The 72,089-nt window shown below is 41.8% G+C and overlaps 1 protein-coding gene across 3 annotated transcripts; it reads right to left on the bottom strand.

Annotated features, from left to right (window-relative positions):
• Positions 1 to 16,402: 16,402 nt before the first annotated feature.
• P4HA2 (prolyl 4-hydroxylase subunit alpha 2) lies at positions 16,403 to 65,129 on the bottom strand. 3 transcript variants are annotated; one of them, XM_072145988.1, is made up of 16 exons: positions 65,000 to 65,129; positions 55,465 to 55,574; positions 52,416 to 52,512; positions 51,162 to 51,313; positions 45,709 to 45,846; positions 43,894 to 44,133; positions 43,350 to 43,549; positions 42,330 to 42,506; positions 33,077 to 33,147; positions 31,027 to 31,126; positions 30,107 to 30,160; positions 25,475 to 25,534; positions 25,340 to 25,405; positions 19,688 to 19,756; positions 18,453 to 18,549; positions 16,403 to 17,590 (listed from the first exon to the last, which is right to left on the bottom strand). In XM_072145988.1, the coding sequence occupies exons 2-16, from the start codon at positions 55,547 to 55,549 to the stop codon at positions 17,520 to 17,522; spliced, it is 1,677 nt and encodes a 558-aa protein (XP_072002089.1). In that variant the 5' UTR covers positions 55,550 to 55,574; positions 65,000 to 65,129; the 3' UTR covers positions 16,403 to 17,519. The 3 variants fall into 3 exon arrangements, with proteins under 3 accessions (XP_072002089.1, XP_072002091.1, XP_072002090.1); XM_072145990.1 differs by lacking the exon at positions 25,340 to 25,405 and having other exon boundaries at positions 65,000 to 65,128; XM_072145989.1 differs by lacking the exon at positions 25,475 to 25,534 and having other exon boundaries at positions 16,404 to 17,590; positions 65,000 to 65,128.
• Between the last annotated feature and the right edge of the window lie 6,960 nt (positions 65,130 to 72,089).

Genomic DNA, 72,089 nt, shown 5'->3' with positions numbered 1-72,089 from the left:
GCATTATTGGCTTCCTATGTACACCTATGTACTTTTATAACAAATTCTTCTGGATTGTGGTCTATTAAAAGTTTGACACTGACATCCTTTTACACTAGTAGGTTTCTGCTTTTTGCAGCCCTGGAACCAATGTTCGCCATGTTATGTAATGTTATAAAAATAGATATGCTGTTATTATATGCAGCAAACATTATACATAGACAGACACCAGCTTCTGGCCATTTTCCTAAGGAAAATTAATGAGTAATAGCCTCTGGTTGGTTTACTAATATTCTTTGCATCCAACCAAAGATATTTTATGGAGTTCAAGTCTGGCATCTGTGGCAAACCATTTTATCTTACTGGAAGTCTTCTGAAACCAAGACTTGGTGGAGTATGCTGGGCATCTAAGGAAGCTTCCATTTCTGCACAGAAGACATAACCCTTTGTCCTAGGATTTCTTGATACTTGACTGAATTTCTCTAGTCTTCCAGTGATTGAGTGTAACACCCATGCCGCCATCATTCTGTCATTGGGGGAGATGACAGATTTCTGGCATAGAAGGACTGCAATAATCACAATTTCCTGTGCACTGCAAGAAATTGAGATCAGTCTTGCAGCATAGCCACTTCCCTGACATGTGGGCGTTGAGGCGGCGTGAAGGGGGTGTTGGTGCTGGGGACATGGGACACTTGCTAAAGCCATTGTTTGTGTCATCAGTCTGCATTATACAGTAACACGGAGGAAGCATAGCAGTCCCACAGCATTACAGAGCCACCATCATGCTTCAGTGTGGGCAGTGTGCTCTTTTCAGCATATGCTTTTACAAGATAAGCCATGTCAAATCATATAAATATCAAAATGGGTTTCCAGGATTTTAATGTATAATTAATATCAGACTGGTGGAGGTCCTATGTTGAGTACCTCCATGTACCTTACCTGTAAGCAGAAGACTTTTCTCTAGTTCTGTTATTATTAGTTTTAGATGACTGCAGGCTTGGTGTGTTTCATAACATTCATTGGCATTAAAGATAACCTGTCATGCTATGAATATCAGACCACTCAGCCAGAGCGTTAAGGAGAGCCAGGAGAGCACTTTCTTAAGATTCCAAGCATGACTGACTTTCTTTTATTGAAATCTTTATTATTCTGTGATTCAGAGTTGAGTGGGTAGTCCTAAGCGCAGATAGAAAGAAGGCTGATAAGCCTCCAACTTATTTTACCAACTGGTGTGGATGAATCCCACACCCTAGCCCTTTGTGGAGCACCCATGATCTCTGATGCCTCACGCTATTTGTGTGCATTGCTCTAAAGGTAAATTCACCCCTATACACTCCTACAAGGATGGTTATCAATCGCTGTCATCATTATGTGATTTACATGTTAGTAAACCCTCTCTAATTTTCTTTGGTTTGGGTCTTTGGATTCTTCCTCCTGCAATGTCAACATTAGGGAGGAAGTAGAAAGAAACAAATTAAGTTCAGGTCCTAAATGAAAATAAAAAAGTCCAGCTACATTATGTCTACCAGTATACTTAGTATTTACGGATGTACAGTCAAGATAATTGAAATTGCACAGTGAATTTCTAGAAACATTTTTCACCACATATTATTCATTTTTGAAATATGAGTGTTTGTTGTGTATCCAGGAAATGGGCAGCAAATCAAATCTATCAGATTTATCTGATGTAGATCAGGATATAAACTAACAAAATTAAAACTTGTAAATATCTCTCATATAGAATAAATTCTCAAGAACAATGAAAAACAAATACAGGTTTGCACATACATTACTTTAAGTATCTTTCTTTTTCAATGAGTTACATAAAAGTTTATTTTTAACCAACATATATAAAGTACTTGTGGATAAGCCAAGTTTTATCTCAGCCTATACACGAGTTTACAGAAAAAAAAAAAACTTACACACTTACCTTCCGGCGCTCCCAGCGACCAGCTGGTCCCGAATGACCGTTTTGGCTGCTTCCCAATGTACAGTGGGGTTGTCTTCTGTGGATGTGTTGTGATATCCAAATTCGATCCACCATACCATTAACAACTGCAGAAAGGATTTGTCTTGGGCCATGTACAAGAGAAATCGCCAAATATAATCTGTGCCCGGCTTGTGTAAGGGGGTCAAGGTCAGGCTCACTGGGGTGTGATCAGACACTACTATGGTTTCAATGTTGCTGTGATTTATCCTGTCCAGTAATGTCTTGCTAACCAGGATGTGGTCCAACCTGGACCATGTGTCATGGACTTCTGAAAAGAAGGAGTACTCCCTTCCAGGTGTTCCTGTCTCCAACTGTCAATAAGTCCCAAGTCCGCTGTTAGTAAGGTCAAGTCAGACTGCGGCTGTGTTTGCATTTGGGGTGTATTTTCACGTCCCGACCTGTCTTCCCTAGTGTTCATTACTTGGTTAAAGTCACTATTTGGGGAGACATGTCCAGAGCTAGTCACTCCATTAATGAGGAGTAGAACTGCTGCTGTTCTGTGTTAGGGGCGTACACATTGGGGGTCATTTACTAAGGGCCCGAATCGCGTTTTCCCGACGTGTTACCCGAATATTTCCGATTTGCGCCGATTGTACCTGAATTGTCCCAGGATTGTGTCGCACGCGATCGGATTGTGGCGCATCGGCGCCGGCATGCGCGCGACGGAAATCGGGGGGCGTGGCCGAACGAAAACCCGACGTATTCGGAAAAACCGCCGCATTTAAAAACCGAAAAAGTGTCGCTTGGTGACCGCTTACCTTCACCTGGTCCGAGGTGGTGCATTCCGGCACGTGGAGATGATTTTCAGCGCAGCAGCGCCACCTGGTGGACGGCGGAGGAACTGCCTTCATGAATCCCGGCCGGACCCGAATCCAGAGCAGAGAACGCGCCGCTGGATCGCGAATGGGCCGGGTAAGTAAATTTGCCCCATTGTATATCCTTAGTTCCCCTGCAGGTGTGTCAAAAATGGCATCGAGGATCCTGCGGTCCTCTGAAAAAGAATGGGATTTTATTGCCATGGCTGAGTTTTGTTTATTAAAAGCAAGACTCCTCCTTGTCTGTTTGATTCTGCAGAACCAATCAGCTACCCACAGGCATTTCATATATTTAACCTCTGTGTTAAGCAAATGTGTTTCCTGTAACACCACATCTGCACGTAAGGATTTCAGATGTCGCAGTATCACAGAGCGTTTTTGCAGGGACCGGAGGCCTTTGACATTCCATGTCACCACTGTTACTGTCATGACAATTGTAGTGTTGATGATTTGTCTAAATTGTTTCCCTGTCTGTTACTATCTATTATTGCTCCCCTCCCCCCTTGAATACAGAATTTAATATTCCTTAGCACAAACAATTCTATCTTCAATAACAAATATCACATGTTCAACATATATAACAATATGGTCATATTCACCCAGGGCCACAGAAGTGGACCTTTAAAGCAAACTGTTATTGACTTCCTCATCTTCCGTCAAATAATAGAAGCATTTCACCCTTTGAACATATATACCCCAACTTTATGGTTGTGTAGATTTTGTCTTTTCTTTCAATAGTGGCCTTGTTCTCAGTCTTTCCGACTTTCATTATTCGTTTATCTTGGCAGTTTTCCGGAACGTTGAGGTTCCCATGTGGATGTGCTTGGTAGTGGTGATCTTCGCTCAGGGTAGGGCAATGATCTTTGGGTGAGTCATCCATCGTCGGGTTCTCGCCAATTCAGCATAATTTCCAGTGCTGACTCCGCCATGTTCGGATCTGTAAAGGTTTGCGCCATTCCATCTGGGGAGACTACTCTAAGAGTTGTTGGATACATTAGCTGGAGCTTCCATTGTTTTTTGAACAGCGCAGAGCAGAGTGGACTAAATGCTCTTCTTTTTTTGGTGAGTTCTGCCGTGTAATCCGCAAATAGCAATACTCTAGGGTTATCTATCATGAGAGGTTCTTGTCGTCTGCGGTATGCTCGCAAGATCGCTTCCTAGTCAGCATAGTCGAGGTATTTGCTATTGCTCAGACCATCTACTCTCTCTCCTTGTCTTGTGGTAGGGGACCGCGGGGCTCTGGGTGGTCCTATTCTATGAGCTAGTTCTAACTTTAGTGGTCGTCTGAGCCCCAGCTGGTATGGTAGTTTTTCAGCAAAGACCTGGTATAGTTGTGTAGCAGTGACCGTTTCTGGCAGGCCCACTAGTCTGAGATTACTCCTGCGCGACCTACTCTCAAGGTCGTCGACTTTGTCCGTCCTTTTGGGAAATCGTTTTTGTGACCACAATACAGGCACAGATCATTAGCCCTTATTTGCGGAAGAACAGCTTTCTGGAAGACTGGTGCAAGGCGAATCGGTCTTCTATTGTGTACAACATCTTCAGACCATTCCATGAAGCACATATCAAATTAGGTCATTCAGTGTGGAAGGACAATCACCGCCAACTAGTTAATCTTTGATCCTGTTAGAGAGTCCCTCCCAGAACACAGCCAATTGCTCATCATCATTCCAAAGAATCTAAAAAGCCAAGGTACGAAGCTGAATAACATACTGGCCCACTGTCAAGGGACTTTTACGTAAGTGTAACAGTGAGGTGGTTATTCAAAAACCATCCAAAAGGCACACATATAATAAATCATGCCCTGGGGCATTATTTAAGACAATCTTATTCACACAGCGTATGTAAAACAGCCTACATAAAGGGACTGATAGGAAAGTCAATAATAACTTACAGAAACATTTCTAATATCCAGAAACATACCGTGTATATACTCATGTATAAGCTGACCCGAGTATAAGCCGAGAGCCCTAATTTTACCACCGAAAACTGGGAAAACCTATTGACTCGAGTATAAGCCAAGGGTGTAGTATACAGCCAGCCATCCCCCAAGTAGTATACAGCCAACCAGCCCCCATGTTGTATACAGCCAGCCCAACGTAGCATACAGCAGCCCCATGTAGCATACAGCCTGCCCCCAGTAGTATACAGCTTTCCCCCAGTAGTATACAGCTTGCTCCCAGTAGTATACAGCTTGCCCCCAGTAGTATACAGCTTGCCCCCAGTAGTATACAGCCTGCCCCCAGTTGGATAAAGCTTGTCCCCTTGCAGTATACAGCCTGCCCCCCATCAGTATACAGCCTGCCCCCTTGCAGTATACAGCCTGCCCCCCATCAGTATACAGCCTGCCCCCATCAATATACAGCTTGCCCCCAGTAGTTTACAGTTTGCCCCCAGTAGTATACAGCTTGTCCCCAGTAGTATACAGCCTGCCCCCAGTAGTATACAGCTTGTCCCCTTGCAGTATACAGCCTACCCCATCAGTATACAGCCTGCCCCCATCAGTATACAGCTTGCCCCCACTAGTATACAGCTTGCCCCAAGTAGTATACAGCCTGCCCCCAGTAGTATACAGCCTGCCCCCAGTAGTATACAGCTTGTCCCCAGTAGTATACAGCCTGCCCCCATCAGTATACAGTCTGCCCTCAGTAGTATACAGCAGCCCCTAGATAAAGAAATAAACTTAATACTCACCCTCCGTTGTCCCCGATGTTCGTCGCGGCTCCGGCGGCTTCTTCACTCTTCTCTGGCCAGGAGATCGCGCCGGCCGTCTCACACTGTGATGCAGCACTGTCGCCGCGGATGACGTCACAGTGTGCGACGACCAGCAGATCGCATGGACGCGACTCTGCCGGCTAGAGAAGACAGAAGAGAAGACACGGGGAGCCGCCAGGAGCCGCGACAGAGTTCGGGAGCCGCCGGTGGACCGCGACGAACATCGGGGACACCGGAGGGTGAGTATTTTTTTTTTTTATTATTGACTCGTGTATAAGCCGAGGCGAGGTTTTTCAGCACATTTTTGTGCTGAAAAACTCGGCTTATACACGAGTACATACGGTAATTATTGTTATAAAAATATACAGCTATATTAAATAATCGAATAGTACAAAAAATAGATGAAAAAAAAACATTTGTAATATACATCATCCCATAGATTTTAGAATCATCCCTAATTCTAAACTCCTCTTATATTCCTATATATCTAAAATTAATAATAAAACCTTGTGAATGTTAAGTGTATCAAATCCAACGCCTACTAGTATTCCACCACATTTTGTTTTAGTTATAATTTTTACTTTTATTCTTATTTTTATTGTGTATTTATATTCTTTTGTGTGCCTATGTTTATGTACATTTTATTTTTTGTTTTTTATTTTTTACTTAAACATATTCAATGCCCATAACAGATTAAGTATCCCTCAAAAAACATTAATCTCAAAATCTACATTTAGTCCCCCTGGTGCAAGGGTACCCAATTTGTATATCCATTGTCCTTCTCGCTTGCTCAGTAAAGTGCTAAGATGCTTACCCCTCCAATGTGGTTCTACTTTATCAATAGCCCAATAACTAAGTTTTTCTGGATTAGAATTACCGTATATACTCATGTATAAGCTGAGTTTTTCAGAACAAAAAATGTGCTAAAAAATATTACCTCAGATTATACACAAGTCAATAAAAAAAGAAATAAACTTAATACTCACCCTCCGGCACCCGGGTCCTTTGCACGGCTCCCGATCCTCGGCGTGGTTCTGAGCAGCTCCATGCGGTCTCCTGGCCGGCACACTCTATGATGCGGCGGTGTCGCCACTGATTAAGTCATTAGTAGTGTGCGCCCGCCGGCAGATCCCATGGACGCGACTCTGCCAGCTAGAGAACAAAGAAGACAGAAGAGGAGCCTCTGGGAACTGCACCGAAGATTAGGAGCTGTGCCGAACATCAGGGGTGAGTGAGTGAGTCTGGCTGTATACTACAGGGGGCTGGCTGTATACTACAGGGGGCTGTCTGTCTGGCTGCATAACAGCGCAGGAGGCTGTCTGTCTGGCTGTATACTACAGGGGGCTGGCTGGCTGTATACTACACCCTCTGCTTATACTCGAGTCAATAGCTTTTCCCAGTTTTTGGTGGTCAAATTAGGTGTCTCGGCTTATAATCGAGTATAATCAGTATGAAAATTGGTTGAGTATATATATATATATAATTTTTTTTTTTTATTAATTTCATCTATTCTATGTACTATTTAATTAATTAATATAGCTGTATATTTTTATGACAATTATTAATTATGTTTCTCGATATTAGAAATTTTTCTGTAAGTTATTATTGACTTTCTATTAGTCCCTTTATGTAGGCTGTTTTACATACGCTGTGTGAATAAGATAGTCTTAAATAATGCCGCAGCGCATGATTTATTATATGTATAGATGGTAGGTATGTTGGTGGAAATAATTATACAGGCGGTCCCCTACTTAAGAACACTCGACTTACATACGACCCCTAGTTACAAACGGACCTCTGGATGTTGGTAATTTATTGTACTTTAGTCCTAGGCTACAATAATCAGCTATAACAGTTATCACAGGCGTCTGTAATTAGTCTTTATTGTTAATCCTGATTCTTATGACAACCCAACATTTTTAAAATCCAATTGTCACAGAGACCAAAAAAGTTCTGGCTGGGATTACAATGATAAAATATACAGTTCCGACTTACATACAAACTCAACTTAAGAACAAACCTACAGACCCTATCTTGTATGTAACCCGGGGACTGCCTGTATGTCCACAGCATCTTATGGTACGATTGAGTATAGGAATAAGGTAGCAAAATGCTTTTCTAAAGAAATATATGATATTATTTTCTTTGTAATTGTCGAGGGAATATAGAGGGCGTATAATGGGTGTGTTAGGAGTGCCTTACGATTGGCTGGAGGTCTTATTGAGAGGTGTGCCTAGCGTCTTTGATAGGTTGAAGTTCTTCCAGCTGGTCGAAAAGTCCGTTGCCTAATGATTGGTCAAGTCCCCACATGGTTTTGAGTAGGGAGAATTTATAAATCTATAATAGTAGAAAATATATCTAAGTATGGAGTTGTTGAGGTATGTTTTATATTCTATGTGTTTTGTGAATAGTGTATTTGTATGTATAAATTAATGTGAGGACTGACGCCAGTCATGCCCTGGAAGAAGTTGTAAGGCGAAACCCACAGTTGGACAGTGACTTGGTGTCCTTGTGGAATTATATGCACATTTTTATCTTTTTTTTATTGAAAATTGGCTACAAGGAGAATTTTGAGGATAAAGAGAAAACAGTTCTGTGTCTGAATGGTGTCTTTTTCCCACTGAAGTTCGCATGGTTGGCTTGTCTCACGAATTTACCTGAGGATTTTGTATGCATGACAGGAACTAACATACGTATGGAAATAAGGAAGAAAAAATAAGGACTTGTAGAGCTCCGGTCACACTATATATTGCTTTTAGTCACAAAAAAAAGTCACAAACACCCCACAGATATACCAATCACTAAAATAAACTAAACAAATGTCCTGACTAAACATACCGTAAATGACCCCAAATTCACTCCAATATTGGGTCTTGCAAGATATTATGAAGGTATTATAAGAGACTATAAGAAATTGTTTTAAATGGATTTCTATACTGTAGACCCTGGTGAAGTCACTAAAAATAGTATCAGGTATGGTTATTTATTTGTGCTTATGTATTTTATATAAGCTGCTAAAAATTTTAAAGAGGTTTATACATTCTATGTAAATTTTCAACCACACGGTTTATATAAACCGTTATATATGCTGTTAAAGGGGTTTTCCACTTTGAGCAAATAATTAATATGGCTTGTGTAAAGAAAAGTTACAGAAAGTATATTGGGAAATTCTACATCAATTCCTTCTTTTTGGTTTTCTAGATCTCTGCTTACTGACATTCTATAGCAGTGATGGCTAACCTATGACACGCGTGTCAGTGCTGACACGCGTAGCCATTTTCAATGACACACGGCTGCCTGAGAGTTAAGTTTCATCCTACATGACCAGGTGCAGTAGCCGGGAGGCTGAGAGATTGCACTGAGCTTCCGGCACCCCCACCTCCTCCCCCGGGCCAGCTCCTCCCCATGTGTGAGCTGTGCCTAGTGTATCCAGTCAGCACAGGTATCAGCACGGGGCACAGCAGGAGAGGTGACCCGGCCATACACCCAGGAGGCTCCTCTGCAGCTCCTGATAGTTGTGGTGGGGGGAAGATGGCATCACAGTCAGAGGTCACATCGCTGCTGCCTTGTGTGATGTCCCAGCAGCTGCCACCTCTACACTGACCATCTCCACAGCAGGGGCAAGGGAGGACAACCACTCTCATCATATAGTAAGTAAGGTCAGTGCACTGTATGATAGAAGACAGTCATCAGGGCTTGTGTGTCAGTTTTGTGATGTACAAGCCCAGACATTGCGATTATTTTGCTCCTCACACCTTCTCCATGCCAAGAGGGAGATGCAGACAGCGACGCCTGCGCCCTTGCTATAACCTGTGAACTTTCATGACAGAAAGTTCACAGGTTACTAAGCATTTCCACACCTGTCTGATTGTAACTGGTCTATTACAATGAGCGATTTGCACATAGTAATAGATGATTGGGAAAATCCCCATATACTGCCATATGTATGGCAGTACATGGTAGGATCAATCAGACAACCTAGGGTTAAAGTACCCTAGAAGTTAAATATTATACATATTTGTTATTTAAACTATAAATATCACAAAATTATGTTTTTTTGTCAAGGTGACACACCACCCGAGTTATGCTCGGTTTTTTGGCGAATTTTGACACACCAAGCTCAAAAGGTTGCCCAGCACTGTTCTATAGAAAGCTTCTATGTTTACTTAGTAAAGTTATCCACATAAGCCATCTCATGAAGTGCTTTACAAAACATGAATGAATGATAGGACAGAGGCTCATAGATCAATCTTCAGTCTGAATGTAAAGCTACTTAAAGCTTTGTGGTATAAGACAGCACTTTTCTATTGAACAGGTCATGTCTTTACCCCTGGTGAATGATTATCTATGAAGTACATTTTCCACATTACAACAGAAGTAGTAGGTCTATTCATATTTCATTCATTTTACACAGAGCTTGGTTTTTCATAATGGAAATTTCAATAATCCCGCCTTTGCATTAAAATTGCAATCTCCTATCTGTAGAAAGTTGTGCCTGAAATTGGGGTACTGAACATGCCACAGACTGTTCTCTACTATAGACTTCACTCAATAAATATGTCGGGTATCTGTAGACTTAACGACCCAGATTCCCAGGAATACGTTCAATGATAGTGAAGTTCTTTGTGCATTTGTTATTTATTATTTCTATATCACAACAATAGACTAACAGTTTAACCAAACTTTGTTTGGCCCATGATAAAATGTAAATTAAAGGAAACATTTGGCATCCATTGCACATCCCATCTACACCACAGCCCACAACTCACGTTTCCTGATGACCAACAACATTACTTTACTAGGTTTGTAATAAATGTCACCTATTGCAGAGCAGCAGAAAACCTGACATATTCTGGAAATTGTGGCTGTTTCACATTTCCCAGATGTTTGGGTAAAACTGTTTTGCTTCTTTGTGCACCTTAGTTTCAACCATGTTTCATATTCATAAAAGATGTATAGTAAGAATTTAATAGAATAAATGTGAATTTACGTATCTATTATTCTGCTGAAAAGTCATAGATGTCACCATTTCAAACCGTAGGATAAAATCCATTGAGATATTACTCCTCAGATAACCTACTGGTGAGTTTTGACACAAGTTCACTCACTCCTCATAAACTGGATTTGCTTCCCAATGTATATAAAAAGACACTACTCCAATTTTATTTTTATTTTTCTCTGAGGCAGTGTTCAAAATGTTTCTTTACATAGAGAAAACACAGATGATTGTAACCATAGTATGAAAGTTCTGAGTGTACATTTCACAGACCACAAATCTTTTTGATGTTTTATAAAGAAAAAAACTTAGTTTTAGAAGATAAAATATGCATTTGATATACATATACCTGGGCAACTTACAAACTTAAAAAACGTACAGTCTTCTGGTGCTATCATTTTGAGGCCTGCATATGTAATGTCCGTTATGGTGTGTTCATACTGAATATGTTAGTTTTCTGTTTTTATATCGATGCCTATGGATGATGGAAAAGCATTGGATTATTTAATTTAACCCCTTAATGACTTGACAGTAATAGTATGTTACATTGCCATTCCGGATGTTTAAAGAGGGCGCATAGGCTGAGACCTCTTCAAACATACCGGGTGTATGCTGCATTATGCAGCAATCACCCAACGGCAACACCGATAGTCAGTACTTTCACCTGGAATCACACTGTTGCAGATCTAGAGCAAAATCCCCAAATAGGCACTGTTCTCTTGATATGACCATGCAGACCAAGATGTCTCTCTTTAGTAGTATTGCAGTATAAGGTAGGAGCAATTAGACCCCAAGAAGAAAAGTACCCTAAGGGGTGGGGGGGGGGTCTAGAAATACAGTAAGAAAAAAAAGTTAAAATAAAAAATGAATTCAAATCACCTCCTTTTCCTAGAACAAATAAACAAAAAATAAAAAACAGTAACTCCAGGCAGTGATCCCCTAATGGAAGAAATTAGTGCCAAAATCCCCAAAATTGTATTAAAGGTCAGCTCACCCTGCAAAAAATGTAATCTTACACATGTCCATATAAAAAATGTAGGAACCTGCTACAGAGAGAATTAAGTAGAAGACACTGCCCACAAAAGAAGAAACGGATAGCCAATAGATGGTCATCAATAGAAGATTCCCAGGTGGAATTGCTAATTTTGAACACACAAAAATCTCATTATGTAGAAACAGGGATCTATAAACATGACAACATCTTAACCAGGTACTACATGGTTAGCATCTATTACAGCTCATTTGCAGGCTTAGTGTGGTTTCCATCTGAGTGGAGTTCTTAGAAGATATGGGTAGAGGCGTTTTCTTTCCAAGAAGTTTTTGTTCTCTCAACCAGATGTAAACATGATGTTTAGAATGACTTTATTTAAAAAAAAATAATTCTAGAGAAATATGGGACTATTGCTGCATTTATATTGTGCATGTTTCAATTCCCTAAATTACATAAGGTAATTCATATTGTAAACAACTATAAAACATTTCCTGGTCACATTTACACATATAAAAGTACAGACTGAAGTATATAACAGGTTATATTGCAGAATAGCGAAAGCTGCCAATACTGCTAAAAGCAGAGAAGAACAAGTTTGGGGAATCCACTACTGCATACATACATACTGTTTACCCAAAAGAACAAAGACAAAGGATAAGATTCTTGGAGAAAATGTATAACATAAACGGATGCACTGATATTAGGCAGCAGGAGGATCTAAAAAGGTAATATAGAAGTTGAAGGGCCAAATTATAATGTCTAAAAATGGGTCAAAGAACTTGCAGATCTAGTGTGGCGAATGGCCAACCCCTTTAAGGTCCCCAGTGACAAACATAATAAATCATATTAATGGTCACAAAGAGAATGCTTTTTTATGGACTCAGTTTCAGGATTTTACTAATTACTAACAAATAACATGGTGAATCTCTATGTGCTCTGCTTCCGCAACTCTTTTAGTACAAAATGGAAAGTGTGGACACATGAGAAACTCAGTGCAGAGTGAGCAGGAAGGTGGTTGCAAGTGCTTCAGGGGGGTGTTTTCCTGCCATCCATCGCCGGCAATGCTGCCAGCGGCTTTAAAACGATGGCGCTGCATGGGTGCCGCCATCTTGCCAAGGATCATCTCCATGACAGCCTCGGGTCTTCCGAAGACCCGAGGCTGTCTCTTTTTAACCCTTTCATTACAATGTTCTATCAGCTCAACGTGCAATTAGCACATTGTATTTAATGGGTTAAAATGAGATAGCCTTCGGAAGACCCAAGGCTGTCATAGCAACAGATCGCCGCTCCCTGATGAAGTCACGTGCAGTGGCGATCTTCGGCAAGCCGCCTTCTTTTTGAAAGCACTGGCAGCTTTTACGGTGGCGATCGGCTGGTTAAAGGGTTAAAATAGAAAAATATGTCCCTCCGGTGAAAATACCTGTGTCGGTGATATCAAAACAAATGTAGCAAACACAAATATATTCCAGCATTGAATATACCAAACGCATAGATACCAATGACTAGGCCGCACATATAAATATTCACCATCAATGAATAAACAGCACATAATAATATCCTGCACTTATACATTAATTTACTACACACATCAATATATCAGCATTAAATATACTGCACATCTGGGCAGACATCACTTCACTGTTAGGCTGCTGCTGTTTTTATTTCATGTCTGTGTTGGTCCATCCCTCTCTTCTTCCTGTACTCTCCTTCTTGTTTCTAATCCTTCTCCATCAGATAGAGAACTTCATGGAAACTTCAACAGGCCATGACTTATCTCTGCAGAATTTGCGACCCGAGTGACTGTGGCGTCTAAAGAACATCTCCAAACTCCGCCCAAAAAAAAAATCACAGTCAATACAAAGTCCCCTGGATAACAGCTAAGTGCCCCCTGCATATACAGATAATACAATACGACCCATGAATATACTAAAATATATGATACCATATCATTTCCCCCAGCACACTTCCCCAGTATATAGGTGCCATCTGTATATAGCCAGCCAAAATATATCCAGCCAGCCCCATTGTATATAGCCAACCAATCCCATGCCCCCCAGTATATAGCCAGTCTGCCTCCCTGTAGTATATAGCCATCCTGTCCCCTTACAGTATATAGCCAGCACCCCTGTAGTATATAGGCAGCCAACCCCCCTCTGTAGTATATAGTCATCCAGTCCCTCCACCTGTAGTATATAGCCATTCCTCAAAAAATAAAATACCTACATACCTGTGCTCCCTGTAACTGCATGGTCTGTCCCACAAGAGCAACCAGCAATATATGCATCTATAAAGTTACAAAGATTGCTGGTCACTACTGAGGACTGGGACAGCACCCCAGAATAGGAGGCGAGGGTACAGCCCTTGGCAATAGACTACCCCTCAATCAATTCTATGTGTGTCTTACTGTTTCCCCTTTATGGACCTGCAGTATGCCTTTCTGACAGCAGATGCAGGCCCACCATCTTCAAGCTTGGTCGTTATGCCCCTGAAAGCAATCCATTTTAAGGCACTACTGATGTGCAGTTTGTGCTTATGTTAAATTATAAAAGTTTGCAGTAAGTGATGGCACCAAACTTAGCAGGAAGAGCCAACCAGAATGGCTGAGCATGTTCATTTTATAAAAGCTCTTAGTAAATGCTTCCTACTGAGAGATCAGTGTCTTGAATGTTAACTTAAAATTCCCCATTTTAAGCTCATTTTGAGCTCAGACACTTCTCACTACATTTTTGATTTTGGTTAATTTCCAATTGAATTGTAATGAAATAGCTGCTTTACCACTTCTCTGTTGACAGCAGGCGCACATTTTCCCATACGTAGGGTCTTATACTACATGCAGTTATTTAACAACTATAACTTATTCTTACTAACATTAGCAGAAACCAGTAGGTGTTGAGAAACCACAATGTATTATATAAACGTGGGCTCTACAAGGTATTTTATAGACAAATAAGGCAACAAATACCTAGACAAAGTTACTTGGACCTGCATTACGGACCTTATGCTATTGGAGCAAATATAAATATATGAATAAACAAGACTTTGAAAATGTTTTAAATGGATTTCTACACTGCAGATGACCTTGGTATGGTTGGTAGAAACAGGGTCAGAAACAGTTGTTTGTTTTTTCTTTTATACGTTATACAAGCTGCCGAAAATTTTACAGATGTTTATACGTTTTAAATAAATTTTCGTCCACACAATTTATATGGTTCATAAATTGTAGAGGTAAGAAGTGCTTACTTATCCACATAAGAAGTGCTTCTATAAAACAAATTTATAAAAGGGAAAATTCATGAATAGAGGCTCCTAGTGGGTTACACCTATAGGAATCAATATTAATTCTGTATACGAAGCCACTTCAAGCTCTGTGGTATAAGACAGCACTTTTCTATTGAACAGGTCAGGTCCTTTATGCCCTTTGTGAATGAAAACCTATGAAGTAATTTTCCACATTACAGCAGAAGTAACAAATCAATAAATATTCCAAGTATTAACCTTATTAATACTACACCAAGATTGTTTTTTATACTATTCTGTTCATCAAAATAATGGAAATCACTTTCAATAATCCCAAAATTACATGAAAAGTGCATGCCGTTTGGGGTGGTTCCCCTGTTCAACCAAATTCATGTCAAATGCATACTCAGGCACTACTCACATTGGGATTCAAATATTTCTAAAATATTTTTTGCCAACATGTTGTCTATGGATGTCAGAAATTGAGAGGGTAGCAGTCAGAGGAGTGGCCTCTGCCCAGGAGAATATTTTCAGAGTAAGAAGAAATGCGGTCATAGTGGATTATGATATAGGAGGTTTGGGCGGCCATGGGACCCGGGCTACTGCCCAAATTTTTTATACTAAGGGCCTTCACCCATGAAATCCTTGTATATCTGTTCCAAGAGCCATTTCAGGACTTATGAAGGTCTTCTAATGGTCCTGAAAGCGCAGAAAGAACGCATCTTCCATTCTCAGAGTACCGCAGATTGATTCTAGAACCATATGAAGGATGTGAATTCCAATTGTATCTTTTTTTCAGGGTTTCCCAAAAAGCAATAAGCTCTTGGTAGTTGGATGATTTGGAATATATGCAGGCTTACCATTTTCCTTGGAAGCAATACGCCCTACAGGTAGGTTCCCCTTTTGAAAACTCCACCTTCCTTGCTTCCACTTCCCTCAAAACTTTACCACAAAAAGGATTTTTTTTTCTGTGGTCATTCGGTGTCTGGAAATCATTTTTTACTGCACAATTTTGTCTTTGAACATACATCCGCACCCCGCTGCTTTAGCCATAGAGTGCTTTAGGTTGCATTGGATAATGCACTCTCCTTGGCAGAGAAATGAATACATTTAGCGGAGGTATCCGCAAGAAATGATGGAGTTGATCTTAATATGCAAATAGAATCCACTATAACTTCCCTGGAGTTTCTCCCTAAGATGGTTCTCTAATTCCCCAAGCCAGGGAGCCAGATAATGTTAAAAGGCATTTTTGAAATCAACATGCCAGAAGCTATAGGAACCTGTCATCATGTTAAAATGACCTTCCCGATAACGGGTCACTTATAAAGTGTCCCTTACATCCAATTCCTCAAATGGAAACAAATATTTACATTTATAAGTTCCCGGTGACATATACCCTTCAGCGGAATCTTTATAAGAACACCAGTGACCAGTGCAATCAGTGCCCTCCAATGACATGATGGGGGTGCAGTTCGGAAGCAAATATGGTGGAGCTTATGTGCTTGCACTTTATAGTAGCCAGGGTTGGTTTTTTTAACATTTAATATTTAGTTTGGCTGAACTTTTTTATATGTATTGTCAGAGGACACAGTAGGATCATCACACAACTAACCTGTTTAGAAACTGACTATTTGACATTGGTCTGAAGGTTTTGACTTGTTATACAGTATACAGCACTTAAGACACATTTTCACATCACAAACTTTTATTACTTTTATATCACAAAAATAGACTTTAACAGTTTAACCAAACTTGGCTTGACCCATGAGAAAATGTACAGCAAAAGGAAACATTTGGCATCCGGATCGATGTATGTCCCCATCTATATCACCGCCCACAATGCACCAACGAACATGATTTCACTAGGTTTGTAATGAAAGGTCACCTAAGGCAGAACAGCAGAAAACCTGACATATTGTGGAAATTGTGGCTGCTTCACGTTTCCCATTAAGTTTGGGTGGAACACTTCTATGATTCTTATCTTGGTTTCAACCACATTTCAAATTGATAAAAAAGAAAAAACATATAGCAATACATTTGGCAAAATTTAATCTCTCTATGCCATCAGCTGTGTGTAAAATAGTGGCACAAATGATGCGCACCGAACAGCAGCAACTGGGAATTCCACTGCAACTGCAGCCCACACCCAAGATAAGGAAGATATTTGAGGTTATATAAGCAACTTCATTCAGGGCATGTTAAGGCAAATCCAATGTAAAATTAAAAAAAAAAACACTTAGAAAACTTTGTAATGTTGTTATAGTGTATTATAGATATAGTGCTGAAGAATTCCGATGTGATGGGCTTATCGGAATGTTGCTTATAGAAACCACCCCACAATGTTCCCCACATTCTAATATTTAGCATACAGATTTATAAATTGCATGTGGGAAATCCGCATCATATGATCTGTAGGACTAGAAAAGAATGAGGCTTTTGGTGTGGAATTGGTATAATCCACAAGGTGGTGTACATATTTTTTTCTTAGTTCTGTATGAAGTGAAAAACATATTACACAAAAATATGCAAGTAATGTATTTTCCTGTGGAATATGTCACAACCTGATGAACAGACCCTACGAAACAACAGGTGAAATGATAAATTCAGCATCTTGTTTTTCTTTCACATTTTACGTATAGTGGAATTTTCTGTATGGCTTTTAGATTTCCAAAGTCCCCACAGTTTCACCACACTGGATACCAGGAGTGAATTTGAGAAAATTACAAAAAAAAAAGTTCTAAAAAACAAAATGTAAAAAAATATATAAAAACCCAGCAAACAGCTGAATACACTGGGTCAGTCAACTTCTGTTAATCCACAAGGTCTTAGAAATTCTTGTCCTCTTTCGTGGAACCATTTATTAGAAACTAGTAAAAAGAAAAGATAGAAGATAAAATAAGTTAAAAACGGTTCATAATTCCTCAATAAGCTATATGTAGAAGATGCAATCACCATGATAGGAGCCTCTGGGATACAGTTTCCTAAGAGGGTATTTATTTCTATAAGGTGATACCAGACATTTGCTGCGGGTATTCAGGGAACAACATGCACATGTGTGTCTGACACATGATGACAGTCTCTGACCGTTACCAGACTAGCTTCCCGCTCTTACCATCTGCTCCTCTCACAACCATCTCTATACCAACTTGTTCTTTTTTTCTCCATCCTAGTTGAAAGCGCCTCTACAGAATTGCCTTCAACATGTAATAACCCACTGGTATGCCACTACATAATTATATAAAAGGCAGAAAACTAGTATGCAAAGGGCTACTGCTACAATCTGGTTCTTGATAACAATATCTCCAGAATGCGGCATCACAGAATCTGACCACTCAAGACTGAAGAGCTGTCGAGATAATAGACATATCCAACAAGTCAGGATGGAAGCCGAAGTGTACTACAGTGGCTTCACTACATTATTGCGCTGGAGCTGAGGGCTGCTGACAAAGGGAAGCATATAAGTTTTTTTTTTATGGGGTCATGAAAAAATTACAGGGCGTTTTGGGAAATAAAATCGCCCTGACAGCTTCCCTTTAACAATGTGGGCAAGGACAGGTGTGTGACCCACTGGTGTCCAATACACAATTTCCAAAGTACAGTTATTGCATATAAAATGTGTAAACCACACTGTCTCAATTGTTTGGGGCTAAAATGATTCTTTAGCGATTATTTTTTCCCAATGTAAATGCGAATACAGTGATGAAATATATTACCCAAAAAATGACTTACCCCACTTACTGCCTACTAATACAGGACAAGCAGCGTGCCTTGTCCTATAGTCGCCCTCTCCACTTCTGAAAAGATTGTACCAGAAAACTGCAGTGCCCTGCAATGACAGCAAGAGGATGATAAAATTTCGACATAAAAGGACTTCTAAAATGCTGCTGTCAAATTCTTGATACCATTTAGTAAAGCCTACAGAATTCTAATCCAGCAGCATTGCCCTAGTACATTTATGTAATCAGACCCTTCCTATTTTGTGTCGTTAGTATGGTCTCAGCAAACTGAAAAAATCTTCCCACATGATGGAAGGATGGATTCCTTCCATCATATTTCTCTATTATGCAAGGAGTCTTGTACGTGACATTGTGCTTTCTCCATCTGGCCAAACATGGACCGTTTTACACAGACCAAGCACAATGGTTTACTAAACAACTTTAGGGTTAACCTGTGCTACATTCCCCTTTCCATAAGAAAAAAATAGATTGGGCAAATCCAAATGTCACTGTTAGCCACTGTTGAATAAACTCTTGACAGTTGAAGCCTTCAATCCCCTCTGGAAAACCAGTAGACCTCATATTCGATCAAAACTGGCTATCCTCCAAATTCACAACTTGTTTTTAGCATTCTCATTTATAGCCTCCTTCAGATGCTGTGAAATTGTGGAAACGTTATGTTTCGTTAAAGTAGTGCGAGACATATCCATCTATATTTAACCTCCCGTATAATCTTCCATCTCCTGAGCGCATTGAAGATGTACCAGAGGCACTGGTGATTTGCTTTGCATGATTTGATCTTGGTAATAAAATGTATATAGCTTCCTTACTTAATATGTTAGCATTTTGGGAGGTATTTTTTTAGTAAGGCTTGACCAGAGTAAAACCAGTTATTTAAAACCAATTGCCATTTCTTCCCCTTGCTTCCCCGTCCCCTCCCCCTTATTTACTTGCATTATTGGTTATATGTGTTTTTTTGGCCCTCTCTGAGCCAGAGGTCCACTTGAGTATAAATCCTTGCCATAAAACCAATTGCCATGAGCAAACTTAGATTTTCAACTTTTTCCCTATGTTTTTAATAACCATCACCTAAATTATGCCTTCTTCATGCCCATGCTCAATTTTCTTGACACTTTCCAAATTTGATATGCCATACATGTAGGCCTGTATTAACAAACATTGACAAAACATTTACTACATGTTTAGCTTTAAACATATATTTTATGTAGTACTTTGTGGATGACATACCTTTCTTGGCCAAACTGCTGCTCCAAAATCTGGGAACACGGTGGCACCACCAGCTTGTACGTCACTCATCTAAGGGAAGCCACGTGACAGTCACATTACACGATGCATCATTTATAAACCCACACGCTGCAGATTTCCACATCCATGATGCCACTAAAAATCATGGATCTTCGCCATGTAGGATAAAATCCATTTGGATAGTACATCTCATAGAACTGCTACATAACCTGCCCAGGAGCTTTGAAAGATTCAACCACACTTCGTTAATAGATTTACTTCCCAATACAAATATAAAAAGACCCCAATTTTCTTTAATATTTCTTCAAGGCAGTGTCCAAAACTTTACTTTATATAAAGAAAACACAGATTACTGGTTTTAATCAAATCATGAAACTGCAGATGAATACATTTCAGAGACCACAAAATCTGTTTGATACAGTACTGAAACTTGAGTTTACAAAAGAAAATGTACACGGGTCATATACGTGGGCGACTGCTATAAAAATCTACTGGTTATAGATGGGGAACAACCAGGGAGTGGCAAGGGTGTGGTAAATAACAGGTATGGTACTTTACTTAGTGGCCCTCTGCACTGCCTATTGAATATGTGTAATATACACACACATATATATATATATATATATATATATATATATATTACACATACATACACACACACACATACACACACAATACACAATATGTGTTCTATATACGCACATATATATATATATATTAATATACACACACAGGCGGTCCCTTACTTAAGGACACCCGACTTACAGACGACCCCTAGTGAAAGACAGACCCTTCCGTCCACTGTGACCTCTATTTCTTATATTATATATATTTTTAAATGTATTTTTCACCTTAATTTATTTTAAGCATAGGTAGATACAAAAGAAAAACTGACAGAGAGAATAAAATTAAAATACATGGGTTAAAAAAAACGAAGGAAGAGTGAATACGGTAGAAGACACTGCCCACAAGAGAAGAAAACAATAACCAATAGATGGTCATCATTGGGAAATCCCCCTTCTTTAATTTCCATTTGCACTTCCAAGGTGGAATCGCTGATTTTAAACACAAATTTCATTATGTACAGACAGGGATCTTTGAACAAGAGAACGTCTTAACCAGCTACTACGTGGTGAGAAGCTATTGCAGCTCATTTGCACACGTGGTAGGGGTTTAACACATCTTCTAAGAACTCCACTCACATGGAAACCGCACCAACTGTACAGGCAATTATTTTCTAAGAAGTTTTTATTTACTTAATCACTGGTAAACAGGTCAAGATGTTTAAAACCGAAATGTAATAAAACAATTCAAGAGAAATAAGAGACTATTGCTGCACCTAATTATTTATATTGTGCTTGTTTCAATTTCCTCTCTTTTTGTGGTTGACCAAATTTGTATTCATATAGAAAACAGACTTAAAACATTTCCTGGCTACATTTACACCATACAGGCTGCAAAAGCTAACATTTACCAGCCAAATGTGTAGAATAATGATAACTTCTAATTAGATATAATTGGAAAGAAGTAGTTAATATTCTTGAGAATAAAGTGGGAATTCGGATAGAGTTTGTAGCAACAGCTGATATTTTAGCTTTGTTGAATTCATTGGGCATTCCTAAAGAGAAATCTGTATGAGTGCTGTAACTAAAATATTTTTGGCTACACATTTGACTGAAAAGGTAGAAATGCCCTTATATTCCTAAAATAAGAAAATGGCTACATTTGGTGTATAGAACCAGCTTACTTGAAAGTGCTAATGAGAAGAGATTAAAAAAGAAAAAAAAACTTCTGCTAATAGTGGTTATTTGAGGTAGGGTCTGAAGTTTTGCGTTGTTGTTCCATTAGAGTAATTACAATTTATGGGTTTTGATATATATGTTATATCGATCATATAAGTATATCATCCTATTTACTATATGTGGTTTTGTATCGTATCGTTTGTACTTTTTATGGAAAATTTAATACAGATGAATTTAATATAAAATTAAATTATATAAAATTGTAATAAATTGTCAGTGGCAAACAAGCAAAAACTTGCAAGCCATAAATAGAACTCAAATTAAAAAAAACTAAAATGCTACACACATAGGCACAGATAATAAACAATATATTGCAAACTGAACTATGTGCAGTTTGCCTGTACAGTGTGTGACAAATTCATAAATCTGGTGCCTCCTGCACTGCTCTGGCAGAATGTACCAAATTTTTTTGGTGCACCTTAAACATAGATATTGCAACACAATTCTGTCAGACTCTGCATGATAACAGTGACCAAGCACAGGAACGCCCCTTTATGTGCAGAATTTTGTTTTGCATGCGCCACAAATATCTCTTGGACACTTTATAAATACATGTGCAACCAGTTTGCACTAAAAAGAATCTGCGAAGTCAGATAGAAAACTGGTGCAAAATCTGGGCCATAGTATGTATGTAGATCCCAAAACATACAAAAAAAATTTTTTATATATTTATTTTTAATTTTTTTTGTGGTGCAAGGTATCCATGGTGAAAAAACAGACTGAAATATTTTATTATGCAGCAAAAGAAACTAAGGCATATCTAATAGGCCAGTGGTGGCGAACCTATGGCACGCGTGCCAGAGAGGGCACGCACAGCCCTCTCTGTGGGCACGCGTACCATCTTCCTGTTCCATTTCCCTGTTAATCACTGCAGCTCAGGCAATGCAGGAAAATCTGCCGCTTGCCGAGAGCTTCAGTGATCTCTCATACTGTAGTCTGCATCTGACCTGCTCTGTGCTCACAAGTGCTGCCTTAGACACAGAGCAAGTCAGTGCCCGCCCCTCAACTCCCTCCCCCTCCTCCCCTGCAGCCGGGAACTCCGTGAGAATGAGGGCAGAACATCCGGAGCTTACACAACGCCCGGTGAGTACATGGAAGCAGCAGCTGTTCTGTGTGCGTTACACAGGCAGCAGGCAGCTTTGGGACACTAAACAACTACAGGTCCTTATTGTTTAGTGTCCCAAACTGCCCTGTATGACAGCTTCCCATGGTCACAAATCTACTGCCCCTGGCTGGATCCCTTGTTGCTGTGCCATGCTGCCAGTGATGCCAGGGTGCACTACACTGCCCTCACTGACAGCATGGCACAGGTGCCCCCCTCCAAATTGAATTCAACAATCCTTCATATTGCCCCTGATATTTGGTCACTGTATGGGGGTAGTGCTCTTCACTAGATGGGGGTAGTGCTCCTCAGTGGATGGGGGTAGTGCTCCTCAGTGGATGGGGGTAGTGCTCCTCAGTGGATGGGGGTAGTGCTCCTCAGTGGATGGGGGTAGTGCTCCTCAGTGGATGGGGGTAGTGCTCCTCACTGGATGGGGGTAGTGCTCCTCACTGGATGGGGGTAGTGCTCCTCAGTGGATGGGGGTAGTGCTCCTCAGTGGATGGGGGTAGTGCTCCTCAGTGGATGGGGGTAGTGCTCCTCAGTGGATGGGGGTAGTGCTCCTCAGTGGATGGGGGTAGTGCTCCTCAGTGGATGGGGGTAGTGCTCCTCACTGGCTGGGGGTAGTGTTCCTCACTGGCTGGGGGTAGTGTTCCTCACTGGCTGGGGGTAGTGTTCCTCACTGGATGGGGGTAGTGCTCCTCACTGGATGGGGGTAGTGTCCCTCACTGGATGGAGGTAGTGATCCTCAGTGGATGGGGGTAGTGTTCCTCAGTGGATGGGGGTAGTGTTCCTCAGTGGATGGGGGTAGTGCTCCTCAGTGGATGGGGGTAGTGCTCCTCAGTGGATGGGGGTAGTGCTCCTCAGTGGATGGGGGTAGTGCTCCTCAGTGGATGGGGGTAGTGCTCCTCAGTGGATGGGGGTAGTGCTCCTCAGTGGATGGGGGTAGTGCTCCTCAGTGGATGGGGGTAGTGCTCCTCAGTGGATGGGGGTAGTGTTCCTCACTGGATGGGGGTAGTGTTCCTCACTGGATGGGGGTAGTGTTCCTCACTGGATGGAGGTAGTGTTCCTCAGTGTATGTGGGCAGTGTTCCTCACTGTATGTGGGCAGTGTTCCTCAGTGTATGTGGGTAGTGCATCTCACTGGATGGGGGTAGTGTCCCTCACTGGATGGAGGTAGTGATCCTCACTGGATGGGGGTAGTGTTCCTCAGTGGATGGGGGTAGTGTTCCTCAGTGGATGGGGGTAGTGTCCCTCACTGGATGGGGGTAGTGTCCCTCACTGGATGGAGGTAGTGATCCTCACTGGATGGGGGTAGTGTTCCTCAGTGGATGGGGGTAGTGTTCCTCAGTGGATGGGGGTAGTGTTCCTCAGTGGATGGGGGTAGTGTTCCTCAGTGGATGGGGGTAGTGCTCCTCAGTGGATGGGGGTAGTGCTCCTCAGTGGATGGGGGTAGTGCTCCTCAGTGGATGGGGGTAGTGCTCCTCAGTGGATGGGGGTAGTGCTCCTCAGTGGATGGGGGTAGTGCTCCTCAGTGGATGGGGGTAGTGTTCCTCACTGGATGGAGGTAGTGATCCTCAGTGTATGTGGGTAGTGCATCTCACTGGATGGGGGTAGTGCTCCTCACTGGATGGGGGTAGTGTCCCTCACTGGATGGGGGTAGTGCCCCTCACTGGATGGGGGTAGTGCCCCTCACTGGATGGGGGTAGTGCCCCTCACTGGATGGGGGTAGTGCCCCTCACTGGATGGGGGTAGTGCCCCTCACTGGATGGGGGTAGTGCCCCTCACTGGATGGGGGTAGTGCCCCTCAGTGGATGGGGGTAGTGCTCCTCAGTGGATGGGGGTAGTGTCCCTCACTGGATGGGGGTAGTGCTCCTCATTAGATGGGGGTAGTGTCCCTCACTGTATTTGCTCCTGCTTAGTGATATTATTAGTGATATTGGTCTGTTTATTATCAGTATGGTGGTATTTATCATGTTGTACTGGTAATGGTCATGATACTACTTTATTATATGTCCCTTATAGAGGGGGATTGTCGGTAATTATAGGCTCAATAGCCGGGTTGGCACTCTGCAATGATAGCGTAGACTTTGGTTTGCAGTTTGGGCACTTGGTCTCTAAAAGGTTCGCCATCACTGTAATAGGCCAAACCCCTGGGCGGAGTGGTTAGTACCTACAAAACATAATAGCCACCATGCAAATTTACTTGTTCAACATTTATGAATGGGGTTTTATTTTATCATTTACTACATTTTATCTCTGAGTTTATGGTGAATTAAAAAAAAATTAATAAAAATCTATAGCCGATTTATTTACTACTTTCTCACAATAAGAACTTTTTTTTAACCCATAGAAAAGTTATGATGACTAGACACAATCAATTGCAAATAGAAATTGTACAAATTGTTACCATTGCATAAATAACACCATTTTTTGGAGTTCAGGTCATTTTAGTCATATCAATTATATGTGGTCATTTCATTTTCTATAAAATAGCACTTTGTAAGGTAAAACCTAGGACCATACTGCTGGTCACCAAGGCGGTTCTTTTCAAAGTTTTTTGGATCCATTCCAAGCAAATAAAACAGTACATCTCTACATGATCTGCTTTCGTAACTTTGTTAGTATGAAATGGAACCGGCGGTCCAATACTAAACCGATGTACCAAGACTTTGGCAGCCGTCCTACTCAAATTTGCTCACTCCCGTTTGGTTATTGGAGCTGCCATACTTACGTAGTTCAAAAAGGTGGCCACCCGATTGCCAGTCCCTAAACGCTTGAATACATCAGGTTCCTCTTTCTATAAAATTAAATATGAGAATAAACTGCAGACCTGAAGAGGCCACAGGACATGAAACATGGTACTTACATAGTTAAGATATGTTGCAAGCCTATTTCCATCCGTTTTGAGATTGGAGTCAAAGGGACGCTGCAACAGATAATAACTTTAACCCAGATTCCAAATTTGAAAAAATTACCAACACCATCTGTTTCGAAATATTGAACACAAAATACAATTGTACTTTGCGTACAAGTCCGGCCAATAAAGAATATTATCATCCTGTGAACCAGATTTGTGAGATTACAAGTCTTTAACAAGAGTGAAAATGCACAGAAATATATGCAAGCCATGGCATTACTATATATACTATAAGTATACATAGATACATATAGAAAATAAATATGTATGCGTGTACTAAAAGAAAGTATGTGTGTGTCTATAAATGTTTTTTTTGCAAACAGATTTTCTCATGGAAATGATAAGCCATCAAGCCCAAGCTTCAAAGTCCAAAAATATGTAACAAACTTCAGTTCCAAAATGATGCAGCGCCCTGCTGCCTGGCAGGGTTCAAAAAGATGGACTCCCAGCTATCAAACCATGACAGCCAAGAATAAGCCCTCAATATATAGGCACCAACCAAAAAACCTGTATTTAAAATATACAGTGTCAGGTCAGGCAAATTAAAGGGGTTTTCCCATGAACAGAAGTTGGGCCCTATCCCCAGGACTGAGCCCAACTTGCTGATCAGCGGGGGTCTCCATTCCATTACGCTGCCGGAGCGACGAGGGATCCAATGGAGGTATGTGGGACCCCATCGGACCCCCTCCTTTTCATGTTCTGTGGGGGTCTCATCACCGAGATCCCCACTGATCAGCATGTTAGGCCCTGGCAAGTGGTAAAACCCCTTTAAGTGGACATTCTACAAACTAGTGTGACCTCCATGATAAAGTATGACCTAGGAAGCTTTGGCAAGCAGTGGCTTGAGGAAGCAGGGTTACATGCCGAGTTATATTGTCTATAAATGGTTTTAACATTAAAAAAAAAAAAAAAGATGAAAAAGGCTTCTTTAAAGAACACTAAAAATAGAAATAGAAAATCCGGGAGCAAAACCCATGCAGAAAAGTTTTTTTTAGAACAAGGAATGTCATTTTTAGCTGGTGAGAACTGCTTTCAATAGCTTTCTTCTGTGCAGATTTTACAAATGCCCTTGTCAGCATTCAGAATCATTTCAGTACTTTTTATAAGTTTTATTAACATTACCTGACTCCCTGCCAGCAGTATGTAGTAAGTGCCGGGGGAGGAGGCAGCTGCAGCCTGTGTGTGCCTATATCGCCACACCATCCCCCTTCCTCCCCTGCCTGCTCAATGCAAAATGACAGGAAGTGAGAAGGGAGCTGCATGAGTGTGGTGGAAAGGAAACCAACACAGTAACACAAAGGTTGCAACTGCCCCCTCCCTGGTGACAGGTTTGCTTTAAAAAGAGACAACAGATTTCATCCTCATTTTACCCCAGCACTCTGAGGATGGGTATTAAATATCCTTTCTAGGATTCCCTGTTGCAAAATCTCTCCTTTTTACCTTCAAAAAAAAAAAAAAATCTCCTTCCAAAGTCATGGTGAGCAGAGAGAGAGCATAGAAGAGTGATACGTTCCCGGAATTAGTCAAGTTTAGGCGTGGCAGTGGAAGGGTTACTTGTGACATCGCTATCTTCAGTTTTATAGTACCTAAAAACATGCCTTTGGTGTCCAATTAAAGATAAGAATCTCGTCAGACCGCATCAGGCTTATGGTTCTGTGAGCTACAGATGCGAGCTTCAGATAAAGATCCAGTTTTCAACTATCTTTTTTTTAGCTTCCTCTATTTCTAGTCTGACAATCACAGACCCACAGACCTGATGAAATCTGAAAAATGAGATTCTTATTCGTAGTTCTAAGCACTATAAAATTAAAGATAGATGCTCCCGCTTCAGCCTCTAACTCAGCTCGACTGCCCATGACTTTGTAGCTTAAACATTTTTTTTTTATAGGTAAAGGAGTAAGATTTTACATTAGAAACGTATATTTCAATCCCTACACGAGGGTACCAGTTGTCTTGCATATAGATAAGAAGGAGGGTCATGGCAGAGTACCTGGGAAACAAAATATTTCTGGATAGATTATTAATTTTTCTGATTAACCCTGAAAAAAAATGGGAGACTAAAAAAGCTGGGATTTTTTTTTTGTTTTCCTTGCATATTTTCCTATTTGAGGTTTAAGAAATTGATCCACAACCCAATTCTCATTGTAGTTATCTTTATACATGGCACACTAACCTAACCTTTTTTTTTTTTTAAAGGAAACTTGTCTCAGGCATTTCATCATTTCCTTTAATGTTTTTGAGTGTGTGTACACATATTGTGTAAAATACCATCTAGACTGATGGCCAGATATCAGTGCAAATACAGTGGCCACTGCATCACTCTACTGTATAGTAATGTGTTAAGAGAGTGGAATGTGCTTAAGCAAAATTCATACATTTTTCACACAAAGTAGCAGGCTAAGCAAGCTAGCAGAAGCCATGACAATGTGCACCGCATGAAGCAGCTCAAACTCTAGGTGACATATCACATAATTTGGTTCCCTGCGCAAATTTCAACAGTTGTAACAAATATGGAGTCAATGGATAATGACCAATTTTATAATAATAACTTCATAGCCAGACAAGCCGCAAAGCAAAACTGCATCTTGCATCACCCACCACCAAAATAAGTAAATCAAGAAACATTTTGGTACAAGCATTTACAATGACCAAACAGCAGCACAAGAAGAGTAATCTCAGAAATGACTGCACCGTGTATCGTGCGGGTATGGCTTTGGTCCTGATACAGAGTCCCTTTGATTTTGCAGTTCATTTTTTCGGTTATTGTAAATTGTTGCTTTAGTAGCTTGCAATATATTTTAAGTTTAGCATGAACATCATAAAATACATATATACAGCTATTTAGATCATAAGAACCATAACACATTAAGGATGGGATTACAAGTGTAAATTACAAGTTGTGTACCTTGAAAGTTAAGATATTAGCCAAAAGACACAATTGTAACTAGAATTATTAACATGCAGGCACAAAATGAAAATATACACAAGGCACGTCAAAAATGTCAAATGAATATCAACATCCAACAAATTAAAGGGGGTTAGCACATAATAGAAACTATAGATCATGAATTTCAGATGGCCCATTGTCGACAAGGCTACATTCACACGATGTATGCCCGCCGTACTGTAGCGCTGCTCGACCCTGCCCCTCTCCATAGGAATATACAGTGCACAGCGCCGTATTCCAGACAAAGATAGGACATGTCCTATCTTTCTATGGGCTACGTAACGGCACTGTACCGCTCGCGTATGGCGCCGCGAGGCCATTGAAATGCATGGGGGACGTATATACGCCGTATATATGTCCCCATACGTTCGTGTGAATGTAGCCTAAACCCCCATTGATGGATGTCCAGTGCCAAAGCTCTATAGTTAAGGAGGCTGGCAGCCGATGGTACAACAGCTTTGTTCCTACTGAAGTGAATGGGATTTAAGGGGGTTGTCCACTTTCAGCAAATAAGTGATATTGTTTGTGCAATGAAAAGTTATCCAATTATCCAATATATCTTATGTGGATGTACCTTTATTGCAAAGTGAACAATTCCAGTTTTTTATTCACAAGTTTTTTAAAAAGTTGCCAGTGTAAAAATTGCACAGTTATGTTAATGCACATCAGGAAATATATTAAAAGAATCTATGAACTGCTAAATACTGCAGGTAATACAAATATATTCTTATAAGTAACTTTTCTGGACCTTTAATATTGTTTGGGTAAATTTTCACAGCAAAAATTGGGTGTTGGACACGAAGAACCCCTGAATAGCTGAAACCACAGCTCACTCAATGTACAAAGCAGCACTGTTCAGAAGTTACCGTCTCCGTATACTGTGAAGTGGCCATCTCTGATTCCTACAGCTCAGTTCCCATTTAAGGGGTATGGATACTTGTACTTATGGGGGTGCTGAATATTGAGGATTTATCCTAATGCTAGGTTATCAATACCATTATCCCAGGATGTTGTCTTAACAAAATATTAAATCATGCTTTAAATTGAATCATGTGACTGTGTTGGACATGATACCATAAGTAATATTATGGCATCCTCTTGTGGTGAAGATATGAAATGACTCCTACAACTGAGCGGAAGAAACAGGGTGTGACACAATCTCATTTATAATTCCATTGTAACAATATACAGCTGTTATATAGACAGATCAAGCAGTCGCGTGACTTATTTGTAAAGATCACTGAAGTGTAACATTTCATGGATTCAATCACTTGTTACAGATCTGTTGCAGAATGACAATTAGATAAAGCTAAAAAAATTTAACTAGTAGACAACACATGGATAAATGGGACATTATTAAAAAAAAATTTATAACAAAATCTGTTGCATCAGCAAAAACAGTTCATCGCCACAAGGTGGAGCTGGTGATGCAAATAGGTAACAGGATCATCCATGTAGATTGTAAGATTGGTGTATACACATTGTATAGAAACCATTTACACATAACTACCAATGTGTACACTACATTCACAAATACAACAAAAAACTGTTAGTAGATTATTTATATTCATATAAAAAGGTAACTGTGAGAGAATATTAAGTATACATAGTACCTTATTCTTTGATGGACTTACCCTAGAAAAATCAAAATGTGGCTCGTACTGACCTCCCATGCCATAGTTGGCTACCTGTTGGTGGGAAATGTATACACAGAAATGTATTATGTTATCACTAAAAGCACATCTCAAAGAGAAGAATATTTCATTTTTAGAATTCTGATCCCAAGGGAGGGATGAAAAGAGCCTTTCTAATATAGTTTCAATATACAGATGTGTGACACCTAGGACTCCCAGAGACCGTATCCTGTTGGCTTTTGGAGGAAGGAGGGGGCCGTATAGTTATTACTTTATGCATGCCCCCCTGTGATAACCCCATGGAAATGCATAAATCAGTGGTTGGAGGTGCATGCCAGGGACATCCGGACACCCCAACAACCAATGATATGGGAGTGATTATCACATATAGGGAATCCATACAGTAATGACTGCATGGCCGGCTCCTTTCTTCAGAAGTCACCAGGATATGATATTCCACAGGAAATTGCCAATCCTGTGGCTCAGGGTAAGTACAATATGTGTGACCTCATTAGGGTCTTATACTTACCCTGGTACAGTTTTGTATTAGTGGCCAAATCCTTTAACTAAGTGCAGGTCAGGAATCGGTTTCCTCATTAAAAAAAAAACAAATCAATAACGTGGGATGCTAGGAAAATGAAGAAATAGCCTGCAATCCCAACAAACAATAAGTAACCATGCATAGATATATATTACAAAGTAAAGACCTATCACACTACATTATTAAGCCATTTTTCTTATTACACATATCAGGACATGTCAAGGGAAAGGCAAAAGAGAAATTAAAATTATTCAATTTAATAGTCCCGTACTATTCTAGTTATTTGGCCCAGATCCATAAAAGCAATTGCTTCAGGAAAACCTGAAAAAGCTACACATAAATTTCCACTAATGTCGCAGTTTTCAATGGATTTTGTTACCTGCAGCAGTTCAGCTGTGTCAACCGTCAGGCCAGTAATGGCTTGCATGCGTCGGTTCACCCGAGCAATGACCGGATCATCATATTCCTCCAACCAGGCACTAGATATAAAGTGGAACGTGTCATATACCTAGTCTTCTGAGTAGAAATATTATGTAACATGAAGTTCATCAGAAGTTTAATCTTTATTGGCTTTAAATTAAATAAATTATTAACATAAAGGGTCATTGCATACAGGTGCTCGGGAGACTGAGGCGATCTGCAGGTAATATCCTTTTCTGGTTGGTGGAGTGCAGGTCAATGTTCTACAGTTCATCCAATTTGTGGTTTGTCATTTTATGTCCTTGTGGGTTTTACTGTATAGGCAAATCAATAAGATGTATGTATGTATGTATGATTCAGACAGGGGAAAGTGCATCCAGACTCCTAGATCAGAGCAATAGGTTGATCTTAGCAGGGGTGATCCTGAACTTTCTGCTGATTGATGCTATTGAAGCTATAGAATGGAGCTCCCTCCACCCCATCCAGTAGTGATATATCAGGTTTTTTTTTTTAGTGTGTGGTTCTCTATCCAGTGTCTCCCACCTATCACTCCATACTGACATCTCGTGTGAAGAAACACTATTTTTAAAGTTTCAAGTTCTGCATTGGAGCAGGTGACTGCTGCATGAGGCAAGAGGCTTAATTTCGCTTCATGGCTGGTGCACATAGCGGTACCCATTAGGCGATAAGATATAAATTATTACTCAGAAAGGAAGCTAGATGGATCAAACCGGAGCTATGGGCCCTCTTGGGTTAAATGATACGATAGATATGGGTGAGCGTCTTTAAGGTCTAATAAAATCATAGGACCCATTTTTTCTAAACCAACTTACTCCTGAGTTCCAAATAAAAATAAACAAAGAACAAAAAACTTTTTCCCCCTCTCACTCACCCCTTTTATAGTCAGAATTTTATTAGATCCATTCTTTACTCCCTTCACCTTTTATTGCAAAAAGATTAGTGTAGACTGAATATATGTATGTATCTGTTGAGAAGTACGTACTAACCAATGTGTTGCCGAGTATGTAACAACATGATGAACTAATGTTAGTATTCACACAGGAAGGAAAAGTTACAGTACACCTGGGAGTGATGTGGTCTTAATGCAGAGCCACGGCCATAGTACAAGTATCGGTACCACTTGGTGTGTCCTTTCCTTACACACACAAAGCAGGCCCGACGGCCAAACCTGGTGCAGCGTTAGTGGTTACTATGAAAACCACGCTCTTCCTACTTTGGACAGGTGCAGCCAGAAGTCATTTAGAACTTAAAGGGGTATTCCCATTTCAGCAAATTAATGTTATTGTTTGTATAATGAAAAGTTACAATTTTCCAGTATACTTTTTGTATGAATTCCTCACAGTTTTCTAGATCTCTGCTTGCTGTCATTCTATAGAAAGCTTCTATGTTACTTCCAGTGGACAGAAATCTGACCATGGTCACACAGGTGCACGGCTCATTATATCACAGACAGTAATCAGAGCTGTGTGATATAACAAGCCATGCACCTGTGTGACTGGTCAGATTTCTATCCACTGGAAGTAAATAATGAAGCTTTCTATAGAATGACAGCAAGCAGAGCTCTAGAAACCGTGAGGAAATGATACAAAAAGTATATTGGAAATTTTTATTACTTTTCAGTATACAAACAATAACATTTATTTATTTGCTGAAATATGAATACCCCTTTAAGAATGAAATGCATCAGGCATGAAACCGATGTTTCTAGTGCACCCGCCCCCCCCCCCCCCCCTTGCTACCCTACCCTGGCTGCTTTCTTGTCTTAAGAAATTAAATAAAGCTTTGAAGAAGATTTTTAAGGGCGAGTGCCACTGACTAACTTCTTCTCAGGTAGACGATTCTGTGTCCAGCTCTATACACAGTATAGTACTGGCCTGGCAGCAAAGCTCAACAGAAGATCAGTGCAGTCCTTAACTAATCAAATTAAAATTTTGTAAACTATCTTGCCAATTCCATTTGGTTTTTAGGGCAGGTGGGTTACCGCTTACCTTTGAGATACCCTGTAATTTGCTGTGGTTAAAACACCAGTTTTAGGGTCACGAACTGTAGCTCTTGCCAACTGAAAATAGGAAAAAAAAATGAAGATAATTCACAAAACTATTATATACCATAGTACTGACTGTAACAGGATCTGGCAGGTTTACATGTTAGTATGGTATTGGACAGACAAAGAACAATTGTGATGTGGCAGAACTAAATTATACTATAGTTATTACACAAGAATCAAATTAAAAGATGGTGGAGACAGAAATGTTACATTAGTAGGAAAAACAATCGTCTAGCAAGTAACTTGCTCTAGAATATTTGCTGATGTAGATGTAACTGATGTGCGTCATTAATGTTGATCCAGGTTCTTTTATGCCGTATATCCCTGTACCGCTTAAATCTATGTAGGAGTTTGGCCTGTCTAGTGAATGTCTGAGGCCAGTTTCATCTTGCATCACATGAAAGCCCCGGCTGTCAAAGACTTTCACATTCTGTGATATATATTTATCATACATATAAATATAATAGCACAGAATAATTCCATTTTTAGGACCCGAAGGATGCCTTATCCTTGGCATTTTGTACCTTTTCCATCAATTAGTTGCTGCCCACCTGTACCACTACCACTATGTCTACACAAGGACGCAATTTTCTAGAAGAATTATATATATCCGAGTTACTATTTTGTCTCCACTCTGGCTTTCTCCGCTATTATTCAAAGCACACCTCATTGCCAAATCATTGTTTGAATTTTGTGGAATCTGGCTCCACATATCGTGCGGCTTTCATTGCAGAGGCAAGTTGTCATGGTGAAAAAACATTTGAAAGTTTGGCAATTTCATATTTTCCCAACTCCAAAAATAAGCAGATGTGCAAAATATGTATAGCTTAACTTTTTAACATACACAACTCAAACAGTCGCCTATGTTGTCCCATGTTTTAATACAAAATCTACAGATTTAACTGGCGCTATACAATATTTTAGCCGTATGCATTTTGCCGCTCCATTTAATAGTATGGAAATGGGAGAGCACAATGGTGAGCCATCTTCAACACTACCATTCACAGTCTATGTGAGTGCAGGAAATAGCCGAGTGCTGTGACCTGTGCTTTCCTTAACTCCCATACCATTGAATGGACCAGCAGGTGGCATGCGCGTCCTGCCGCTCCTTCTGTTAGCGAGAACAGTACTCACTTTCTTTGATTTGCTAAAGGTATCAACAATCGGACCTTCACTAATCAGCTTGTTATCTCCTATCCCTATGAATTGGCATAACTTACAACCTATTTAATGGATAAAGTGGGAAAATTTGATACACTGCCAATTTTATAAGTTTTCCCCAGCTACAAAGAGGTCTATAATTTTTATTGTTCGTACACATCAACTGAAAAGACAGATAAAACCTAAAAAAAAAAAAAAAATCCAGGAAATCACAGTGTACGATTTTTAATTAATTAGCATTTTATTTCACAAAATAAGTGCCTTCTACAATTGAAAAAAAAGAACTTAAAGAGGTTGTCCAAGACCAAGCTACAATAGTGGGATGGCTGTGGGTCTGCTTGAAAAAAAAATAAACATGCACTTACCACCTCCGGCGCTCCTAGTGTCCCGCACTGAAAGAGATAAGTACAGAGGGGCACAGCACCTTGCCACCGGCAACTTCTGTCTGCCTGGCACGCCCATCTGTCACTATGTGCCTGATACAGCGCTAGTACAAGGGTCAGGTGGGCATGTCAGGTGCCCAAAAGATGTCGGCGACGAGGTGCCATGCCCCCGTAAACAGAGGGGCACGAGACGGAGAAACTGAGGTGCGCCATAGGAGGCAAGTACACCTTTATATTTTATGTATAATCAACGTTTATTAGAAAGGAAACAAAATAGAACAAGACAGGTAGGTGATGGCAGTACATGACTGATCACGCAGGATCAGAAACATCATAGATCATATATTCATTGAAATATGGGGAGAAGGATCATAACACATAATGTCACGTTTAGAACTCCCTTGTGCCATCCCAATCAGTCAGGTTATTATTGTGTGAAAGTTAACAAAGGATTAGATAAAGAAAGGAAACAAACATTTAGAAAAAAAAGGGGAAGGGGGGGGGGGGGTAAAAGGGATAGGGAGCCCACAAGGCTGCGCTCTCTTGGTCGAGGGCGCCAGGGTGGCGCTCTATGACAGGAGCAAGTCCTGGAATTCCGGGGCGTTTATGAATACTTCCCAAGGGGCCCATGCAGTGTTCGTCTTCCCTGGATCTGGGGAGTCGCTGGCTACTAACTCCTCCATTCTTCGTATAAACCCAAGTTCCTGAATCCATTCGACTGTAGTGGGCGATTGCGGGTTTTTCCAATGTCTTGGAATAACCGTGCGAGCTGCGGTCAGGAAATGTCGAAGGAGGCCTTTTTTGACTGTGGAGATAGTCCCAGGTATGATCGACAGCAGAGCAATTTGGGGGGAAGGAGTGACGCTCTTGCCAGTGACTTGGTGATAGGTATCAAAAACCTTATTCCAGAAGGGTTGGAGGGCGGAGCACCCCCACCAAATGTGAAGCATAGTACCCACCTCCGCACCACAGCGCCAACAAATATCCGAGACTTCGGGGAAAATTCTGTGAAGTTGCGCGGGATATCTATACCACCTAGATAGAAGTTTATAGTTCTTTTCCTGAGCACTACAGGGTAGCGGCATCTTATGTGAGAACAAGTAGGCTTTATCCAACTCATCGTCCGTTAATTCAACGGCGAGAGCTTCTTCCCATGCCCCAACAAAATTCGGCCTACCAGGGGTGGCGTCCTCCAGCAGCAAGCTATATATGGCGGAAAGCACATGAGGAGGTGAGGAGGGCAGTCTAAACAGAGCCTCCAGGGCCGTTGGAGTCGACCCGAAGGCAGAGTGTTCCAAGTCTGCTGTTATATACGATACAAGTTGTCTGTGTTCCAACCAGGACATTGGGATATCTGGATGTGAGGCCTTCAAGGACTCCAATGTGGGAATAGAGTCGCCCTCAATAATCTGGCCTAGTCGGATGCCGGAGGAAGCTTCCCAGCAGAGGAACCGCTGCCTATCCACGCCGGGGGGGAAGGCTGGGTTGTGAAATAATGGAGTCAGTGGACCCTTTGACCTGAGCAGGGTGTTTTTGTTCGTCAGCCTGTCCCAAGCAAAGAAAAAGTATGGGGAGAACAGGGATTGGGTAAAGTCTTGGGGTCGTGAGTTGGCCGGGACCCACGGGAGGTAGTGTAGAGTGGGGGATGTAAGGTCTAGTTCCAGCTGGACCCACTGCTTGGAGTCCTTGTTGTAAGTCCAGTCGACTAGTCGCTGGATAGTGGCCGCTACATGATACAGTTTTGGGTCGGGAAGTCCCACACCTCCTCTAGCTTTCGTACGGGATAAGATCGAGAAGCTTATGCGGCTAGATCCGCCTCCCCAAATAAACCTCCGAAAAGCTGTGCGTAGTCTCGAGAAAAAAGAGCTTGGGGGTCGGATCGGCAGCGTCTGGTATAGATACAAGAATCGGGGCATTACATCCATTTTAAGGACATTTACTCGACCGAACCAGGAGAGGTGACGGCCATTGTATTGGCTGAGATCCCTTATCGTTCGTTCCAGAAGGGGTTTGTAGTTTAAAGCATACAAAGATGAAAGGTCTGCTGGGATATTGATGCCCAAATAGCATATATGAGAACTTTTCCATTTAAAGGGGAATTGAGAGGCCAGGTGAAGCGCTTCATTCCCTGGGAGGGAGACGTTCAAGATCTCTGATTTAGAGAGATTGACCTTAAAATTACTAAGGGAGCCAAACTTCTTAAATTCCTCAAGAACATTAGGTAAAGTAATTCTAGGCTGAGAAATGTAGAGAAGGAGGTCATCAGCATAGAGAGCTGCCTTGTAATGTCTGGTTCCTTCTTGTAGACCGTGTACACTGGGGTTTCGTCGAAGAGCAACAGCCAGATGTTCCATGGCTATGACATATAGGAGGGGGGATAAGGGACATCCCTGTCTGGTGCCGTTCCTAATGCGGAAAGGCTCCGACAGGACTCCATTGGTGCGGACCTGCGCCGTGGGGGCCGAATATAGGGCCTGGACCAGGCTCAAAAAGTGAGGGCCAATACCCAACTGCCTCAGCGAAGCCCACAAGAATCCCCAGTGCACACGGTCAAATGCCTTTTCGGCGTCCACTGAAAGCAAGCATAACTGCTGTTTAGTCGATTTGGCCCTAGAGATAAGGAGTAAAGTCTTATTGGTATTGTCACGAGCTTCCCTCCCATGGATGAAGCCCACCTGGTCATTATGTATTATGGCGGGGAGGAGAGCCCCCAACCGATTGGCCATTAATTTGGAGAGAATTTTTATGTCCATGTTAATTATGGATATGGGGCGGTAGTTGGAGCAGATGGAATGATCTTTCCCGGGCTTAGGGATCACCGATATTGATGCCTGCAATGACTGAGGTGGAAATGGGACCTGGGAAGAGATACAGTTAAACGTCCGAGTCATGAGTGGGGCCAGTTCAGTCTTCAGGGTCTTGTAAAAACGGGGGGTGAAGCCGTCAGGACCCGGGGATTTTCCTGCTGGGGTGGCCTTTATGACCTCTACTACCTCTGCCTCAGAAAAGTCTGCCTCCAAGCTGTCTCGGTTCTCTGTAGAGAGTCTGGGTAGAGCCGTGTCGTTGATGTAGGTCTGTATCCTCTCTAGCTCCTTGGCCTTGGCCGATTCGGACAGTGGGCTTTGGAGGTTGTATAGGTCTTTGTAATAGGTCTGGAAAGTAGCGTTAATGTCGCCCGGGTCATGAGTCAATCTATCTGTATGATTCCTTATATGTGGAATATAGGTACCAGTCGTGCGGGGGTTTAGGTATCTGGCCAAGGGCTTCCCGCACTTATTAGAGTACTCATAAAAGAAACGCTTATTCCTGTCCTGGGCGCTCAAATATTTTTGGTTCAGGAGTTCTTTCAATTCCTCCCGAGTGTTTAACAGTTCGTTTAGTACCGCCTGAGACCCGCCGTTCTTGTGGTCCCGCTCCAAGGTGCTAATTTTGGACAAAAGCGTCAGAATCTTAGCCGCTTTCTCTCGCTTCAGACGAGCTCCATGTTTAATGAATACCAATTGAAGCATCCCTTTAAGGGTTTCCCATTGTATCGGGAGAGATGGCTGCTGACCTGAGTGAGTGGTTAAAAACTCGGTGATCTGCCTACGGACATCCGCAAGGCAGACAGAGTCTTTGAGCAAATTGTCATTGAGGCGCCACTGCCATGGGGAGGCGCGAGGACCTGGAACGTCTAATGCGAGAGAGACCGGCGCGTGATCAGACCATAGTGAAGGAGCTATTGAGGCCTCAGGTTTCCACGCAAGGCCATGGTGACTTAGTAAGAACATGTCTAGTCGGCTATAGGACCGGTGCGCGGGAGAGTAGTAGGTATAGTCTCGAGACTGCGGGTGGAGGATTCTCCAGACGTCAATCAGTTGTGAGTCCCACAGGGATTTCTGTAGTTTCCTCATTTGGGCTGGGGCTAGAGAGGGTCGCACCACCGAGCAGTCAACCTGTGGGTCCATCGGGAAGTTAAAGTCCCCTCCTACAATTACTATGCCCTCTGAGAATTCCCGTAATCGTGCCAGGAATCGGCGGCATACTCGAATCTGGTCCCTGTTGGGGAGATACATTGAGGCCAGCGTGAGCAGTTTGCCCCATAGGCGAATCTTGACAAAAACGTATCTACCCTCCGGGTCCGTAAGGGAGTCTACAACCTCATACAATAGGCGTTTATGAATAGCAATAGATGCCCCCTTTGACCTAGTCTCGGGGTGAGTGCTATGAAACCATGTGGTATAGTATCTATCCCTGATGTTGGGGATGCTGTCGATGCGGAAGTGGGTCTCCTGTAAGAAAAGGAGGTCAGCCCGCAATTTATGCATGCGGTACAGGATTTGATTACGCTTCTGGGGGACGTTCAAACCCCTAGCGTTTAGGGAGTAGCAGGTAATAGGCGCCATGTCCGATTAGACTGAGCGAGGGTGGACGGAGGGCCTTAAGTGGGCAGACAGTAACAGGGGGAGAGCAAAGACAGAGGAACAAAGTGGTAAAAAGGCAATGGTAGGGAGAAATCAAATAACAAATAACAGATAAATGAGAGAAAAAAAAAAAAAAAACGTACAGCGGCCTATGAGGTCGCAGCGGTTTAGGGTCGTTTGCTGTCGTTAGCGACAGGAACGAGCCTATTGGGGTCCGGTTATACCACGAGCAGACCGGCTGGTCGTGGGGCCCGATGAGAACGCGCTGTCTATGCAGGGCGCCCCCGGGGCCAGGAGCCACCAAGATAACGATGTATATGTCATCATGCCTAATAGATAAAACAGTGCAGATTGAACCAAAATGCAATCAATTCAACATTTCAACATTATGAAAATGTAACGGTTTATCGAACATTGTAAAGGATACTGCAAGGGATGGTTAAAAACCAGCCCAAACGAAGGCAATTGGAGAGGAGAGGAACCCCCTGGTCTATGAGGGTGGTTGTAGATCATCTCTGGGGAGGGGGACCCCGGTCTTCCTCTTCTCGTCTATTCTGGGAGCGTCTTCTGGCCCTTCGGCGAGGAAACCTCTGCTGTCTTGGCGGTTGATAAGAGGGATCAGTCGGGAGGAGAGAAGGCCAATCCGCGATGGCGACATCCGGCAGGTGTAGGGCAGCGCAGAACCCTGGGAGATCCCCTGGATGACGGAGCACTGTCAGAATGCCGTCGCGCCTCACCTGAAGGCGAAACGGAAAGCCCCAGGAATATGGTATATTTCTGTCCTGTAGTATGCCCAGAAGGGGCTTGAGGGCTCTTCGTTTCTGTAGTGTCAGGCGGGACAGATCAGGCAGCAACTGGACAACAGAGTCCTGAAAACGCACAGTTCCGGCCTCCCGTGCTTTGGTCATGATTTGTTCTTTGAGCTGGTACCTGTGGACTCTACAAATAATGTCCCTTGGCCGTGAAGGGTCAGTTGGGCGAGGGCCAAGAGCTCGATGGGCTCTATCAAGCTCTACTGGAGAATCAGCAGAAGCCCCAAGGATGCTGTTGAATATGGATCTAAGAGTACCGTCGATCTGCTGGTTATCAATAGACTCTGGCAGACCCCGAACTCTAATATTGTTCCTGCGGCCTCTGTTCTCGGCGTCGTCCATTTGTTCTGTGAGGGCTAATATTTGCTGTGAGTGAAGTGAAAGCTGAGTATCATGGGCTGCAAGCTTTTCTGTCACCGTGCGGTGGGAGGACTCTGTAGTGGATACTCTTTGTTCAAGTTGTTGTACCTCGTCTCGCAGAGAAGACAGCTCCCCCCTATACGATTGTTCGAGACGGGCCACATAGCTCTCCATATCCTCCCTAGTTGGGATAGCTCTGATATGATTACGAAGTGCGCGTAGGTCCGCCAGGACACCCGCTTCAATTGGGTTACTTTGGTAACTTGAAAAGAACTGCGGGGAGGTTTGTACTTCCAACTCAGGTGACTGACCAGAGATACCATCCTGGGTGTCTTGATGAAATAGGTATGGGCTCCGTGATAGAGAGAGTGAGGGTGCCGCTGGAGATTGCCCCTTGGGTGTGTCCTGGGACCAATCATGAGGAGAATCGGGATGGGCTCCCAGGGAGCACTTGGCTGGGCTGGCATGTGAATGTGTGGGCGAAGGGGCCCTCAGATGTAGTGTCTGGGGCAGAGGGGCCTTTCTCACTACCACTGATGGGTACAGTACTGCCTGCTGGTGAGGGGCAGGTGAGGCTAGCCCATGTGTTGGAGCTCCTTCTGGGTCAGAGGGATGCTGCTCAGGAGTGCCTGAGGTCAGTGCCGGTGACAAGCCCATCTGTTCCCTTGGGACCTGAATGGGGTCAAAGTCTAGGGCTACAGGGGAGATGTGCCGCTCACCTGTATCAGCGGTAGTAGTAGCTGGGGACCGCTGCGGAGTGGTGCAGATCCGGACCGGTGTGAGGCAGGAGCCATCCATCCCCAGTTTGAGGGCAGCGAGGCTGGATGGTGAAATGCTGGCTCTGCCAGCTCCATTTGCCTCGGTCTCCTGTGGTGTGGCCGCCTGGTCATGCTGCGAGTGATCTCCGGCGCGCTCCGCTGCTATGTAGGCAGCACTGAGCAGAGTCGGGGCTGGATCCGGAGCGGGCATGGCCGGAAATGCGGAGGACCGCACTGAGGAGGATGAAGGAGCCGCGCTGTCGGCCATCTTTACTTTGCCCCGCGCACCACGCGGTGTCCGGGGTCCGGGGACCGCGCAGCCCAAGGCAGGGTCAGAGGGCGGCATCTGGAGCTCGGGAGCGGTCGGGAGCGACAGATCTATGAGATCGCCGTCTTCTTCCTGGGGAGTCTGCGTGTCCGGTGGAGCCTGTGGGACCAGGTACTGGTCGATGCCCTTAGATGGGGGTCGTGTTGTGGTAGGGGCTGTTGGGCCAGTGCCCCTCTTCTTTCTGGGACCCATGTAGTTGGGGATTAGGCAGGATGGAGCGAGATTGCGGTGGAAAAATCCTGGCTGGCCCGGGAGCTTAGCAAGGTTGCTTCCTTACTCCTCCATAGCCAGGCCACGCCCCCCCACCTTTATATTTTATAGCCCCCACCCAGGTCAACATCTGTAAAGAGTTTGTATGTACGTGTTTACATGGGTTTCCTCTGGGTTTTCCGGTTTCCTCCCACACTCCAAAACATACTGGTAGTTTGTTTAGATTGTGAGCTACATGGGGACAGGGACCAATGTGACATGCTTTGTGCAGCGGTGCATTATCTGTGTGTGCCATGTGAATGAAGAATTATTATTAGCTGTACAGGAACACAAAGGTGGGGGCCAAGATCTGAGCAGTCTGCAGTACAGACAAGTCACATGTTTTTTGAAATGCCTCCAAACCAAAGCCCAACCCCTGGGACTACACAGCGGATTCTTTTAGGGTGCAAGGTTAGTTATAACACACAATTATATTGTAATCCAAATGTGAGAAAGCAAAAAGGCAGATTTGCAATGTTGTAATGGGCTTCTACAAACTGTCTTTAGTGAAAATAAGGTTCCTGGAGACAGGTTCCCTTGAACTGTAAATATCTTCAGTCACACAATAACCAGCATGCAAGGGTATTTGAGTTTTCAATAGCAATTCAAATATAGATAAAAGAACAAAAGTGTGAACAAAGCTTTATATATTTTCGATTAAAACTGTCAAAATTAATATATTATTAGTTATACTGTATTACTGTATAATAATCTACTGAGCTAGCATTGCATATACTTACCCTTGGCTTTGCCAGCTCTTTAATCTTCTCTATTTCATCATTGGACAAAACATCCAAGTAACGAACAATGCTTGGACTATCCCACTCATCTTCTTCTTTGATAGGACTCAAAATCAGGAGAGGATTCCTGTAGCCATCATGATACCGACAGAAGAGTCTTTTCTGTCTTCTCGGAGTCTGAAAATTAGAACAAAAGGGAAAGAACAAGGTTAACTGAGATAAGAATCTTTGTGATTTTACACAAACATGACAAACCCATTAGATAGCAGTCATCTCAAGATTCATATGCTATTTTTCCCCCAAACACCTCTATGCACATGTATCAGCTCGAGACAATGTTTATGTTCTCTTATTAGAGGCAATAGGCCACCAAAAGAAATCCACTGAAATTAAAAGAAGGATTAGGAAAGTTACACAGTTAAAAATTAAATATGTCTATCACATTGTCAGGCCTTTCTTTTTTCACCTTACTACTGGGTCACCTCTTTACAAATTAGATAGGCAACATTCATGTAAGCTGTATGGCCATCTATAGTTTAAGTTGTGTACATGGGGCCCATTTATGTACACAAGGAATGGTACAGGATGGTTTGTAAGTTACTAGTATCTTTAAGCTTTGTGAAGATTTAGTTACAAACTCAGGGATGCACTCCAAATAAAATCACTGACCTCTATATACTAGGTTATAAAGGAATACATTAGCTAAATTCTCACTCAGATTCTCATCTTTAGGCTGTATTCACACGAATGTATGCCCGCCAGGCGAGCATACGTTCAGCGTCGTGGAGAGGAGGACCCCTCCCATCTCCATAGAAATGCATGGCGCACAGACCATACTACAGGGAATGATAGGACCTATTTTTTATCTGTGTACGGAGCGGTACACATATGTCTCCTTGTGACCATTGCCGTCTATGGGGGACCTATGTACGGCCATAAGCTTGCTGCCGTACATACGTCCCCCATACGGTCATGTCAATGTAGCCTGAAGAACTGATCTTAAATTGGTTACCAAGTTACCATTCTTATTCCTTCTCCACGGCACAGGGCTTCATAAGTGTCACGCTCTGGCAGATAGTCGAGGGGTCTGGCGTAGACACCAGAGTTCGGCGTGGGAGGTTCCTTATCTGTAGTTGTGTTAATCTTTTCTTCAGATCTCTGCTTTTCCAGTAATCTCTCAAAATATCTCAAATTTGTTCCGGCACGATCATGGCTGGAATCTAGAAAAGCACAAGAAATAAGATAACAAAACCCTATTTCTTACATTTTGTAGACTGAAAAATATCATTGATAACCATTGGCCAGTGCTCCACATTTTTTCCCTCAGCCAAGGACAGAGGACTCTGGGTGACCAGATGAACATTGAAAGGATAACCTCTACAAGTAATATGTGCCAAATCAATATCGGTTATTTGGAAGAACTGTCCCAGAAACACAACCTTTAGTGTTGAATGACCTATAAAGCAGCAGTGGTATGCACACAATTGCCATTACAATGTGGAAATCAAGCAATGATGGAAAAACAAGGCAACCTCTAAAAGGATTCCAGCGAGTTTCCTCTCACCTAGTACTAGTAGTCTTCTTGTGAGCTCTACTGCCCTATGGATGTCTCCCAGCTGGAAAACAGTGTAACTGAGGTAGTCTAGAACATCCACTTTAGATATGGTGGACTCTTCTCCTTCATCGAGCAGCTTCAGAGCTTCCTGCATCCATAGAACAGTATGGTAATAGTCACCATCATTGTAGGCGATTTTCCCCATGCCAAAGCAATCATCCACAGATAAGGAGGAGACATATTTAGTGCCTAGAAGATAATACAGTAATAAATAAAGGTAACCCAGGGCAGTGATCAACCAGGTTACAATGACAGACCATACTTATAAAACATTGCTACCTTTGATAGAATTCATGCAAGACAAATCAATAAACACTGAAACTGAGTCCCTATAGTAAAATAAAAGTATACAGTGTTTTTTTTCTTTTACTTCCAGCTTTTGTTATCATGCATATATAAAATCATCTCTATATTCTAGCCTCTTTAATCAGACTTTTGGAAAATGGGAATTCCCTAGTGCTTGTCACATGTCCACTGCAGAATTTTTCTCCAAATCATACTTCTCTAGCTGCTGTGAGATTGGAGGGGGGTGGCTAAGGTAAGGGAATCAGCAGGACTGCGCTGTATCAGACTGAGCCATCTGCTGTGAGATGGAGGGGAGGGGGGGTGGCTAAGGGGGGGAATCAGCAGGACTGCGCCATCTGCTGTGAGATGGGAGGGGCATAGCTGAGAGAGTTTAGCTGCAGAACGTTCTAGAGCAGTGGTGGCGAACCTATGGCACGGATGCCAGAGGTGGCACTCAGAGCCCTTTCTGTGGGCACCCAGGCATTCACCCTAACACATAGTTTGACAGACAGGACTCGGGGCCGCCTCCTGCGGTCCAATACAGCCCAGGAAATGCCATGCTCAGCGCCATATTGAAGCAACATCCTTGGCTGCCAGGGCTACAGGAGAAACGAGAAAGTGTGGACAGAGAGAGATTATTTTTGGAGCTCCTGGTCTGGGAACCCGGATTCTTCCTTTACAGGGAAGCTACAATCCAAATTTCTCCATCATATTTCTATTATATTGGTGAACTCAGGACGCCAATATGATTGAAACCTGTGATATAGTAGGGGTCAATAAGTTACTGCTTAAATTTTCATGTTGGCACTTTGCAACATATATAAGTGGATTTTGGTTAAAGTTTGGGCTCTCTATCTCCAAAAGGTTTGCCATCACTGTTCTAGAGCTTGTGCTGGGGCTTGTGTATGAGTGAATAGAGGAAGTATATTTTTAGTAAATTCCTAAGGGTAAAATAATTTGAGTCTCTTTATCAGTGCAATAGGCAAAGAAAAAGTAAAATAGCTTTTAATGTACTGTACTTGTTACTGTATGCACCATTTATTCTGCTCCTCGATGGACTTTCTATCTGGGTGTTTTGCTATTCACTCATTCTTGCTTATTCTGGGAATGCACTATACCCAACATATAGTCTAGAAATTCATGCACTGTGTCATTGTGAATGTAAGGTTCGTAGTCCGTATTTTGTTTTCAGATTATAATATGCAGGTGGTATGTATTATTAAGGGCTATGAGTGTAGTTTTATAATGTTAGCTTAAATATGTGATACCTGCAGATTTAGGTTGTGTAAACTTTTTAAAATATGTGACAAGTTATTCTGCATCACAATTTGCATAAAGATCGAGGATCATTTGAGAAACTAAAATAGTAAGCCAAAGGGGGGGTGAATTCCATGTTTTGGAAAGCTTTAACTACTAATGCAAGTAACATTCAGCGAATAAAGAGCTTGTGTCATACGAGAAGTAGACTGCAGTACAAACCTGGCAATACTCCCCTTGCTATGACATCTGGATCAAGCCTGTAGGTGTCTTGTAGACGCATTAATGCCTTGGCTGCTCCAGTCTCGTCTTCTTCATTTGGAAAGAACTCCCTTTGTAAGGTGAGGTTTGCTATAAAGCCTAGAAGGATTAGAAACACAACCATGAGTCACACATAGGAACAATGTGGATAGGATGAGCAAGTCATGACATAAGGGGTGAAAGATTCAGGTCAGCAAACCACAGTCTCCCACATATGAGAGATAGACTTCATGGTACAAAAGGTTAATAATCTGTTAAAGGGGTATTCCAGGAATATGAACATCTGATACAAAAACCTAAAATGCTATAAATAAACGAATATAACAAAACTCAATGTCATTAGTCACAAAATGGAGCATAAATAGTTTGATTTTATGATTCACAAAATGTTATGGGCTTTCTAAAGTAGGCGGAGTTATCACCAAGATAGCCGCCAATGGTAATTCCTATAATCCTTCAGTTCTTAGTAACTCCTCCTCCATCTGCTCCCAGTAATGTAACAGACTGTCCTGACGTCTCACACAACACTGGTCATACTAAATGCACTGCAACCAACCTACTACAGCCAAACATAGTGGTGATCACATGACCATGAGGTGCAGGACATGTGACCAGCGGCCATTTCTCTCTTGCATCTGCTCCATGCGGATTAAATCAACGGACTGATTAATGGGCCAGTAGCATTTTAATTATGATTAACCCTTTAAAGACCTGGCCCTTTTTTGCTTATTCATTTCCATTTTTCACTTCCCACAATCAAAAAACTTTTTTTTTTTTTACACGTAAAGAGCTGTGGTGGCTTGTTTTCCGCGTAACAAATTACATTTCATAGTGATGGTATTGAATATTCCATGAGGTGTTCTGAAAAGCAGGGGAAAAAAATTCCAAATGCAGTGAAATTGGTGAAAAAAACGCATTTGCGCCAATTTTCCTGTGGGCTTAATTTTTATGGCTTTCACTGTGCACCACAAATGATACGTCTACTTTATTCTTTGGGTCAGTGCGATCAGAGGGAGACCAAATTGGTTTAGGTTTTGTAATGTTTTCATACATTTACAAAAAAAAATAAAAAATAAAACCTCCATCTTCTGACGCTAATAACTTTTTCATTTGGAGCTGTGGGTGGTGTCATTTTTTGCGATTTTTGATGAAGTTTTCAATGCTACCATTTTTAGGACTTTATGACCTTCTGATGAATTTTTATTGAATGTTTCATATTTATCAAAATGGCAAAAAAGTGCCATTTTCAGTATATATCAGTTCTAGGGAAAGGGAGGTGATACTGTATGCACCATTTAGAAAGTCCATCGAGGACCAGGATATCTGGGTGTTTTGCTATTCACTCTTAGAATATAGGAAGTGCTTATCCTGGGAATGCACTATAGCTGACATATATTCCCTAATAATATTAGTAAAAAAGTAAGGAAACTGGAAGGAGGTTATGAGGGAAGAAGAGGCCTGGGATTCCTTATTCCATGTAGTTTTCAGAAAATTCATATACTATACCGATTTCAGGGAAAGTTCTTTTAATGTGGGTTTCAATACACATTACATTTATTTGACATTTATCCAGAACATATATCAATTTCTGGCACACAGACAGCATTGTACCCCCAGGCAAATATAAACCACCAGTCCCCCAGCTATGCTAATAATCCTCCATAAATATCAGCAAAACAGTTAATAAGTGAATCGCCTTTAGAAATGTTTGAAAGCAATGCCGTCTGCTAAAGAAAACATCCATGTCTCATCATGTCTTGAACTTCACAAAGACCCGCGAGTGAATGTGAGACGACACTGGAACAACACCTTCAATTACTTGTGGATAAACTGATGTATGTCTGGAAGCATTATATCACACGTAGCATTTCTATAGAGGGTGCAACCTACGGTAGATATATTTTAATCTACATTATTTATGGTCAGTGGCAGAAGGAATGCTGTAACCTAATGAGCAATTATTTAACCCCTGTCCAGGTCAGTGTTTACAGTAGCTGCTTCTATAAATGAAAATCTGTGGAATCACTTAATATTTGAAATGTCAAAATTGTATTTTTTTTCCATGACATCTGAGGCTTTAACATTATAAAAAAAAAAATATGTTATTAAAAAAATTATTCTGCTTATAGAATTAGAAGACAAATATGCTCTTTAGCCACCCCCCCCCTCCTTTTTGAGGAGCCAGTAGTGTCAGGGGGCCATGGGTCATGGTTGTGTATTTGCCGCATGTTTGTAAGTGTCTTTGCTGTATGTGTGATCTGTATAAAAAAGCATGGGTGTACATGATACTGTATGTATGTGTGTATATCCTGTATGTATGTATGTATGTATGTATGTATGTATACATGGTATGTATATACTTGGGACAATTTATCAAGCTGTCTGAAAGTCAGAATATTTCTTGTTGCCCATGGCAACCAATCACAGCTCCCCTTTAAAATATTCATGAGCACTGGTCAAATGAAAGCTGAGCTGTGATTGGTTGCCATGGGCAACTAGAAATATTCTGACTTTCAGGCAGCTCGATAAATCTGCCCCACTGTGTGTGATTGTAATGCAATTATGTGAGTGTACACAATATCTTATGGGCTCAGACTCTCCTAGATACACCCCTGTTACGTCTCCTGTTCTGTGGCAAGTAGAAACACACTTCTATAAATCTGCTAACTGCACAGGGTATTTGCAAATAGGACGCTAATTTGTGAAGTGGTTAACAATGGTTATGGTGCTTTTTTTAACGCTGGGTTAGTCTTGGCTAATATGCACCTGCGTATTCTGCGCCAGCGATGGTGGGCTCCTTTCTGGGTGCAAATTCAGTGCCACTGTTGGTGGGACCCACTGTATGGGGTCTACTAAGAGAATTTCGATGCATCAGACAAACGATCCTTCTGTCGCCAAGTTTTTAAAAAGTATAAATTGGTGCACTTCTACATCTGTAAAAGTGACACCTGGTCTGTGAACTCTACAAGTCCTTGCATTCCATGGTAAATGATGCCTATAAACCAAGCTGTCCAATCCATAAAATAACAGATTTTACACAGTGCGACTGTCGAGCTTATAAAATACATCAATTCACATTGTGTCTGGATTCACTTATACTTGGAAACTAAGTGTATTAAAAGTCACATACAATGATCCAAGTTTACAAAGCTGCTTTTAATATTCTGGCGGTAAAATAAAAGTAGGATATGAAGGTCAGGAATTATCCCTGTGGTAAAGGATGGCAGGGGGAGGAATATTCCAGCCAATTGTCTCCAGAACATGATCTCACTTTTGGCTCTGTGGGTCTAACAGCTAAAGCAGAACGGGCTGCAGAGAAAACATGAGTATGGTCTATGTGAAAGTAATTACTGTAACTTCTCGCTGAAGACTCCAGCTCTCGTACAAGTGCTTCCAGCCAAGAGGAGATGGAACATGCATTCTTCTCTTCCATAAAACCCCTGGAGAAATGTTCCGTAATATTGCAGTAACATCATCCAAAAAAATCTGCCTTGTTTACTAGATGTAAAGAAGATATCATACAATTGGGTACTTTTAGAAACCTTACAGCTAATCTATTGGATTACTTGTCATGAGTAATAAACCACTATTTGGGCCATTATGTCATATTATTCAGCATTTTTAACAAATTTACCCAAGAAAGGCTCGCTTTCTAGGTAATCTAAGCTAGTGGGTGGAGACTAGTCTCCCGAAGACCATACAAAGAGAAAACAAGAGAATCTGCTGTGAATAAAGCACTTGGACTACATTCACATGTAGATCATAAAGTCAGTTAAATGCCTATCTCAGGGTGTGGTCACACGTGGCGCTTGTGTTACATTGGCCGGGGACTGACTTTGGCAAGGTCATATATACGCCTCCATGGAAACGCATGAGATTGGTAAACGGCACCCAGGGTGCTTACCTATCTCATGCGTTTCCTTGGAAATGCTTTTGTGCCATGGCCCATGCCCAGGTGTTGCACTTGTAAATGCAAGCGCCACATGTGACTGTACCCTTACAGAAGAGGATGGAAAAGAGACATACATGGGAAAAGATTTGTATTAGTAAACAATATTTCATACATTCACCTATACGGTTGATAAATGCCAATTAATTTACAGATGGAAATCACGTAAAGGGAAATGTATTTTTTGTATATAATTACTTACTATAGATGCAGCGCCGTCCACAGTAAAGCACCCACCGCCTTAAAGACACCCCCTAAATTACCAGTATAAAAGAAGCTGTCTACTTCTCACTCCATCCATAGTATTAAGCAGATAAACAAAATAAACACCAACAAAACCAAAGCTAAAATATCAAACTTCATGCTTCTGAACTAACCTCTGCCTTGTTTTAATCAGTCATGGGAGAGGAACAAGAAAACATGAAGGAAGTTTTGGACCTGTCAAATGACAGACAACAATAGAACCCAGTGAACCCTACTGACAAATCAGGATCCCATCAATGGGGCGACCAACAAAATCTGAATAAAGCTATATCTGAAAAAAAAAATGTTCTCTGTTGCTCTATAATGCTATTGACTGTGTGTTTTTCATTTATTCTGTAGAAAAAGAGATGAAGATATCCAGATGACTAATTCCTAAGTGTAGCAGAAAGTCATCGGGAGGACACATCTGTTCAGCGACGCTGCCAGGACAATGCCTAAATGAAGACTTCTTTAAAGGATGTGTGTGCCTTAAGGGGCATTTATTCTGCATGGGGGCAAATCATTTACATAATAAATCTTTATTAAACATTTTTCGTTTGTCTACAAGAGATGCTTCTTCACAAACCTTTCATATTTAGTATGGACACAGTCACCAGCCCCAAAAAGCTAACAACCATTCTGCAAACCTCTGGGAAGCCGAGTCTCTCAGCTATGTAGCCGTTTATGCATTATCAGTAATCCTGTATCTCAGTGCTTTTCCAGACTATATGGAAAAAGTTAGTCAAGCACCATCACTTCAAGTAGAAAACCCAACTAATTTGCCTGAGATGAACTCTTTGGGGGAAATTTATCATGTGTCAATGCCTGAGCACATGTAAAAGCCCCTCCCCCCTTGCGAGATACATCAGGAGGCTCTGCTTTGCCTGTATTAAAAATAAATTAATAATATCACCTTCAAGCCATATGCAAATAAGCTGTAAAGAGAGACTTTTTGCCTGGGATGAATTACTTTAAGATGCAGCATCTCTTCATACACACCTATCAGGTGCACTATTTGCCATCATATCAAATATGAAAATCACATCTTTCTAATCAAATCAGCTTAAGTCCCTCTCAGCTCATTTGCATATAAACTTGAAGGCATTTTTTAAGGGTAACAGGCGAGTTTTAATATTAAAAAAAAGAGAATGCTAGAAAGCAAATTTCATACCCCAGCCAAGGGGGGTGATAGGATTTAAAGCTACAGATCTGGACTTCCTACCCTTAGTTGAATCCTGGAGCACCATGTTCTCAAGTGACAGCCAGTCTGTATTCAGTCTCTTCACCAGCTTGTATGCATTGACTGGATGAGCCAGGTAACCCTCTGGATCAGAGGTCGATCTAGTTGTAAGCTCCTCTATCCGAGAGGCCCAGCTGAAAAAGAAGGACATAAGTAACGGAATTTATTTTCTACGTTTCCCAAAAAAGGCTCAGATGAGAGCTGTGTGTCCTGGCAGGCATAAGCTCCCATTATGATCAAGTATACGACAGTATGTTAATCTCTAAAATTGCATAAATCAACTACGTAAAAAGCTTAAAGATTCTTTGTACGGCGTTAGCCAGTGTTAAAATGGATGAAAGTCCTCAGTTTTTGATACCTTTTATTGGCTACCTAAAAGGAAAAAAGACAGAAAAGATGAAAGGACCGAAGTAGTCTCGAAAGCTTGTAACTAACATCAACCTTTTTAGGTAGCGAATAAAAGGTATCAACAACTGAGGACTCTCAACTTTCTATTAAATATACAGTGAAAAAGCTGAAGAAAATGAAATATTTCCATGCATAAAAATGTTACATGGCTAAATATTATATAGAATTTATAGAAGTTTTGTGCAAAAATGTATCTGCTATGGATCAGGAGATGCAGCTCTCTTCATGTTCAATGTTACAGTAACACTGCTCATACTAACCTGGTATAACATTTCTATGTTTAAGAAAAAGAAAATTTATGCTCAACATCCGGACATCTATAGCTACAGGATAGGAGATAAGTGCCTTACCGATGGGACCTCTACTATTAAGAACAGGACTCCTGTGTCTCTCCTTGAAGGTGTAGATTTACACACAGTCTCAGACAGATGAAAAAACATGGTCATTGAGAGAAACACAAGAACCCATTCTAAAGACCAGTAGGGGTCCACCAACACGCATCTCCTCCTATGCATACAGGATGTGAGTCTTTAGAGGTCCACAATGGTCAAGTTTGTTACTCTATTGGGTAACTCAATGGCCAGTGTTATATTTCCCTGAAGCAACCCCCCAACCACATCAGAAATAACAGATTTCCAATGCTTGTGGTCTATATATTCATATACCTCGTGTATCCTCCTCTTCCCCATAGACTGTAAGCTCTTGCGAACGATGCCCTCACTCCAATTGTTCCATATGATTCCTATTGTTCCGTATGTTTGTATAGGTCCCGTATGATCTGTAAAGTGCTACAGAATATGGTGCTATATTATTATTATTATAATATACCTTTTAATTTTAGAAAGACGTTCCTCTTCCTCCCGAATGTACTCTTTTAGGGACTGTACTAGGTCTCTTTCCTTGTAAATTAGGTCTGTCATCTGGCCTACAAAGGAAAGAAATAGATGGTTCGTCAAAGAACGGACAAATCGACAACTATAATTCAAATCTCCTGGTTCCTCCTCCACTAAGCAGTCTCTGTGAGACAACCCTTATAACCACATAAGAAATCCATACAATAATTATAACAGTATATATTGCTTCAGTGCAGCTTTGCCATTACGTAATGAACTCCATGAAACACTTGGGATTCATTTATCAGAGTCTGTACGCCAGTTTTCTGGTGGGAATGTAGAGGGACATGAAGGGAGCAGTATCCGGCAGCGGAATGAGCCGGTATGGAGAGTACCTCCCCTTTGCCTCCACACTCGCTATAACCTGCAACCGGTCTAGCTGAACAGTCGCTGGTTAATAGCGCAAATCTATGCCAGGAACAGCCTGGTGTACAATTGGGGCTGCAGAACATAGAAATTATGTAGCACAAGTTCAGCTACAATCCGAGCAATACTGTGTTTGAGGATTAGATCAGTAGCACAAATCCTTAATCCATCTTCGTGGCTTTCTACAGTTTAAAGCGGTCATCCTAGTTAAAACAACTATTCCTTGTATAGTATTCGGTCCCCCACGAATCAGAAAAATGAGTGTTCCCAATACCCAAGTGAACCGTGCAGCAATGTACATGTGCCAGCACAGGCATTTTATGAAGGTGATGGAGAATTCTGCTTGACTCTTAGAAACTAGTGGAGAAAAGAAGAGCTCATAATAAAGCTCCACTGGAAAACTTGGCTCTCATGATCACAAGGATCCATATCTGTTATCCTGTGAATAGTGGATGTGTGCTAGTGGTATAACGTCTTTATGTAAAATGTAGTAGCTTGGTGTCTAGGTTGTTAGGTCACTAAATGGCTCAGAAAAAGTACTCTGGATCTCATTTTTTAAATATATATAACACATACATACACATATATAAAACGGAAAAGGATGAGCACAGCATAAAGAGGATGTTTAGCTTGATCCCTTTAAATGTCAAGCCCTATCATTTATGACCATAAAAAAACATCAATTTTTATTTTTAGAGCCTTGATGAGAACAAGATAGCTCTAAGAAATCTTAAAAATGTATTTGAAGACAAGAAAAGAAACGTGGCAAGGAACCGGAAAAGCTTCCATTCACATACTGCCAATTATATGCCCATGGCATGTAACAAAAGGAAAACAGATGCCACAGTAATTGAAGGCTACATCTGAATGTCGACCAACTCACCTCCCACTCAGCTAACTGTAGAAATCAACTGAATTGCTACATTAATGCATTTAATAGTAAGAATGCATAGAGCAAAAACTGCATGCAGTGGCACAGTGATTAAAGGAAATCTACCATCTAAATAAACCATGGACACTTACTCATAGACCGAGACTGTGGTAATCTCATATTATTTATCAATTGCGTTCTTCCTTTTAAAAACAACTTTTACAATTATGCTAATGAGCAATGAACCCCTCTGTGCTGTAGCTACAAAGTAATGCTTTTACATTGTAATGACAAAGGAAGGAAGCCATAGATAACAAATATAAGATTACCACAGTCACGGTGCCTGGATCTATGAGTAAGTGTCCCTGATTTATCATGATGGATTGTGATAGATTTCCTTTAAATAGAACCAGGTCACCCACACATGTTACAGTTCCTATCCTATTAGTGGAGGGCAGTTGTGTTCCAGTGATGCCCATGGATCATTTCTGCCACTATTCGTGAAAAACAACTTTTATTCCATCTCATTGCATTCTTAAGATCCAGTCAAGGAGGCGGGGGAACTCAGCCACACAGTGAAGCTGCCCTACCGCAAATCCGCCCATCACATTTCTTACCCTGCCTGTACTCTGGCAATGTAATCCTCCTCTTTGGAGTTCTCATGCATGGCGCCTGCAGAGCTGGCACTGGTGTTCTCCACTTTTTGGGCTTTTTCCAAACTATTCATCTCTTACAACTCTGGGTGTGACTGCTCTTAGACAGTTACCCTTTCATCGTAATTACGAGGCTACCCAAAGACTCCCTGATGATTAAGGTGGTGGCTGCTCTGTAAAATTACAGTCGGTATACAGGCTAGATTTCACAGACTGACTATAGTGCAGTGGACAGGACTCCCATCGTCTGGAAATATTTGGAAAGGGACATCAGGCAGATTTCAGTGAGGAGAACAGAAAGTCTTTCATGTGGACCTCACCCAAAAATCCTGTGTATCCAGATCCCCGGTACGCAGATTCCTGTTCTTGCAGTGCCCTCTTTCTGCATATGCACTGCCACATAAATCTTCCTGCTGTGCAAACATTGGGGTACATGTATCTTAAGTATGGCTATGTGCACTTTTTTTTTTGTATTTTTCTGCTGGTCAGATGCATCTTAGTGGTTTTTCCTTATTAATATATGTGGCTTTTCAGAAGTTTAGGTCTCTTATGAGCAAGGTTTTTTTTTTTACTCCAATTGTTCCATATGACTGTTTGGACTCTATATTGTAATATTATATTTGTATTTGTCCCCTATCATTTGTACCGCACTGCAGAATTTATTGGCCATTTAAATTGATTATTATTATTATTTTTGAAAAGTCTTCAAAAAGTTGTCAACAGCTAATTCCTACCCCTGGCAGGTGGCAGGTGTTTATTTGTGCCAAAATTTGGAGACAATGAAGGGAAGTTATCTTAGGCACAACAAAAGATTCTAGAGGGCACATGCCCCCAAAAAAGTCGCTAATAGAGAAGAAAAAGTCAAGCCAAATATTAAATGTGTATCATTTTCTGCCACAATGTTCTGAAGTAAGAAAATGGACATACAGGTACCAGACTTTCCAGGAGAGTTGGGAAGCATGTATTACATCTGATGGAATTTTTTCTTCACAAAAGGGGCTTCCCAGGTTTACGATTTCTAAGGGACAGAATATGTAGAGAACTGCCCACAGGGGAGTTGAATATCACTATAACCTCTAACAGAAGGTACATACCTATTGATGTGAAAAATTCAGCTTGAACTTGCCATTGATGCCAGACGCTGGTGAGGAGCATCACGATTCCAAGAAGAATCTTCATCTTTATATATTACAAAACATTCAATCTGAAGAAGACAGAAAAAGGTGTTTAACATATAGGTTAAAGTTATATGAGAACCAAAACCGCATGGTATGACCATCTACGACCTTAAATTTATCCATTAGCTCATTGAACTAGGTGATGCTTCAGGTAACTTGTAATGTACCTACCCACTGCTATACACAATGGCTCAGTAACTCAATCTTACTAAGCATTTATTAGCTGGATGTACAGTCACGTAGAGGAGCAATGCATCATGGAATATTGCTTGCCCCCGGGAGACAAATTCTCTTTCTATCAGACTTCACAATAACTTGTCAGAACAAATATATCATGCGCAGCAGATGAGTAAACGGGAGTCTGGCCAGCATGGCAGATCTATTTCCACATGGCAGAGAGGCTCCATTTGCCAATGCTTAGTATTATGGCTTTCCTAGAGGAACAGTCACAATAATAATTGCATAGCATCTTAAAAGATAAATATAATATAGAGGCAGTCCTTTGGGTTACGAACAAGATAGGTTCTGTAGGTTTGTTCTTAAGTTGAATTTGTATGCAAGTCTGATTCTCAAGAACCAAGATTAACGATAAAGCTTCATTGTAGACACCTTTAATAACTGTTTAATAACTGTTAATAGCTGTTTATTGTAGCCTAAGGCTAAGGCTACATTCACACAGCCGTATGGGGGCCGTATACATGGCTGACATATATACACAATATATATATATACATACATCCCCCATAGACGGCAATGGGCGCACGGCGCCATACGGGAGCGGTACGGTGCAGCACACACATGGCACTGTACTGTTCCATAGCTGGGAGAAAGATAGGACATATTCTAATTTTCCCCATAATACGGCGCCGTTCGACATATATATCTATGGAGTGGGGCGGGGTGAACCCCCTCCTCTCCCAAATGCAGTTGTGTGAATGTAGCAATTACAAAACATCAAGAGGTCCGTTTGTAACCAGGGGTCGTCTGCAAGTCGAGTGTTCTTAAGTAGGAGACCGGCTATATGTATAATTTATTTGGGTCCATCCAAAACACTGCCTGAACACACATTCTGAAGATCACCACGGAAGGTGCATCCTGCTAATCCCCACCACGACAACAGCGAATATCCTCAGGTTTTTGTGCAAGTTACACCACAATTCTCATGGGACTCTGGAGTCAGAGGCAGTGACCATTTTGGTGGAGTTGGAATTTGGGAAATTGAGGAGTAGAAATTTGGCTTACCAACTCCACTGCCATGTATATAAAGAATATAGTTGTCATAAAAGAGGTTAAGAGAAACTTCTAGACTCTGTGTGGCTTTAAAACACAACAATAATTGTAAGAAATTTCCAAACACCAAAATGAAAGTGTTTAGTAATTATGGGCTAGAAAAGATGTAGAGAAAGTGACATTAACATATTGTTATCTGGTGCTAACAACATTTTTAGACCAGGCCCAGCTCTGTTCTCTTACTTTTCCCCTGGGTAAAAGTCAATCATAGGGCTGAGTGGACTCTGTGATCTCATCCCCAATGAATGCATCACTAGTACTTAACTTATTGCAGCCAGTGTCTGAATGTTCCTACAAGAAATAAGACAGAAAGAAGGAAATCCTTCCTCATTCTATGCCGTACCCTATACTTTATCATTAGATTATAGACCATGTAACTGAAGGCAGAGCACGTGGCATATACCGTGTATCAGACTCTATAGCTCAGAGGCTTGCCTCATTCATGACTGGCTTTATTCAGTTTTCAGGAGGTTGATGAAGTTCAAGCAGAACACAGACACTTTAGACGGGCGTTCCCCTCCCCCTATATACACATACTTTCTGCCAGAAAGGAACATGAGGACCATAAGAGAGTTCAGATTGAGCTGAAGAACCACAGCTTTATAACATACAGCTAGAAAGCTTGAAGGGTTGTCCCAAGTATCCCCAGTACACAAAATAAGGGAGAACTAGCTGATCCTACTGGTGGGACCCCCAGCTCTGTAGGGAACAGAGATCCCTATCTCACTAATGGGTGAAACAGCAGGACGAGCATGTGAATATTGGAGCAATCGGAGACAGACGAGCCCTGTGCTCAGTCATCTCCATCACTTCAATAGAAGTTGAATGGACCAGTAGGGCGACACTCGCCCTGCAACGGGATTATAAGTAACCAAATACTTTATAAATACTATAGTAAGCAAACTCAGACAGCAGAATGAGTGGGTAAATATTTGGCCAGCACCTTTATTTATTACATTACCTAAACAGCTTTGTAAGACCTTTTAATATGAAACAAACTTTATTAAAACTTCAGAAATCAATAATAGATTTAGCCATAAACTCAAACCACTATTTATTTAACAAATGACAATTCACCTGCTGGTACATAAAATCAAGGACATGACATAAAATACTAATTTACGAAGAAAAAAAAAGGGGGGGGGGGGGCAACACAGTCCAGATGTCCAGATTTTAAGGAAATAAGGTCAGTGAGCAGCACAGCACAGCGTTATTTAAAGAAAACCTCGGATATGTGACACAAACAAAGGGAACTCTTCCCCCAGCGACAGGTGCCCATTGGCCCCAAGGCCCCATCACTTAGAAATGCTACCCTCCTGGCAGTATTCTAGCCAGGGCGGCAGCGGCTTTCAGGCGGCAAAAATTCCTGCCTAAACTAATTGTGAGGTAAAGTATAGATGTCTAATAATCCCATACTCCATACACTCCACCTATTAGTGAGAGCACCCGGACCCTCACTGATCAGCTAGTTATCCACTATCTTGTGGATACATGGGACGACCTCTCTAAGGCAGTGTGCACGTTTTGCACTTGGTATGGGTTTTGAAACCCAATGCAGGTGGAACGGGTGAAACTCCACCTTATTCGTCTATGTGTTTAGACATAAACACCGGTGTCCGCCAAATAGCAACACGTGTTTTGACTTTCAATAAAACACATGTTGCCTTGGTAGAGTGGTCGAGCTGCGTCATCCTAATAATCCGTGATGCTGCCAGCTACGCCACTACAGTCAGCGATGGGCTCCAGTGCTGACAGGCCCCTGTGTCAGCACATCATCACTACATCAGCAGGTGCACAGTGTAAAGTGACTGGGAGTGTCAGGGATCTGTGAGTGAAGTAAGAATTTTATCATTTGAAGTATCAGAGCGCAGGTTCCCTTCTACTTTCTGTATTGAAACAAAATTAGTGTAGCAGCCTGCATCTTTTCCCTATTGTAACGGAAGGCAACCTTCCATACATGGAAGTCAAAGTGGGGTGGAAAGAGATCATTCCCTCACAGTTTTCTAAAATGAAGAGTGTAATGGACACCTCCGGCATTGGTGTGACCCGAGTCTCAGGCTGTGTACACATGTTGCATTGGGATGTGAAGGGGCCGAGCCCAATTGCACATGCATGCAGTTTTACGTACGGGTTTTTGTTGAAACGATGAGGCCGAGCCCCTCCCAGTTTTGTATAAATTGCATTTTGAGATGCAATTGTTACAGAACGTGTGATCGCAGCCTCACTTGTGGAGATAATCCTGCCATACTGTTTGCAAGTCACCCCACATTGGCAACAGATTAGATATTAGCAGCGTGTAATGAACTGTCTGAATTAAGAGCGGCCTGGCGCTACTGGTGACAAGTGCAGATCTCCAGGTTTTTGGGAAGTTATGTGTCACAACTGTCAGATATTTGTAATGTATAAAGAGAAACTGTATCATCTGGCTTGGTGACAAAAGGTAAGAAGATAACCAGAACTGCCCTACACTGGATCAAGGCAAGGGTCTCCGTTTTTAATATTTTTTCTTGTCTTACTGGCAGTGGTGATGGTTGTTTTGAGAAAGGGAAACCATTGGACACTAAGCTTTCCTTTTGCACAGCTGTTAACATACTGAGTCCCAACACCCCAAAAGTCTAGATAAACATCTATCACTTACAAGACACTGACGTGATATGTAGATCAGTATTTAGCATTACTAAATCAAAAGAAAGTATAGACGGTCCGCTACTTAAGAACACTTGACTTACAGAGGACCCCTAGTTACAAACGGACCACTGGATATTAGTAATTTACTGTACTTTAACCTTAGGCTACAATAAACACCTATAAAAGTTATCACAGGTGTCTGCAATGAAACTTTATTGTTAATCCTGATTCTTATGACAACCCAACATTTTTAAGATCCAATTGTCACAAAGACCAAAAAAATTCTGGCTGGGATTACAATAATAAAATATACAGTTCCAACTTAAATACAAATTCAGCTTAAGAACAAACCTACAGACCCTATCTGGTACGTAACCCGGGGACTGCCTGTAATGGTAACGTATATCTTCTGATGCTAAATGTGCAACTGTGAAAGCGGTCTTATAGACAAAATTATTCTCTCATAACATAAATTTGCATGAAAACACATAAATCAGCAAAAGTATAACTGTACCAGCCTTAAAGCAATAAATATTTGGCTTCATGAGCTGGAATTTCATGATTCTGCAATGACCTTGATTTTACCTATTCTGGATCTCCTGCATCAAATATCTACAACCATCTACAGAGAAAAAAATAAGACAGCGAAAAAACCAAAATGGGTTTATTTTCAAAGAGGAAATTGAGTTAAACCTCTTAGGCCCAGTACATATTTGGAATACTGATACTTATTCTTTAGACTTTCCCATAGACTCAAATAAGCATATTGTGTAGTAGAACTAGAATTTATTATTTGAACCATATCGTAGACTCCAAAACATGGATTTTAACTGTAAACACCTGATTCATCCCTTAATATTATGTAAAAAGAATAATAAATTATATAATTTAGTTTTTTCAGAATTTTTGTGTAACACTAAAGAATAGGGTCTTGTTCAGAAGATCTCTGCCATGGAGCGCTGTGTGGGTTAGTGAGGCCCCTGGATCCTGTTCATGTAAATACTGGAGACGGCACTGACATAAAACATTACTGCGGAGGGAAATTCTCAGGGTCTGGTCAGTGCTGTCAGCGAGTGAGAAGATTCATCTGTTACTAGCAGATGCAGGTACAACTCTGCCTTGTATGGAAAAAGGTTGTTCCGGGCACTTCAAGTGCTTTATTAATACGTTAAAAATCTTTGTGACCAGAATTTACAGAAATTGCTGACACAGTTCTGGCTAACAATCACCCCAAGTTGTAGCCAATTATAAATGCCTGAATGTCGATTGGTACAGATAATGTAGAGCTCCAACCTAAACCCAAGTCAGAGGGAACTCAAATGGCAAAACCAAGAACCATTTAAACACTTATCTACCATAAAACAGTCACTGCAAGAGCAAAGAAGCCACCTTCTGAGCCAATGTGGAGTCAGTCTGTATTTCCGGACTACTTGGCTGTCTCTAAATAAAGCTGGAGTGTCTTGTTTGTACTGTTCGCAATCCTATCTAAGTAATAACCATCTGTGAAACATAAGCTGCCTGCATCATCTATTTCCCAGCCAAGAGCCATTTATCTCTGCTAATAATTACAGCCGGAGAAATTATAGAAAGTTTTCTAAGAAACAGAACAAAGCATAGAGAGTGTACCACAAAGTGTGCGTACCCAAAGTGAAGTGTACCCGAGAGAGGACAAAGTGTGTGTGCCCAGAGTATAGTGTACCCAAAAAAAACGACAAAGTGTGCGTGCCAAAAGTGAAGTATTCCCGAGAGAGGACAAAGTGTGCGTGCCCCGAGTGAAGTGTACGTGCCTAGGGTGATGTGTACTTACAAGGAGGACAAAGTGTGCGTGCCCAAAATGAGGTGTACCTTCGAAGAGGACAAATTGTACGTGGCCAAAGTGAAGTGTACCTAGAAAGAGGATGGAGTGTGCATACCCACAAAGAGTGAGCCCGACAGGTCCAAAAAGCACATGAAGATTACCCATAAGGAGAGCAGGCCGCACCACAAAGAGGACGATGTGTACTCACAAAGAGAGTGATGTGAACCTACAGAATTAAGAAAATCCACAAAAAAGATGCAGCATGACTCACTAGAAGGCCTGGAGATTTAGTAGATGAAGGGCCACATTTATCACTTGTTTTTTCTGTTGTTTTTGCACCTTTTCGTTCAGGCGCACCGTTTTTGCGCCATTTTTGCGATTAAACGTCAAATTAGCCGCGCAGCAAAAATAACCACCTTTCCCTCATCTATCGTTCAATTCCAGATGTTTTGCTGCGCCTAATGATATTCATCACGTGCGACTTTTGCATTTAGGCGCAAAAACGGGCGCAAAAACACTCCAGCCCGAAGGTGGCGTTATCTGAGAAGAAAGCACTGAGCCCCTTTGCAGAAGAGCTCATTTCTAGCAGCAGAGCTCAGCCAGACACTGGAACATATAATAGACACACTACATACACTGCAGACACTAGTACAGATAATAGATACATTACAGACAGGAGCTGCAGACTATTTACAGTTCATCACCTTCTATTTACAAAATATTCTGCAAAACCTGAGCTCAAAGCAAGAGCAAGAGAAGTTTGCACAAGTTTGCAGAAGCTTGCAGAATGTTGCAGATACTGCAAACAAGTGTCCCCCATGTAATTCTGCACAGTGTCTGAGGGGGATACTGTGCAGAATTACAGGGGTGCAGCAGGAGACCAGCACTGGGGGATCCCCTCCAGGAGAAGCCACTGCTGAGGAGGTAACTGGGTGCTGGGTGTCACACACCTGGGTGCTGCTGTGAGTGTTATCTTCATTCTGGGCTGCGGGAGAAGCAGAGAGGAGCTTGTAGCAGGATCACATGTAAGTGCCCGAATCTAACATTGCGCCTAAACTGCGCCTAAACTGTGTTAAAGGAAAGTGATTAATAAGAGGCAGAAAATATACTTATCACAGATGGTTGTAGCTTGTGATAATTCTGGCAAAACAGTGCGCCAGAATTTAGGCGCAACTACTACACTTAGGCGCACAAAAGTGATAAATGTGGCCCGAAGAATAGACAAAATTGGGAGCATCTTAGTAGCCTTTGGCCTAATTTTCACAGATCAGAGATCAAGTCTTATCAGAGATAAGATATTCTGTGGATACAATAAAAACTTCTGATAACCATTGATCCAATATTACAAGTATAAATGTCTAGATAGTTTATGTACGAGCCCCTTATTAGATGCCTCAGTCTTGTGGGTGTACTACAACTATAAATCTAAGCAAAGCACAACGGTGACAGCTCTAAAGAAAAAACAAAAAAAAAACAGCATACTTTCCCTGTTTTGGCTCAATGCAATGTGGGGACCAAAAGCCCCAGTAGGGTTTGCACACTCTACATTTGTTTTTTTGTGTCTACCCTGCCATAATAATAAATAATAATAATTCCTTTATTTATATAGCACACACACAGATTACGCAGCTACTGAAGAAAATCTACCACTAAAATCAAGTATGATAAACCAGGGGCACTGACAGATCCAGGCACCGTGATTATTGTAGGAATCTTTATATATTATTTATTTATAGAGCACCATCAATTCTATAGTGCTCTATGCACTAATCAATAAGGGTCTCACAGACATTATTAAAATACAAAAACAAAACTACAGTGATCAGGAGACAAGTGGAAGGAGGACCTTGCCCGTGAGGGCTCACAATCTTTGTTCATGGCCTCCTTCCTTCTAAAATCAACTTTTATTATTATGCTAATGAGCCAGAAGGGCTATGGGCGTGTTACAGAAGCCCTCTATGCTTTGGCTTTTATACTGCAGCAGCACATCTCAGTCTCACCCTCCCTGTGCACTACATGTAATCTCGGCAGCAGTGAGTACACATTGGGAGAGGGATGTGCTCCTTCAGAATGTAGCAGCCTGTGAATTTGCTGCATGGAGGGGCTCAGATAAAAAAAAACCATAGCACATCAGTCTTATTAGCATCGTTTTAAAAGTTTATTTTAGAAGGAAGAAGCCCATGAATAACACATATAAGAATATTACCACAGTCACAGTGACACAAAGTGCCCCTAGTTTATCATGCTGGATTTTGATGGAAGATTTCCTTCAAGATCCTAAAGAGGTCAGGCATATTTATGAATGGGCGGGACTAGGAGGCTGTGACTACCATATGAAGCCCAGTTACCGCCAGCCTACGGCGTGGGTGTGGTGGTCCGGGGAAGAAGCAGCTCCTCGAACCGCTCCCTCATGAATACGCTTGGACTGCTGTAAGCTCAGTTCTGAGGCTATGGCGCTACAGTGTCTGCTAGCTTTATCGGAAGATTCAGATAAAGTTTAACACTGCTATTAATGTGGTAGCGCTAGGAGCTGCTTACTAGAGCATTTTTTTAGGGTGACAGGGTGTTATTCTTTAAGCCACTAATGTAGCCAGGATTTGATGTTAAACCAAAAATAAAAAATGGCCACTTCCAGATTGGTGGAGCGGTGATCCCACCATACAGTGGGCTGTAAAGGATACCAGGACTGTACCTGAAGGACTAGCCCCATGGAAGAGCTGAATACTGAATGTGTATGGGGCAGCTTCAGGGGAGCACAGCTGTTGTAGGACGGATTCTTCCTGTCAATCTCTGGCAGCCACTTATCTCCTTGGATGCACTGAAAGCAGCACATTCCTGGAGGAGTCACAGCTGATAGCTCCTGGCTAAGTGATGGTTACTCTGCCTTCTTCTTAGAAGTATTAAGTACGTGGACCTTTCACCACCCCCACCAAATATTTGTATAACTTAATAGGAGTTGCTCCACTGGTTCCAGAACAGCTGGAGTGTTTCATCTCACCCCCAGCATTCCCAAGAAAATCAGTGTCAATGTTTTTAGCTTTCTGTTGTCAGATGAGCGGCATCCACCTGACAGCCCAGAGCCTATCCGATATAGATTCAGTACTCAATACAATAACTACCCCCCCCCCCTCTATAACAGCTACAATCATCCAAAGTGTTATTACAGCATATATTAGACGAAAAAAATGACTCTCCTCTGCTCATTTGCATATGGCTTACTTTTTATATGTAAATGGATGAGATGTCACAAATGTCATACTCAACATGAGTGGACTGCTAGTTAATGGGGTAAAACCTGGTGACATGTTCTCTTTACAATCTCAGCCTCCTTGCTGTGTGTATACTTCGCTGGCCCTGGGAAGTGAAGCTGTAAGATGTAGCATCACACCTGTATATAGATGACAGCAGGTAATACCTGGCTATATCCTCTCCCTCCGATTACTGGTGAGGCTGTAAGGGACCAATGTGACACCTGACAAGTCCACATGTCTAATGTCAACCTGCTACATGCATCTATGTATACGGTTATGGGCACATTCACACTGTGAATGTCATGTAGTGTGAGGACTGTCCGTATCCCTGCAGTACAGAAGGGAGCACAGCCGCACAACTTTCTAGCATGTTCCAGCACAGTCACTCTCCATCCAGTGCTATCACCCTCCAATGCAGTGCAGTGCCCCTCCCTTCCAGGGATCCTCCAGTCCAGTGCACTACCCCGTCATGCCCTGTACTTACCGCAGCGCAGAGGTCACAGGTCCGGCGGTGCCAGGCGTCTCACAGCTGACAACAGCACATACTATGGCAGCAGCAGACGGGGGAATCCCTCCTTCCCTGGTGCCCGCCCCGGATCACGTGTCATCCGGCCCCGCCCCCCCTGGTGCGGGTCGTGCAAGGGCTCACGCAGCAGCTGGAGCGGGCACATACTTGTCGCTGATGTGTGTACAGATGTGTGCTGCCAGCATGGAAGTGTATCCTCTCCTATCCCCTCCTCCATGCGCTACCTTGTTACACACAGAGCAGTCACTTGTGCAGCTGACTATATAGAATAAGATCTGTATAGAATAACATCTGTATTAAAAAAAATCGCATGGTGTGCATAGACATGATCCCCGTGCAACAGCAGAGACAATACGGATTGAGGGGACACTAAACCCCATTATTCTATTAGTGCCTGTGGTTGGTTTAGCCTCCCAAATCGCCCTCCCAGCTAAAAGTGTGTACGAACAGTTTGGTGAGGTTTGCTATATTCCTGGAACACTGGCTCCAACATAAAATCATGAATGTAAGCCCCCTTGCACTGCCTGTAAGGGGGAATGTAAGCCTGTATTTTGTGAGACAACCTGCGCTCACCACACCGTGACCGCCATAGGCGTCTAAGGGAATGGATATCCGCCATATCCCTCTTCCCTGACATCTACTACTACAAGAGGCAGAATACAATAAATCCTCCGCCTCTACATTCACCTATTCTGCAGACTATTATAGAAAAAATGTGGTACCTTTCCGTTCTAAAATATCGGTACTCACAGATACGGAGACTGTCTTTATTTTTAGCTTTAGCTCAACGTCCTCAGTCTTCAATAATCAGAAGAACATTGAAGTCCCCTTATGATGTTGGTGCTTCGGCAAGGCGTCTCTCCTAAGCGTCTCGGAGGCGATCGGTAGCTTCTGTGCTGCTGCCTATTCCTCCCGCCGGGGAACTCCGTTTCCTCCACACTCGTTTCTTGGTCGATTATTGTTTTTGCAAGCACAGGGTACCATATTGTTGTTTACTACTACAAGAGGTAGCGACCTTGTGTCCTTGTCACAGCAAAGATCCCTGTGCAGGGGTTAAAGGAAGACTTGGAGGGGCGTTTATCAAGGTTTGTACTGATGGACTATAAATGTTGATAAAGTCGAAATTTGTGGTACAAGGCACAATTTTTCCCACTTACGTCACCCCAACATTAACTACAGGCACATTAACTATAGCATAACCAGCAATCCCCTGGAAACTTTAACAACTTAATTGTCTTTTTCCGGGAGTCATAAAGGGTATTTCTTCTCACGTGATGCCTTTCTATGGCGGCGCATCAGAAGAAAGTTTCGGGACATCGGGTTCTGCAAGTGCTGGTGTCGGGCTGTGACAGCATAGCCCAGACCCAGCACTAACACACTAGCAAGTGTATTGCAGTGTAAGGGCTTGAACAAGCGATCGCATGAACACTCGTTCAAGCCCAAGAGTGGAAAAGTTAAAAATGTAAAAAAAAACATAAAAAATCTTTTTATAATTATAGAAATAAAATAAAAGCCCCATAAATCCCTCAGTTACATATAAAATGCAAATAAATGTATAGAAAACACAAAAAAGTACATATTTGGTATCACCGTGTCCGTATTAATCTGTATAATAAATCTTAATATTGAATCCGTTCGTTGAACAATGTAAAAAAAACACGAAAAACTTCCCGTAATATACAATTTTCCATCAAATACCATCACTAAAAATGTTCTAAAAAGTGATCAAAAAAAGTTATGCACTCCAATATGATACGACTGAAATTAACAACTCTTTTCACAAAAAATAAGCCCTCAACCAGATCTGTCAACAGAAAAATACAGAAGTTATGCCACTGAAAATTTGTTGATAGTAAAAAAATGTGATTTCCTCCAATATTGGTTTTGCTCAGCAAAATTGTGCAAAGGTAAGAAAAACTAGACAAATGAGGTATCACCGCAATCGTAGTGAACCAGCGGGGGGAAAAAGTGCTAAAAATCCAAAATAATAATTGATGATTTTGTTTGTGTCCCCCTTTAAATAGTTAATAAAATCTCATGAAAAAACTGTAGACCCCCAAAATGAATTATCTATACAGTGTATCTCACCTGCAAATAATAAGCCCTCATATGTTTGCATTACCAAAAAAAATTTAATTTATAGCCTGTACAATACAAATCTGCTGTGAATGGCACTGCTTTCATCCTATGCCCGGTTGTGCGCCCGTACAAAAGTTTACCACCACATATGGGGTGTCGATACACTCGTGAGAAATTGGGCATCAAATGTTGCAGAGCATTTTATCAATTTACTCATTATGAAACTGTCAGTTTTGGCCTACATGAATGTATTTTCCCCCCAAAATTCAAAAGTTTCTAAATTCCTCTATTCCGGTCTTTACGTTATTGGGGCACATTTACTATGGGCCATGCGCTGCACTTTAGTCAGAATGTGCATGTTCTTCATGGCTTGCACATTTATTTAAGAAGTGTGTGTGCTGGGATTGCGTCGTTCGCGACCCTTTTGTGGCACTGCTGCGCTGGCCTCCATGCGACACAAATTAGGGGGGGGGGGGCGCCGTCGGACAGTCCGACTGATTTGGACCTACGAGCGCTGTATCTGACTTTCAAATTGTGTCACATGCCCTATGTTAAAGGTGCACCACAAAAAGATGGTGAACTCTGTCAGACAAGTGCGGGGAAGCGACACATTGATGAATTCAGGTGGACAAAGCACTTTTAGTAATTTCGAGTGACTTTGTAAGTAAATGTGCCCCATTGTGTGAGGTTTAGTATTGATGTTTGAGGTGACAGGTTCCCTTTAAGCAGCTATGCACAGATCCTGCTGTTTCTATGATCTAACCGCATTCATGTTGCACTACATATATGGACAGTTAAACACCCTGAACATCGGCAGCCAATTACTGCCTGATGCCAATGTTTAATCCAACTTTTGCTTATTAGAGTGAGGTACAGGATGACACATATATGAGCATACAGTGTGATATGTCCAAGCCCTCCATTGTAGGGATATGTTGGAAATCTACCTGACATATCCTTACCTCAGGTAGCAAAAACGAGATGTGAACGTAGACTGAAAAGAAAAATACCTTATTCTTTTGGTGGGGGCCCCTTTAAAGGGAAAGAGGTTCGCGCCCCGGGAGTTCTCCCTATAATCCGGCCCTGCTCATACCAACCCCCACGGTGGTCCAGAGGGTCCACAGACTCTTCCCAAAGAGACTCTCCACACTCCCTGGAGTGTAACATATTTTTTGTGGAGTTTATATCTGATTGGCCAGAAATTCTATGTGCTACAAGATCACTTAGATTCAGTTGTGATATGTAGAGCATGGAGTCTTGTAGTTCCATAGGTCTGGTCATAACAGCTGTATGTGAAGTGCTAAATATTATTATGGGCGACAGATGAGGCCAAAGCACATCTGCTATGAAGGTATGTTTCACTCATGGTGCAGGAATGGTTTCAATAAAGGAACAAAGTTTGGCCTTTGTGTTCTAAAAATATTTCAGTCCACATCTGCTATGAAGTCATCATAGGGCTAAATCACTTGTATTTCTCAACTCAAGATCTTAGCAATATAATGTACAGACCACTATCCTGATGATTATATCCACAGCTAAAATGGAATAAGCTTTTTTTTTTTAAGAATCCCCCCATTTCTTACAATTGAAACATCTAAAATGCTGATTGTTGCTCTGATTCACTTTCTAAACTCACTCATCTCCAATCTATTCTTAATGCACCAACCTGTCTTTCAGACCAAATGCTACACAGATGCCTCCAGTCTGTGCCGGTCACTACACTGGTTGCCCGTCTCCTACCAAATACAGTTTAAAATAATAACCCTTATTCACAAAGCTCTTCATAATGCTGCTCCCCCCTACCTCTCCTCTTTCATCTCAGTCTATCGCCCAAACCATGCTTTTCGATCTGCCAGTGATCTTAGATTATTCTCTTTGTCAGAGTTCAGGGTCAGTGGACCCCCTGGACCACTGCGGGAGATGGTACTAGCTGACACCTGGGACTGGATTATAAGTGGCACCTGGTCTTCACCAGAGCCCACCACAAAGAGGGATCGTCTTGCTGTGGCAGGGTGCCACCAGATCATTCCACTAGCCTGCGGTGGCAGCCAAGGTCAAGGTACAGAATCAGTGTTCAGGCTCAAGATCAGGCATGCAGGCGGCAGAGATGCAGAGGTCAAAGGTCAGATCCGAGGTCACAATAGGAGATCAACGCAGAATGGGAACAGGAAGGTCACAGGAACAACGCTGGGAAGCTTTCTCTAGGACAATGATCGCAAATATCTGGTGGGGAATGATGGGAGCCACCAGTCTTTATGGAAACCCGGAAGTGGCCAGCGCCAATCAGCGGTGCACTGGCCCTTTAAATCTTCGAGTAGCGGTGCGCATGTGCCCTAGGGAGCGGGAGCTCATATGGCCTAGCCTGGATAGGTGCAGGGTCGTGGAAAGGTAAGTGAGGGCCAGTGAGAGGGGCACAGGCGCACCCGCGATCCGTGAAATGGATCGCGGGGGCACCCATGACACTCTTCCTTAATTTGAACCTCCCACTCACATTTCCAGGACTTCTCCCGAGCTTCACCAATTCTCTGGAATGTCCTATCCGGACTATTACACTAATACCAAAATATGCTATTAAAACTCATTCTTTTTAGGCAGGTCTATCTCATTCCTTAACTGCATGAAACTTAAACTCTCTCTTTACTAACCCATCCTGTGTCCTTCTCCTGTCTCTGGCAAACAACAGATACCAAGCTACAGGCTTCACTCTTTTTACCCTCATTGACTCTAAGTTATTGCAAGCAGGGCCTTCACTCCTAAGTTCCTTATTTTATCACTCTAATTTCTTATTTTCTTTGTATATTTCCCTCATGATTTGTAAAATGCTGTGGAATATGATGACGCTTTATAAATAAAGATTATTATCATTCCTTAAAACTGCGTTTTTTCCGTCGGCCACGCCCCCGATTTCTGTCGCGTGAAATCCGATCGCCTTACCACCATAGATTCCTTATGTACAGCTCTATGTGGGCCCTCCCAGAAACTCTGGGCCCTGGCACTTGCACAGGTATGCTCAGTGCTGGTTCCAACCCTGGTATAAATATAAGGAAATTTCATTTTAAAAATATATAAAATTTCCTAGAAGTAGCCACGTAAGAGCCAGCATGAATTCACTTGCCATTCCTTTTTTTTAAGATGCAGATGTATTTCATATGGTTACAGATAATAATCAAAAGCTCATTTGCCTTTATACTTTATCATGAGTTATGATTTATCATATATAACATCTGTATGTTAAACACAAAAGGCAAGATAAAAGACTCAGGATTCCCCCTCCGGTTCCACATCACCTAATGCACTTATTGCTTTTGTCTTTAAAACTGTCCTGGCCAGATTTATAGAAGAAAGACTCAAAGGAAAAAGTGGATGTTACATAACATGCTGGAACACGCAGTATGGAATACATTCCAGCAGGATTCATATCCAGCCAAGTTCAACATACAAAAAGTGTCTAATTCTGCCAAAAGGAATAATAATAAGATTCTCAGTATACAAAAGTTTATAAAGTATCAGCTAAAGGCAGTAAAGAATAAGCTTATCAGAATGTTCTATAACTTTACAGTGATTTATGTATCACTTATCTACACAATTCCTTTCCCATTTCTAATGATCGATGCACTGGGCAGTGAGTACTTCAGATTACTAAGAATAAGAACTATACCATTCTTCTCAGGACAGAAATGGGGGAGATTCATCAGTGCTTCTACATTTTCTGGCATAGAAACACTAAAATAAATACAATTTATTGCTCATTGGAAGAAATTGTGATTGCGACTACGCCACCTCCATACCATGTGATTGTAAAGGGGAACGGCTTCCGAAAAAGGTTTATGCAACACTACACCAGGTTGGGCCTGGTGCGGTGCTTTCCCTGTGTCACAGCCGCCCAACGGATACAATCAGAGGTCTAAGTCTCCTGATGGATCCACCCGGGTGGGGGGGGGAGGGGGTTGGCCTTTCGTATCTTACGCACAAGCAGATAATATTCTCATAATGAGTAGAAATCAATGATATACAGTAGGTTAAACTTTTCATTTTAAAATGTCTAAACTTAAATGTTATTTAAAATTATTTTGGAATATGTATTTTTATAATCTAATATAACTTTGATGTTTTATGTGATAGAACAGCACAAAGTATCAAATTGTGACATTTAAAGAAAATTATGGGGCTCATTTACTAAGGGCTCCGCGGCCACACTTTCGTCGGGTTTCCCGACTTTTTCTGTTTTGCGCCAAATTCCAGATTTTGGTGCATGCGATCGGATTTCACGCGACAGAGGGGCCAGGGGCGTGGCCAACGGAAAAAAACCCGATGGGTTCGGAATAAGAAGTGTGACGCAAAATCAAGCACTCAAATGCACCGAGAATAACCAGGTGAACTCCGGCGGACCTAGGCGCAGCAGCGACACCTGGTGGACATCGGTCGCACGACGTTGAATCACCGGAAGACCCGAATCCTCGTCGGAGAACGCGCCGCTGGATCACGACAGGACCGGGTAAGTAAATCTGCCCCTATGTGTTTCTTCATTTATTTGCAAATTCAAAATTGAAAAGTATCTTCTGCATACAGTATAAATATTCAGCCCCTGTACTCTGATACCCTCAAATAAAATTCATTGGGGGAGATGTATTAAAGGGAACCTATCACCACATTTTTCACAGCTAGTGAAAGGTTCCCATAGAGCCCTAGTAACTAACTAACTAACTAACTAACCCTTCTTTTATCTAAAAATTGGTCCCCTCAGATTCCCTTGTATTAGACTTTATGATATTACCTGGTGTCCAAGCATATCTATAGCAAGTCGATGTGGTTGTGGCCTCCCCGGGCTGAATCCAGCAGCTCCTCCCCTTGCTATCTCTGCATGGAGCAGTAATGTCATGAGACCAGCGTGACATAATTGCAGGTCCTTCAGCATTCAAACTGTACACCAAACATATATCATATGAAATTACTCCTGCATGAAGTTTTT

Source organism: Engystomops pustulosus, chromosome 4 (assembly GCF_040894005.1).
Source record: "Engystomops pustulosus chromosome 4, aEngPut4.maternal, whole genome shotgun sequence".
In the NCBI taxonomy this organism is placed as follows: domain Eukaryota; kingdom Metazoa; phylum Chordata; class Amphibia; order Anura; family Leptodactylidae; genus Engystomops; species Engystomops pustulosus.
This window is presented reverse-complemented; position numbering and strand designations above follow the sequence as displayed.

Coding starts and splice junctions, on each gene's coding strand:
- P4HA2 (XM_072145988.1), bottom strand. CDS start 55,549: ATGAAGATTCTTCTTGGAATCGTGATGCTCCTCACCAGCGTCTGGCAT. Junction 43,550..43,893: donor AAGAAGACTACTAGTACTAG/GTGAGAGGAAAC, acceptor GTGCTTTTCTAG/ATTCCAGCCATGATCGTGCC. Junction 33,148..42,329: donor AAGAGCTGGCAAAGCCAAGG/GTAAGTATATGC, acceptor TCCTATTTTCAG/TTGGCAAGAGCTACAGTTCG.